Source organism: Myxine glutinosa, chromosome 1 (genome assembly GCF_964187855.1).
Source record: "Myxine glutinosa chromosome 1, kmMyxGlut1.1, whole genome shotgun sequence".
Classification (NCBI taxonomy): domain Eukaryota; kingdom Metazoa; phylum Chordata; class Myxini; order Myxiniformes; family Myxinidae; genus Myxine; species Myxine glutinosa.
Genome location: NC_136261.1, coordinates 324,021,745 through 324,093,833, shown reverse-complemented (window position 1 = coordinate 324,093,833; position 72,089 = coordinate 324,021,745). Strand labels below are relative to the sequence as shown.

Sequence of the window (72,089 nt, the reverse complement as noted above, 5' to 3'; positions counted from 1 at the left end):
CATCACAAATATCTTTGCAAAACAACACTTCACCATCACCAAGATACAACAATTTTGCTTCACTATTTTCAAGTTTTTAAAGCATCTGCAACATCTGGCAAAAACGTTTCCCTCCAAACAAATGTTGATTCTTTGTTTGAAAGGAAGGGCTGATCACTTGTGTTTGAATTCAGGTATGAAACATTTTCTTCTGTCTTCATAACACCTGCACTACTTCGTGTAGGATTTCGCTGTTGTGGTAACGGTGCGGAGTCATAGACTGACCCTGCTCTCCATGTAGCATTCTTGCCACTCTTGTTGTGAACCATAATGATTCCTGAACAAGGCCTTTGCCCAGTTGTAGTCGACTTGCCTCCTCCCTCATTATGAGTGGGCAGCAAGTGTTGGTGTAATGTTGATTGGCCAGCAAGATGTGGAACAGGGATGCCGGATGCATCCACAATGATGTTGGGACAATGGTGTTCAGGTCATCCATGGTCCATACCAGGAGCAACCAGCAGAATCGTGCACCGCTGTTGTGAAAAGGGCACAGCCGTTTGTTTGCAGCTCCATGCTGGTTCCCCGGATGTTGGTGAAGTAATAACATATGTCCCCGCATTTCGTAGAGGCTGCAGGTAAAATGTTGTTGTCCTGCAACTTCTGATGTGATGAATGTTCCAAGCCTTCGAACAAGGGTAAGTGATCGCCTTTCTTTCATATGTTGCAGTGTGATCCAGGCAAATGGTCACATCAATTTCCTTGGTGAAGGTAAGCATCCATCTCCAAGTTACACAGGAGAATGTCTTCATCATTCTTTGAGAAAGAGGGTGTATGTCACGATTAACTTGCCACAAATTTTCTTTCTCGAACTTCTTCCCAATTCCGTTAGCACCCCCTTCAAATGTGATCTCATCTTATCCTTATGCTCAGTCACATCTGAATCTGCTTTCCACACACACTGAATCAGATAGGGTACATCTTACCATGAAATCAGCATAATCATGTATATCTTCTGACAGTTTCACATTCAACAATTTGTTGTTTTTCCTTAAAACATTCAAAAAGTTATATTCATTTATATGCGTCACACAAATAATATTCAATCAGGTATGTATTTCACTACTAAACTAAGAATAGCATCCACAATTGCTTTCAGGTTAATATAGTTCAAAAATTAACTCATGCAGTTATTTTAGCACTACTCTAAGAAAATTAATTGTATATGATTATAATCACAAACAGGAATATCTAATTCCCAACAAATTTTTTCCCAAACCAACAAATTAAGCACAATGTATTATTACCATAATTCCTCCATACTTTTCCTTTTCACTTTTTTTATTTTTTTTATTTTTACTAACAGTGTGTCACTCTTGGTGATATGAGTTCACTGATCTTGTAATTGACACAACTCATAACATTGTCGTTATGCCATTATCTTAATTCTACTGTATTTGTCACTTCATGCATTATCATAGTGTTGTTGGTTACCTTATTCAAACACACCGTCACTAAGGCTTTCAAGCAAGCCACCACTAAAACAATTGCCAATATAACTACTAAACCCACAAACAAGTCTGCTACTCCTTGTATATGTTCATACCTATAACATAATTATATGTCGATGACATTCAACATTATATACCAAACTATAACTCAGCAAACCTATAACATAATTATATGTCGATGACATTCAACATTATATACCAAACTAACAAGCTTCCTAAAAGGTAAATAAAGAAAATCCCTTAATATGTAACATAAATCAGATTATTTGGCTTACCCTGATCCCCCTATCTCCCGGGGTTGAACTAAATCCCCTGATCATGAGTGTAGTTGTGATACATTATCACTCATGCTGTATTAATATCAGTAGGTAATTGTATGTCATGTAGGCAAATAAATGTCACTATCCCAAGTAGGAATACATGTTGAAAATGCAATGTTTATCAATGCAAGGGGTGTTAAAATGTAATTCAAATGACTGTAAATCACGACTATCATTTATCTGCCACTGAATGTTCTGCTGGTCTGCTGGGTGCAGCCTCATTTTCTGTGGGACCGTCCTCCCTTGCCCCTTGCCCCATGTGCTCGCTTGCAATGAGAGGCATGAATCCAACTTTCCACTTTGGGTCCATTTTTTTTAATTTTTTTTTAATTTATTCTTATCAATCTCCTATGGTTTATCAGTTCGTTCCAAAATACCGCAACCAAAGGTTTTAACCAAAGTTCTACCAAACTATTTCCAATGTGAACTCAAAATGCCAGTGAAACAATGATTCGAAGAATTAACTTCAAGGGGTCAATACATTTTTTCTATAACCAGATCTAATTTTCCCATCCAATAGTTTGCCTTGCCCCATGTCATATTATTACACTTTAATAAACCTTCGAAAAATGTTTCCCATCTCAACAAATTTCCTTTTTTACAAATAGCCATGTGTAAATTACGTATTTAACTACAATTTCCTCTCAGTTTGTTTGGCCTAACTGGCCGCAAAAATGGCTGACAACATGCAGTACCGTTTTTTATCTCCCAAGCGAGTGCTCGTCCACACAAGACCTCTACCAAAATTTTGTTTGTAAAAACAAATCTGGGATTTCTGATTACATGGATGCACCCTCTCAGGACATTTTCAGGCTGCTGTTAACAATCCACTACGATAAATTAATTATTTTACCCTGTGTAAATTATGTATTCTGGGAAGTCGGTGTAAGACCTCTCCCAAATTTGACTAATTTTGTACTCCCACATTTTTTATGAAGCTCATATCCATAAATAGCTGTTATTCTCATATAAATTCTATCAAAATGGAATCCCAAGATTACTCCCAATTTTTACTCTTAATGAATAGCTGCTCATAACTCAGCAAATCAAATCTTTATTCTCCATCTCCCTTGACAAAAGTGATAATTTTCATAATCAAATTAAATTTCTATTTTTTATTTTACAAATTCTCTCGATATGCGATCCCATCCCCATGGAACTATCTATTTTCAGACAAGGCACACTGTCGGTGTCAACAATCTTGTAAGATTGATACACAAAAACAAAAACACTAACATTGACACACAAAATACCCACACACACATGCATTATGCATATTTGTTTGCATTGGAACCCTTATTTACAGATCAGGATGGGTGTCAACTTTATTTCAATTTCACAAAATTTGTCCTTCAATTTTATAAACGCTAATACACAAATGGACCAAAAAGTTTATTCTTAGAAAACCCCTATGATGTCACATTGAAATTACCCTTTCAGTTCCCACAATAATTTATCCAAATTTGACTACACACCCATTTGCATGTCAGTCGACCACTGACCTATCAATCATGCGGAACAATAGTCTGAAATTCCCACCTGATCATCATGTGACTCTTGTCACTTGGTTTGCCAAAAAAAAATTGCAAGGCAATTTGTTCCAAACTTTGTAAATTTAAATTTTTTTGTGCCCAACATAAAAGATCCAATTTCGGCATTTGATCAATTAATTATTAATTTGCTTACAAGCAAAAGAAAAAATGAATAATTCTTGCTCCGAAAAAAACTTTTCAGACAAGAATCATCGACAGTTATTCATGTTTGTCCAGTAATCTAATTTGTTGAGGCCAATCGTCATTTGGGATTTGCCGCAATGAAGGCCTAATCGTTGTCTGAGGTATCGGTAAGCACTGGTACCCTTGATCTTGGTTTACCCTATGAACTTGTCTTCCTGTTGGCATATGGACATCTTCTTCTCCAATGTCCCATCTGTCCACACTTGAAACACCGGTTTCTGTCGTTGCCTGGTCTGTGCACCTGTGCACTTGTATTGCTGGGCTGCATCTCTACATCCCTGAGCTGCCACTGCAATCTCTCGTTATCTCCTGAAACACGAAAAAATTCTCTGTACTGTCCTTTTTGGGGAGACAAATGGAAATCAGATGGGACAACTGTCACTTTTATTCCTAATTTCGAGGGAATTTCGAGTTGTGCATTTGTCTCCTCCACTGTATCCTGTATCCTTTTTATTTTAAGTTCTAGATCCGTTATCCGTTCTTGCTGTTCCCGTTGTCTGGATTCACCATCCCAAAGATGGAATGCAAGCCAGTCTACCATTAGATTCTGTCTCTTCCTGGCTTTCAATCTTTGTCCCAATCTTTCCAATCGACTTCGCTCAAATGTACCATCTCTTGGAAACTCCTCAGCATGTCCCTTTGTCCACAAATACCAATTCTCGACCTGCCTTATAGCTTCGGCACCATAACAGTCGTACATATGATATGTACAAGTACCTTTTTGTGGAATCTCTAGTTGTCCTTGTGTATTTTTGCAGGCTCCATTTCCCATTTTGCCTGTATGTGAATAACACTCAATATTCACTCAATGTACCAGGTAGATTACTAGGATCTGTGGTTTGGAATGCACCTGTACACACCTGTACTATATGTACTGTAAATAAAATCTACTGGAGTTTGTTCCACCTTTTATCAAAGTAGCGTTGGATGTGTTGTAGCTTGTTCCTCTAAAGCTTCACTCGTACCTCCAGGAAGGATCTCTCCACCTGTTCAGACGGTGATTTCCAGAGAATCTTTCTCACCTGTGGCTTTTGCACAACCCAATCTCACAGATCAGTAGATGAGCCAAATGGATCAGGATGAAATGGGTGAATCCACAGGTATCTCGCTCTGTCGAAGGGAAAATCACACAATGGTAACCGCACATATATATATCTATATATAGACTCACGATCTTGCTAAATTTTCCTAAGTTGTCTTCACACTGATAATATCTCACCAAGATATCAAAGCTTCTTTCTTGAGACCGCATTTTGCTCAATCAATCAATCAATTTATTCAATTAAATCAATTCAATTACATATCATCATTTTCATAAATGATGTCAGGATAGATCCATCCATTGACTGAGATGGAAGATCATCGGTCGTCACCTCTGATCCTTACCTCATGCTAATTGACGAATCACTGTTCTGTACTAGGGTCATATCTGACATATATTTTCCTCAATTTTGCCTGGTCACCACAAATTCGACTTTGCAACCACTAAAGGCAACTCATCCTTCATTCGTGAGACAGCCAAAATTGATGGCAGATATTAACCAGTTCATTGGGTCCTGAAATGGGACTGTAAAATTCCTTCCAGCAGCTAAATTTTGAAACGCCATTGCTTGTAATACCCAATTTATCCCATAGGGCTTGAAAGTTCTTTCCCAAGTTCGTGCAATCATTCTGCATTGGAACCCTATAATGTCATTAAACCATCAACTTGTAGATGCATTTATTTATATCCCATTAACCCAAGAACTCTCAATTGCTTGGTTTCTTTTTAGTAATGCCATATATCCATATTTCTTTTCAAAATGTTCCTAACATACACATTAATTCCATTAGACCTCAAATAACCTACAATCCGGAAAATAAATTTGTGACATTTCAGCAATGATTACAATATCATTGTACTTCTCATCTGTAACAGTACATTAAAAGGACAGATAGTAGCTATAGAACAGGTGCATGTATATGTAACAGGTGCATGCCCCCAGGGCACCGTTTCCTTCCCTTTTTCATCCACCTTATAAAACATCAGCACCATTCATTAAAAATACTATAAATATCACATTCCTCTCCTCCTTCAGTGAGGCCAGTTTTCCCATCTGGTTCAAGATTTACATTTCATTCCACTAATTTGGAGCATTAATTCCATTAATTTATCATGACTTGTGATAAACATTGATCATTTGAGCACAAATTAAACAATTTTAATCAAACAAACACTTCCATTAACTTGACATTCTTTTCACAGCACAACGTTCACTTGAACATCCTTTTACTTTTATTATTATTTTTTTTTTTTACAAGAAAAATAACCTAGTTTTATCATCAAATTTTCCAATTTTCGTAGTTACACTTTAACTAGTGAATACAAATGGCACCTGTATGTAGATGTCCCAAGTTATCAAAAATGTTTGGTGTTGGTGCACGTAACATCACGTTTTTATTTTAAACTATGTAACAGCATGTCCAATAGTTCATACATTTTGTATTTTTCCTTCCTTTGAAAGATTTGCCATTACATCTCGTTTTTATCCATAATTATAACACAATATCATAACATATCTATTGTAATAAAACGTACAGTACACTAATGATTGACCATTTTCATAACCCTTTGTTTTGTAAGGTCCAGGCCATCACTAGATCGTAATTTTAACCATGCTTCTTCACTGCTAGTGAAGAAGTTCACTGCTAGTCCTGCTAGTCCCAAACCTTCACTTCACTTCACTGCTTTTAACCATTTTAACCATGCTATTTTAACGCAAATATTTTCCATTCACTAAATAAAATGAATTTTATGACTTTTCTCTTTTTTTAAAAGTTTACAAAATGTCCCAAATCTGTATATTATTTTATACTGTGGTTACATTAAACCATATATACTACTGTGTTCAAAAAGTATCCGACCTTTATTTTTCGTGCGTAAAAAAAAAGAAGCTAGGGAGGCGTTGATTGGTGCACGTATGTAGGCGATCCTAATGCACACGCGTGAATTTTTTTCCACCTGCAGAAGTTGTCATTCGACGGCAGACCGCCGATGAGTGAGGACATGTAAGTGAGCGCTGTTGGATTTTCGTTTTTGACAAAATGACGGAAAAACTTGAACAACGCTACTGCATCAAATTTTGTGTAAAGCTTGGCGATTCCCAAGTGGAAACGATCCGCAAGATTCAACACCGTTCATTCCATTATGGAGGAGGATTTGGGCTTCAGGAGAATCTCAGCGAAGTTCGTACCAAAGCTGCTAACGATTGAGCAGAAGCAACTCCGTTTGGAGATCGCACAGGACATGCTGGAGACTGTGAACAGCGATCCCAGCTTCCTCAACACAGTGATCACTGGCGATGAGTCCTGGGTTTATGGGTACGACCCAGAAACCAAGTTGGTCATCACAATGGAAGCATCCAACATCCCCGAGGCCAAAAAACACAAAATTTGATGCAGTAGCGTTGTTCAAGTTTTTCCGTCATTTTGTCAAAAACGAAAATCCGACGGCGCTCACTTACATGTCCTCACTCATCGGCGGTCTGCCGTCGAATGACAGCTTCTGCAGGTGGGAAAAAATTCACGCGTGTGCATTAGGATTGCCTACATACGTGCACCAATCAACGCCTCCCTAGCTTCTTTTTTTTTATGCACGAAAAATAAAGGTCGGATACTTTTTGAACACACTACGTATGTTCGTATCTTAATCCAATCAGAAAATTGTCAATTTACCCCTAGTATATGTCTGTACCCACATATGTCTGTATATTTTACAAAATCCAACTACCATTAAACTGAAAATGTGTTTTGTTGGACTCATGCGAGGTCCCTTACAAATTTTGAAAATTTTCCAAAGACATAACTTCCATTTCCTTTGACAAATCCTAATAATTTTACCCCAAGATTAATAGCAGATATTTTAATTTGTTCAAAGAACGTTCATTTCGCAAAATCGAACCAACCACAACCCTCGCCATTCATTTCTATTGTAAGCGTGCCGAATCAATAAGTATCAATTTTTCTATGAGCCTCGACCAGAGGGTGGTTGCCACTCACAAACACTCGTCGCTAGCTGTTCCATTGTCTGTTGATTCTCACTCTGCTGCCGATTTCAATTGAGCCAGCAGAGTGGAATTTGGATTTTTTTTTTATTTCTCTGAGCTCATGAAAGTGGTGACATTGGGTGGTTTGCCATTGCCTTTCCACAAAAGCACTTAATAATTGTCTTTCATTAAGCGTGAATCATGTCACAAAATATTTTTCCTAATCAATTGGCTCATAGCATAACCAATCTGCCAGTACTTCATCCGAAGATGTATCTCTTAGGAATTTTAATTAAATAAGTCATTTATAAAATCAACGAATTAATTTATTAAATGATTAATCAATAAATCAAAATTATCCTTGATAGCCACATCACTTGGTCATTGTAATGTCCAATTATCATCTTCCTAACTCAAAAGGTGCCTGAGTTAATGGTCAGAAGAGAAAGAAATGTAATTAATTAAATAAGTACTTCATTACTCGCTAATAATTAAATAACTCGTGAATTCTCATCCGATTCACTTAACATTTGAGTGTTCCCAAAACGTTGGAGCAAAACGTTGCAACAACGAAAGTGAAACGTTGTAGCGACGTTGTGGAAACGTTTTACAACAACATTATTTCAATGTTGCAGGAAAGTAATGTGAAAAACGTTGAAACAACGTTGTGGAAACATCAGCAAAACCCAACATTTGAATGTTCCCAAAACGTTGGAGCAAAACGTTGCAACAACGAAAGTGAAACGTTGTAGCGACGTTGTGGAAACGTTTTACAACAACATTATTTCAATGTTGCAGGAAAGTAATGTGAAAAACGTTGAAACAACGTTGTGGAAACGTCAGCAAAACCCAACATTTGAATGTTCCCAAAACGTTGGAGCAAAACGTTGCAACAACGAAAGTGAAACGTTGTAGCGACGTTGTGGAAACGTTTTACAACAACATTATTTCAATGTTGCAGGAAAGTAATGTGAAAAACGTTGAAACAACGTTGTGGAAACGTCAGCAAAACCCAACATTTGAATGTTCCCAAAACGTTGGAAGAGAGGGGGGAGAGACAGCGAGAGACAGAGAGAGAGAGAGAGGGAGGGGGAGGAGGAGGTTTAGGGAGGGAGCATAGGTAGCCGACATGGAAGTGAGGGACGATGAGGGACAATGAGGGGGTGTTGGTATGCAATTTTCATCCAATCGCCATCTTTCACAATAATTCTGGACCGGCATCAGATGGCGTTGTCTGTCATTAATTTATATGTTAATCGAACGAGTTTTAGGTGTTATAATATTGGCGGGAATTTTTTTTTTCCTCTCCTCTGCCCTTTTTTTTTCTTTCTAACCTTGGACCCACGGCTTTCGTCCTACACAATTCCGTTTAATTTGTCTAAATCCAACCAGCCGTTCCAAAGATATAAGCCATTTCGTCACGATACCACAAATTGGGAGAAAAATATATATATTGTTGCGGATATGAGATTGGCCTCCATCCATATCCGCTTGTAAATATTCCCCTATTTCCCCAATACTTCCCAACTATCCCCAATCCCCCATTCCCTAGTCCCATTTTCTGTAAACAACACTCTGTAGACCCGACCTTCCCCTATTTCCCCCATTAAATGTCGCATCCAGGTCCACCGCATCTCACGTAGACAACTATAGGACATCTTGCTAGTTATTCTTAGTTTATGTCAGTTAAGGACTCGTTTCCATTAATTCTGACTCTTCGTTGCACCAGAATGTGATTGTATGGCATCGTTAGGAAGTTTAGGACCTCCCAATACCTCCCCGCAGCTCTTCCTCATGGTACAACAACAACAACAACAACAGCGGCGGCGGCGCGGGGAGTGTGCGTCCTCACTCCGGCTTGGTTAGCCGCCATTGAACATGTGCTCCGACGGGGTTACCACGCAGGGGCTCGCTGTCAGCTCCTCGTCAAGGGCGGAGCCCGGTAACCCCCTGCACCCAATAGAAGCGGCGGACCGATTCCATCTGGGGCGGAGCCAACGAGCCGAGGGCGTGTCACTCCCCGCTGAGCATGCGCAGGAAGAGGGAGGTGACGTCAGATGCGCCCTCAGCTTGGAGAGAGAAGACGCCACCTCCGAGCGCTGCAATACCTCCCCGCATCTCTGGACCGGACCGTGTTTGATTCTGCCCCTGAGCCAAGGTGCACCTTGTGCTGTCGACTGCCTGTCCTTCCCTGCCATCAATCCCCGTGTAAGTCAGTCTTGTCCCGTTTGTCTGTGGTCTGTCGGGAATAGATAAGACTGTGTTTAAGTGCCCATCTTTTCTGTGCTTTACCTCTTACCGTGTAATCTACCCCTTTTCTGCATCACCAATTATATCCTCCTCCGGAGGTCTTGAGAACTGTACCCCTTGTGTCGTGTCATTTACCCCAGCCGTTGTGTCCTTTCCATCATTGATTTAGCGTAGCGCGATTCGGCCAATGTTCGAGTGGAATCGGGTGAGTTGGGCGGGATCGGGTTCTAATCGGGGAGTAACTGTTCGGACGCGGTAATACACCACCGCTCGGTCAATATAACATCTGTCCGCGATCCGTAACAATTGGTGTCGAGGAGTGAGATCGGACCCGAAGCGCGCTTCACGCGCTCGAAATTATTAACGGCGAAATTTGATTTTGTTTTACAAAAATAAAAACCCGAATTTTGAAAGTCGCGCTATGGCGGATCAAGACGGCTGGGTTCCGGTAGAGGAGAGTGAGGCAGGGTCGATCCAGGACCAAATTGAGGGACAAGAGGAGAGCGAAGCAGTGAGGGCGGCAGGTTCGCAAAATGGCGCCTCGCACATGGCTGCGGCGGCCGCACCCGCTGCACAAGTGGGAGGGATGGCCCAAATGCAGGCCCTCATGGAGCAATTTATGGCGCAAATGCAGGCGTCCCTCAACCTGCAGAAGGACGATATGAGGGCTAATAGTGAGCAAATGAGGGCTGATAGTGAGCGATTGGGTGAGCGATTGGAGGGCCAAATGGGGTCCAATAGCGAGAAATTGAGGGAGGACATGGGGGCCCAGATCGGAGGGTTAGGGAGTAGAATAGAGGGATTAGACAATAGATTAGGGGAAATACAGGAGGGGTTAATGGGGGTAGAAAACAGAATGGCTGCCCAGGAGAATCAGATAGAGGGAGTGAAAAATGGGTTAGAGGGGTTAGAAAACAGTATGGAAGGCAAATTGAGGGACATGAGGGACCAAGCGGAAAGGGAAGTTAAACAAATGGGGCAGCAGATAGAGGGGGTCAGAATGGGGGTAGAAACTAAATTGGATGCTCACAGGGAGGAAATGGAGCAGATGAGGGTGGCATCTGGGCAGGAGATGCAAGTGATGGGAGCAGAGATCAGAAGAGGTGTGAGTGAGGAGGTCGGAGGAGTGCGCGAGGAGGTGAGGCACTGTGAGGAGCGCATGGAGAAGGAGGTGAGAAAGGGGACTGTAAAGTTACAAGGGGGCATAGAGGAGCTGACGCAGGAGGTGGAACAGCTGACGGTGGGACAGACTGAGTTAGTGGAGCAGGTACAAAGGAACACTGCGGTACTAGGAGGGTTAAAAGCGACACAGAAAGAACTAAAAGACGACTTGATAGCGACGAAGAGGCAATGTCAGATGGTACGTGAGGGACTGACAACGAGGTTGGACGAGGTGACAGAGGTAATGGAGACGAAGGACCGGCAGGTGAGGACGCACATGGAAACGGTCAAGGTAGCCTTAGAGGACGAACTGGAGGAGACGTACCGGGAAATAAAAGAGGTGAAGCAGAAATTAGAAGAAGTGGAAGAAGGGGTAAGCGAAATTAAGAAGCGACGGAGAGGGGATAAGAAAGAGATAAAAGAGGAAGTAAAAGAATTGGTCCAAAGTCTGTGTTCGGATCGTGATGATGTGCTCATTAACCGGATGAGGGATTCACAGGTGATGGAGGCAAAGCGAAGAGGAAGAGGACCCGGTGTAAGTGGTGACCAATATGGTCGTGCGTATGATGCGCCAGGTGATTTAAGAAGCTTGGGGGTCGAGATGGACCCGGGTGTTCATGAGAGGCCGTTGGTGAAGTGTGCGACAGGTCTGGTGTGCGAAAAAGGAGGTGTGCGAGAAAGTCCGACTCTGGGGTGTGTGAGGAAAAAGTGCGTGCCAAGGAGTGAGGGTGCGGGCGAGAGTGAGTCAGTCGTAGCGCGTGTGCGAGGGAGCACATGGAAGCGCGTAGTGAGGAGTGTTACGGAGGGTGTAAAGGGAGAATGCACGCCTGTGGTGAGTGTTACAGAGGGTGTGACGGGAGAGTGTGCGCAAGAGTGTGCGCGAGAAAGGTGTGTAACGGACGGGTGCATGAGGGAAGAGTGCGCTGTCGAGAGTAAGGGTGAGTGCGCTGTCAAGAGTGGAGGTGAGAGTAGTAAGAGTGACACGGAGCGTGAGTTGGTTGTGACAGGTGAGAAAGGATGTACACCTGGAATGGAAGGATGCACACCTGGAATGGTAGAGCGTGTGTGGGAATGCACGCTGGAATTGGTCGTGAGGCACGTGGTTGGGTGTGCGAGTAAGAGCACACCTGTGATTGTCACAGAGGAGGTGACCGAGGAAGGGGCGCGAAGAGGTGTGTTGGTGAGGTGTGCGAGCGACGAATGTGTGCCAAAGTGTTCGGTGGTCAGGTGTGTGACCAAGGCTGGGAGTGGAATGAGTGTACCTGGGTGTGTTAGAGAAGGTACGACGAGGAGCATGGAAACGGCTGGATGTATGAGCAAGAAAGGGGTAGCGTATGCTTGTAAGCATGCAGGTGAAGCATCGACGGTAACCGGGTTAGAGGTTAGAACGACTTATAGCCGAATCGGGCCCTCGGTGCGCGTCGGGCAGCTTCGCGTGCCGCGAGGACCAGCGGGGATCCGAACCACGGCGGTTTCGAAAGAACCGCCGTACGCGATCCACGCTGTGCCTCGCTTGGAACGGCCGCATCCGGGCTCCACTAGGCGGAGCGGGCAGCCCGATAGGAAGGGTCGTCATGGCGACCACTTTCTATTGAGACGTGCCGGCAGGTCGAGATCGGGACATTGGATGGCTCCGTGCCGAGATGGTGCGTGGGATCTCGGCCCGGGTAAACCTCCTTCCCTGCACCGAATGCGGGACGCATCCAGCCGCTGGCACCAAACAACCCGCATTCATGGCTTGGCTGTACGAAGCCGAGCTTTAGAAGTTAATTGGCGCACCGAGAGGCATTAGTAAGTAGACTGTAATGACGAGGATAGTGTTTTGGCCCCGAAATTAGAAAAACAAAATTTGATGATTGGCAAAGGATTGGCAGTAATGATTGGCAGATGATGGGTAGTGATTGGGAAATTTTTGAATTGTTGAAATTTGATGTGCAAAATTGGTAGTGGGAGATGCCCGATGTGGTGGGATGGCAACTCTGTCATCCCTCACAAGTGGGGGCAAATGCGCTATAGCTTAAGGGGTGTATGGCAGTGAAAACTAGCCCGGGTGGGTTAGGTTATATTGTGTGTAGGGATCTAGCGAAGATGACATTAGGTAACGTTAAGGTTAGTTAGTGACTGATACCTGTAGTGGGGACGCAGGTAGATTAGAGTGGATGATAATGACGTGGTAGCGCAATAGTTTAAAGGGACGACTGGGAAGCGCAAGTTTCAGAGGGGAGTAGTTAGATGAGATGATGCTGTGTGAGAACTGGACAGTGTATGAGTAGTGAGTGTTGTGGATCAGCGCAAATGCGCTTGGGGGAGCGAAGGGTGCAGGCGGCACCAAGTATGAGAGCACAGGTGTGCAAGTACAGGTGTGTGGAATACATGGAGTATTGGAATGAGTGGTGTGGAGAGAGTTGGAGTAAGTGGTACGGAGTGGTGTGCATGGTGCGAAGGTGTGGATGGGGGAAGAGTGGACCCCTTTTCACGAGTACCCGGGCAGGGTAGTTTAAAGAATAGTTAGAAGGTATAGGTAAATTGTGGTTGGATATTGGCATTTGTGGTGCGGTTGCAGAATGGTATTGTGGATGGGTGCATTAGTGTTGTGGAAATGGCTGGGCGTGTAGCCTGTTAGTGTGTGTAGTTGGTTTGGGCACTCCACCACTGCGAGGATGTCGGCCAGGTGAGGCCGCAGGTGGGCTCTGGGAGCCGTTAGTGTCAGTGGGTGCCTGAGGATCCCGGGTGTGGATCGGGCAGCCCGTGCCAGAGAGGGCACTGAGGGGGTGAGAGTGCGAGAGGGCCTTCCCCAGTTAGTTAGGTTAGGGTGAGGAGCAGGTAAGCTCGGGTGGCAACTACAGTGGTGGAGGTGTGCAGGTGGGTAGACCTGCTGGGAGAGCTACACGTCGCAGCCCAGAAATTGTGCAAGGGCACCGGGAGATGAATCGGGGGAGTGAGACCCCAAATTGAGAAGCACCACAGTTGGTCAATGGGAATTGGTTTTTAGAACCCATAGTGTAAGTTGGCCAATGGATTGGCAGGGAAAGACCCCGGGTAATGTAAAGTTGTAAAGTCATTTAGGAAATAGTTAGGATTGATGAACCTGTCGCACCATACGCAGCCACTTACCTGTGGTGATGATGACTCCACACCTGTGTTCCTTTGTTCTGTGTTGCAGGAAATAAGAATTGCTGTTGGATTTGTGAGACGCATCACGACGTGGATGAGACATTGGGGTGATTCCATCTCTCCCTCCCTAGGAGGGACTGATGATGAATTGGTGATGGCAAATTTTGATGAGAGTTGGAAATGGCAAATTTGATTGGTTAGGAGGGAGAGAAGACGAATTTGGTTTATGGGAGGAACGGGGAAGACAGTAGGGACGTTTGTTGATGTGTAAAGTAGATGTTTATGGGTAGTGTTGTGTTTTGTGGAAACAGTAAGGGGTAAGGGAGGGGCAATGTAGGTTACCTGGTGGGGGGGGGGGGGGGCGTACGGTAGGAACGTACCTGTCTCACCTGGTTCCCATGTGCCCCTAGTGTGCATTACCTGGTATTGCGTGCACTTTTGGCGCCCTTACCACCTTACTCACTTGTCTTATTTTTGTCTCCCACCTCCGAGGATCTGGCTTTGGGGCAGAGAGAGAGGAGAGAGAGGTGCTGGCTCCGCAGTTGTGGGCCTGTTCTTTCGCTGCTTGCTGCCTGGATCGATACACCATATGGACCGCAATTTTTGTGGCCGCCCACCATGGACCGCAGTTCTTTTGCGGGCAAGCACCACCCGTTGATGGACCTCTGGGTCAATGTGGCACCTCTGCCATACAGGTGAACCACTTATAGTTGGCCCCCCTGACGGCCACAATTCAGAAATGGATGCGGTTGGCGCCTTTCTTTATTCCTAAAGAAGCCAGAAGGCAAGACCAGCGGCAGAACATCGGCCGGCTGCGACACCACCGGTGACTATGAACACTTTATTGGTGCACCGGATGGTGCTGACTGTGTGTATGGGGTGGTGCTTTTGGTGCTTGGATGGGGTGCTCTGCACATTATTAAAGGCCGTAGGGCCACAGGGCACTCGTGGGTTGGTGTATCGATGCTGGCATGCGTGCTCTCTCTATGCATAACATCTGCATGTGTTCCTCAAAGAACAGGTCCTGGATCGTAGTGTAAATATCAGTGTAGTCTTGTATAAATGATGCTCCCTACCGGCTGTATGTTTAGTTTGAGGATTCTTTCCGTGATTCGGTTATCCTGTGGGTGTGTTTCTTTGAGGAGAAGGGTGCAACGTCGCAGGGGGACATATTTACTCATTTGTGAACATCTGTAAAACTGTCGCACTCAGGGTTGAGTTAATAGTAGAGGGAACTACATCTGAGTGCCACACTAAAGTAAGTAAAAATTTATCGGGTCGGGACGCCCCGAGGTAGAGAAGGGTGCAATGTTGCGGATATGAGATTGGCCTCCATCCATATCCGCTTGTAAATATTCCCCTATTTCCCCAATACTTCCCAACTATCCCCAATCTCCCATTCCCTAGTCCCATTTTCTGTAAACAACACTCTGTAGACCCGACCTTCCCCTATTTCCCCCATTAAATGTCGCATCCAGGTCCACCGCATCTCACGTAGACAACTATAGGACATCTTGCTAGTTATTCTTAGTCTATGTCAGTTAAGGACTCGTTTCCATTAATTCTGACTCTTCGTTGCACCAGAATGTGATTGTATGGCACCGTTAGGAAGTTTAGGACCTCCCAATACCTCCCCGCAGCTCTTCCTCATGGTACAACAACAACAACAACAACAGCGGCGGCGGCGCGGGGAGTGTGCGTCCTCACTCCGGCTTGGTTAGCCGCCATTGAACATGTGCTCCGACGGGGTTACCACGCAGGGGCTCGCTGTCAGCTCCTCGTCAAGGGCAGAGCCCGGTAACCCCCCGCACCCAATAGAAGCGGCGGACCGATTCCATCTGGGGCGGAGCCAATGAGCCGAGGGCGTGTCACTCCCCGCTGAGCATGCGCAGGAAGAGGGAGGTGACGTCAGATGCGCCCTCAGCTTGGAGAGAGAAGACGCCACCTCCGAGCGCTGCAATACCTCCCCGCATCTCTGGACCGGACCGTGTTTGATTCTGCCCCTGAGCCAAGGTGCACCTTGTGCTGTCGACTGCCTGTCCTTCCCTGCCATCAATCCCCGTGTAAGTCAGTCTTGTCCCGTTTGTCTGTGGTCTGTCGGGAATAGATAAGACTGTGTTTAAGTGCCCATCTTTTCTGTGCTTTACCTCTTACCGTGTAATCTACCCCTTTTCTGCATCACCAATTATATCCTCCTCCGGAGGTCTTGAGAACTGTACCCCTTGTGTCGTGTCATTTACCCCAGCCGTTGTGTCCTTTCCATCATTGATTTAGCATAGCGCGATTCGGCCAACGTTCGAGTGGAATCGGGTGAGTTGGGCGGGATCGGGTTCTAATCGGGGAGTAACTGTTCGGACGCGGTAATACACCACCGCTCGGTCAATATAACATCTGTCCGCGATCCGTAACAATATACAGTATATCTCCATTTCCCGCCGTCTTCTCGCACTCCAAGTGAGTCCTCAACCATTTGGGTGGGCACCTCAAGGGTACGTTTGTAAGTGCAAACGAGTGTACCGGCCTTACACGACTTGGAAGCAAATGGTCGCATGGTGCACTCATGCTCCGTTTGGTCCCAGTTCACAGTAAGGCCCTTAATAACCAGCGTCGAACTGGCGCATTTAAAACATAGCGCAAAAAATACGTATTTACAGAAATCGTGAAACTCACGAATAAAAGCTAAAATCGTTTGTCGATGTTCCATCCGTGACTTTGTCTGCTCATTCACTATTCCTAAATCGATAAAAACGGATCTCGATCATTACCAGCGTACAAAATTCCGCATTTGTAATGAGATTTCAACAGAATTACGACTCAAAAAAGGAGAGAACAAGCAGACATTTTGTAGGACGTTACCTCGAACAATCGTTAAGATCATTCCATCATTACATTTATTCACAAGGTACCTCAAAATACATCTTGATCATACAGACATGGATCTTTGGGTCGTAATCACAGCACCCGGGAGTACCAGCTCAACAATGGTTCTTTGTGTTTTTTTTACTGCCCATCACCCTAGACCAACTCAAAATGGATCTCTGTGTCACGAGCACATCACCTGAGCAAAAGGGTCTCAACTATATCTCCTTCTGAGGGCTCTCCTGCACCAATTGTGCGTGGAGAAGCCCACACACCACATCCTCCATGTATTTACAAAATAACTATTCCCAGGTTCGTGCATCATATTGGACAAGAACAAGACCATGCTTACCTCTCAGAAAGATCTTGCCGATGTGTCCAATTGATCCTTGTAAGGGCCACCAGATTGTCCGGAATGTTATATGACTCACTCCAAATATGACTGAGACAGGTTTTAGTTAATAAGGATTTATTATAATTACTAAGTCACTTGTTTCAATTCAATAAAGACTATTATAGCTAATTCAAGCAGTTGGTTCTTCTTCTTCCCTGGCCGGTCCTCTCTCTGCGCTGTTTCTCGTTGCGTACTCGTTCGTTCTCGCAGAGGTTCTCGTGACAAGTGCTCTCGACTCAAAGTGTGTTCTCGTTTTTTTGGGCGCACTCGTGTTAATCCTTCGTGCGCTAAACCTTAATCCCTTCTCCGCAGAAATGTTACTCAGTCATCCTGCTCGCCTTACTGGCACCAACTCGCTCCTCCCTGCTGGGAATTTGCTTCATCCTCTTTGCATCCCGATGTCTAAAACAATAGTACGGGCTTGGGAATGTGTGTTAGCCCGGGGTCGTGATAAAGGTGGACAAAAGGACTCCCAGCTTCGACAGAGCGAGATACATTCCTGACATTCTTACGATCCACCTGCTAGTACCTGCTTCATTACCAGTTCCAACCAATGAGTTACACTGAGTTACACTTCCACACGTGGATGAGGGTTTCTGCAGCCGTGGAGGAGAGGGATGGACGGAGACGGGCGATGTTTTTCAGGTGAAAGAGGGCTGTCTTTGTGATCTGTTTAGTGTATTTGTCGAAGGAGAGGGTTTGGTCAAAGATGATGCCAAGTTTCCGGATGTGAGGGGAGGTGGATACTGGGAAACCGTCGATGTTGAGGGCAAAGTTATGGGTGGATTTGGTGAGCGTTTTTGGGCCAATGATGATTATTTCAGATTTATCATAGTTAAGTTTGAGGAAGTTGATTTGAAGCCAGGATTTTATTTCAGTGATGCAGTTTGTCAGGATAGAGTGGGTGGCGGTGGAGATGGACTTGGTGGAGATGAAAAGCTGGATGTCATCGGCGAAGCAGTGTAATTGGAGACCATGACGGCGGATTAAGTGACCAAGGGGGGACAGGTACAGGATGAAGAGGAGGGGGCCAAGAACTGAACCTTGGGGGACACCTTGGGGGAGGGGAGCAGTGGGGGATTTGCAGTTATTGATGGAGATGAACTGGCATATGTCAGAGAGGTATGATTTTATCCAAGAGAGGGCAGTGCCGGTAATGTTAAAGGTGGTTTCAAGTCGGGTGAGGAGGATGGTGTGATTGATGGTGTCAAAGGCGGCGCTGAGGTCGAGGAGGATGAGAATGTTGAGGTTGCCGGTGTCAGAGGAGAGGAGAAGGTCGTTGGTGATTTTGAGGAGAGCAGTTTCAGTACTGTGGTTGGAGCGGAATCCGGATTAGAATGTTTCATACAGGTTATTGGCAGAGAAGTGATGCTTAAGTTGAGTGGCTACAGCGCGTTCCAAAACTTTTGACAGAAAGGGTAGGTTGGAGATGGGTCTGAAGTTGTTTAGGGTGTCAGGGTTTAGTCCAGGTTTTTTCAGAATGTGGGTAACAGCAGCAATTTTGAGGGACGGTGGGACGATGCCTGTAGACAGGGAGGAGTTTATTGTTGCAGTGATAAGTGGAGAGAGAGCAGGAAGGGAGGCCTTGAAAAAGCTGGAGGGGATGGGGTCAAGAGTGCAGGTGGCAGTTTTCATTCCTATGAGGAGTTCAGAGAGGTCAGTAGGGGAGACTGGGGAGAACTGAGACAGGGGTTGGCAGGATAAGGGGGGGCAGGTGGTTTGAGGGGGAGCGGGTGCGGTGGTGGTTAAGCTGTTGTAGATGTTGTCAATTTTGCTTTGGAAGAATGAAAGGGAGGAGATGCAGTTTTCTACTGTGAATGACTGGGTGGTGGTGTTCAGGGGGCTGAGGAGTTTGTTTATTGTAGAGAAGAGTGCTTTTCGGTTTCCAGAGCCAGAGTGGATAATTTGAGAGTAGTAGGTGTTGTATGTATATTATTAGTGTATATTATTAGTGTATGTATATTAGTGTATATTATTAATATAAATAATATACACTTCATAGCACCTTTGGTGGCCTCAAAAACGGATGTCGTTGCCAACGTGTGGGAGGACAAAACCTTGCCCAGATCAAGTACCCAAGTACTATACCCATTACCCAAGCACTTGAAAATATTTACAAAATTAAGGCATCGTTCAAAAAGGAAGTTCAACTGGCTCTCATAAAACAAATGAGAACAAACCACCAGGTTGAAGTTGGTGTGGTCCATATAAATTTATTAAATTTGTGCACGTGTATACATTAACAATTTACATGCTGAATTGTGATTGGTTACTGTCATTTGTGATTAAATGCACAACCCATGCTCCAAGTACACAGCAATATCCAAGTACTGTATACCGAGTACGCAAGTGTTAACTGTCGCCAGGTACGGAAAAGATACATATGCAATTACAACCACAATAAAGCCTTACAACGACACTACAAATGCTTATACAGCCTGAATATAGCAAACAAAGAAAACCTTTCAATGATAAATAAAAAATTTAAATGCATGGGAAATAGGCTGGAGTATATTCTTCTTCACCATCATGCATTTGATACCCTCGGAGGGTCCTTGTATTCTCTTTCCCGTTGTCACCTCCACCAGGCAGTCTAATTGGCTCAGCTTAGGAATCCACTCTCATATCTTACTCCAATGTTTGCCTCACATCGCAGATTCCGTTTCATTATTTAAGTTTTGATGATCTTGAAGAAATAAGTTATTTTACCTCCAACAATGGCAGTCAAATTTGATGGATTAAACAATCGAGTGAGACATTTCTACAACCTGTACATTGAAAGAAACGTAAAACATGAAAAGCAGCATTGCAGAAAATGATGATAATCCTAATTTGCAGATAACCGGATGACACGAATCATCAAAGATGGATATTACCGATGATTGATTAGAGTTCTTCCATAAACTACTAAGGTATGCTATCCAATGCAGCATACACAAAATAATATGACAGCAACAATAATGCCATTATTATTCAAGACAACCAGCTTTAATTTACCTCACCCTGACTATATTTTCAACAACTCCCAAAAATAGTGATCTATATTCATTAAACGAGCTAATTTTTTGTGTGATATCGTGTTGATTTCAATTTGAAAATGAAGCAAGTGCTCATCCCATTGGACTTTCCTTCATGCTTTCATTTCATCCTGCGAGTTGCAGGCAACCACCAGGGCAATGATCATGGCCAGGATCTGCAACAGAAACAAGATTTTATTAAGCAGTGTTTTAAATCGATATACAGTCACGTGAAAAAGTAAGTACACCCCATGTAAAGTTTTGACTTTTTCAACATATTTCAACATACAGCTATTTGATCTTCATTTCAACAATATTGATAGATAAAGGTGATATAATATAACAAATATCATGAAACATTTACATTTTGTAGTCCATTGTATAATTTAAATAAACATAAGTGCAAATTTCGCATGTGGAAAAAGTAAGTACACCCTTGGCTCCAATAGGAGGTATTGCCCCCTTTGGCAGAAACAACCTCAAGTAGGCATTTCTTATAACTGTCTACCCGTCTCTGACATCGACTGGGAGAAATTTTTGCCCACTCCTCCATGCAGAATTCTTTCAGCTGTGCGATGTTTGAGGGGTTTCTTGCATGCACAGCTCGTTTCAAATCCCCCCACAACATCTCGATGGGATTTAGATCCGGGCTTTGACTTGGCCATTCCAGAACCCTCCATTTCTTTCATTTCAGCCATTCCTTGGTGGATTTACTGGCATGTTTAGGGTCATTGTCATGTTGCAAGGTCCACCTTTGGTTGAGCTTCAACTTCCCGACAGATGGCCTCACATTATCCTCAAGCACCCTCTGGTACAATGAAGAATTCATAGTGGATTCTATGATGGTGAGCTGCCCAGGCCCTGATGCAGCAAAGCTGCCCCAAACCATAATATTTCCACCACCATGCTTTACAGTTGGTATCAGGTTGTTGTGGTCAAATGCTGTCTTTGGTTTTCGCCAAACATGTCTTCTGGTACTGTGGCCAAATAGCTCTACCTTTGACTCATCTGTCCAGAGCACATTGTTCCAGAAGTGCTGGTCTTCGCCTAGATGTTCATTTGCAAACTTGAGTCTTGCCCTGATGTTCTTTCTGGACAGCAAAGGTTTCCTCCTGGCACACCTCCCATGTAGATAAAATTTGTGCAGCCTCTTTCTAATGGTAGACTCGTGCACTTTGACATCAACAGTGGCAAGAGCTACCTGTAGGTCCCGTGATGACATTCTGGGGTTCTTCGAGACTTGTTTCAGCATCTTACGGTCTGCTTTCGGGCTGAACTTGCTGGGGCGGCCTGGCCTGAACAAGTTGGCAGTTGTTTGGAATCTTCTCCACTTGCGGATGATCTTCTGGACAGTCGAATGATTGATTTCAAATTGTTTGGAGATCTTTTTAAATCCCTTCCCAGACTCGTAGGCATCTATAACCTTCTTTCTGAAGGCCTCAGATAGCTCTTTTGATCTAGGCATAGTGACGTCGCACACTTCAACAACAAAGAGCAAACCAAACGAAATGTCTGAGGTTTAAATAAGACAGGTTCCTCCAAGATCCACTCTAACGATGTTCTAATCATTTGCACCTGAGCTGGTGCACCTGATTCTAATTTTAGTATTTGAAATAGTGATAAATGTCGGGGTGTACTTACTTTTTCCACATGCGAAATTTGCATTTATGTTTGTTTAAATTATACAATGGACTATAAAATGTAAATGTTTCATGATATTTGAAACAGGGTTGACCAGGAAACAGGAAAGCGGGTTGACCAAACCCTCTCCTTCGGCAAATACACTAAACAGATCACAAAGACAGCCTTCTTTCACCTGAAAAACATCGCCCGTCTCCGTCCATCCCTCTCCTCCACGGCTGCAGAAACCCTCATCCACGCCTTCATCACCTCCCGTCTGGACTACTGCAATAGCCTCCTTTATGGTTCACCCTCAACAATCACCAATAAACTCCAATACATTCAGAACTCCGCTGCCCGTCTACTCACCCATTCCCGGACCCGTGACCACATCACCCCCGTCCTTTACAAGCTTCACTGGCTCCCCATCTCCCAGAGAATCCAGTACAAAATCCTCCTCTTGACCTACAAAGCCCTCCATAACCTGGCCCCATCCTACCTGGCTGACCTCCTCTCCAGACACACTCCCACCCGCAACCTCCGCTCTGCTGGTACCAACCTCCTGACCCCCCCCCCATCCGGACCAAATTTAGATCCTGGGGGGACAGGGCCTTCTCCATCGCTGCTCCCACCCTCTGGAACTCGCTACCTCACACCATCAGAGACTCCTCCTCACTCACCACATTCAAAACATCACTCAAGACCCACCTGTTCAACACTGCATTCAACATTTAACCCACAGCATCTAACCCCTGACTATCTCCTCTCCTTCTCCCTCCTTTGTGCTTTGAATATTTCCCTATTGATTCTTCTTTTTTTGCAATTGTTTTTATGTTTTGCTATGCATTATGTTTTGCACTCTGTCAAAGCGTCTTTGGGCTTCCTGAAAAGCGCTATATAAAATAAATGCATTATTATTATTATTATTATTTGTTATATTATATCACCTTTATCTATCTATATTGTTGAAGTGAAGATCAAATAGCTGTATGTTGAAAAAGTCAAAGCTTTACATGGGGTGTACTTACTTTTTCACGTGACTGTATGTGGGAACATTACATGCCCACACCAGGAATCGAACCCAGGTTCTCTGGAAAAAAGGTCCACCAACCATTAGGTTTTCCAGAGGACCTGGGTTACATTCCTGGTCAGGGCATGGAATGTTCCCACATATATCAATTTATTTATTTAATACTGTTCATTGATGTAATCGGTATTTCATTTTCTCACATTTAAAAAATGTCCTGTTTTATTTATATAAATTCCACATTTATACAAATGTCAAACTGGAAAGTTAACATCGTGTAATGGAAGAATAAGGGAAATAGGTGGAGATGTTAGCCCTGTGGGTGGGTGTGGGAGACAACCAGAGGTTGTGATGAAGTGTCAGATTAAAAGACGACAATGGTGGGAGTACAGTAACAGAGTTGAGTGAAATTTGCTTTTACTTATCAAACCAGGTTGAGCCTGATAGACTGTAGATCAGAGGATGACAAATTGCTTCAGATAAATTATTGCTATTTCCTCTGCTGCCTATGGCTGGCTGCTGGTTGCATCATTGCTGGGAGCGTGGCAGTGCCGCTGATGCAGTATCCCGTTTTTTAAAACCAAAAGCACATTTTTAACCCAAAGATTTTACATCTCAAGCTCTGACCAAAGAATAATCCCTTGGACGGATGTTAAAAGTGGGCGTCCCATCTTCCAGCAACGATTGGTGGACGTTAAGGATCCCATGGTGTCCTTGGTGAACAGTAGGCGAGCTATCGAGCCTGAGCAAATTCCACATTCCTTCTCTAACGTATAAGGGGCACTGCATCATGATACTCGCAGCCATGTGATGTACATGAAAGAAAAGGTGAGCCCTGACTCCTGACCTCATGTATTGAAAAGAGAAAGATTGAAAATATATTGCTCATCTGACAAGTTCCATCCTATTATATCTCCTTAAACCCATCCTGAAGAGTGAAGACAAACCTCAATAGCACAGATGCCCGCCACAATTCCTCCAATGATTTTGGCATTTTCCCTGAAAAAGGTAACCAGCTTGTCTCCGCAGGGCTGTGGAAACAAGAAGACATCGAGAATCAAGGATTAGGTCTTTATGAACTATTGCATACACAAACTATGGATTTGTATGATAAGTGTTGGCAAACATTTCTACAATTAAGTTGTATTAATGACAAAAAAATCAGTAATATAATCTTTTTGTCATTCCACATATATGTGATCAAATGGCATGGATTTGTTATTAAACATCGAATAATGCTGGAAGGTAGGAAAGTGACCAGAAAAGAGTTTCTCCTTGTGCTATTTGCTTCCTGTTCACCGATCATGCGAGTAACATATTTCAATGCACAGTCAAGCGCCCGTTAAAATAAAACAACTGCTTGGAGAGCTATCCATGTCCTCATACCTGACGATTCATTTCCAGGAATATAAATCTCCTTTGAATTAAAGCAAACACAGGATAGAAAAATACGGCTGCTTTTGATGGACCACTGTGTCCTGCATAATTTGGGGGGTTTTCCTATTTTTTTGTTTTGCCTAAAACACTTTCCTACACCGACTAAGGAAAATTTATATTTAATAATAGAGCATCACACTCACACACACACACACACACTTATCGGGGATAATTACATATTACTTTTCACATCGCTACAAAGGCTCAGGCCCTGCAGAGCAATTGTATAAAATCCCCCCCAAAAAACGTTTTTTTCAAAATGTTCACGTTTATTTTGGCTGAAAACACTCCGTGACACTCACTGATGAATCTCTGAAAGTTTAACGAACATCCGTACAGCCATCTCTGATAAAAGTGGCGACACACACACACACACACACACACACACACACACACACACACACACACACACACACACACACACACACACACACACACACACACACAGGCAGACACACACACACAGGCAGACACAGGCACACAGATAAAAAAAACTCCTTCCATACCCAAAGATGCACATAATCTCCCCCTGGACTTTTTCATCCCTTATAATCATTACCTCTTCTTCTCCTTCCTAAGTCTCATTTAACAGCTCATTCACGCCTGTGTACTTTACAGAAGCGGGAAAAGCGGGGCACCTTGAACAAGTTTATAACATTTGGCTCTTCACCTGCAATTTCAAATAAATCAAACAAAACTTTTATTGTGGGTGAAAAACATGTTTTGACTTCAAGTTAAATTCTGCCAGAGGCAACATTAGTCAGCATTTTTCCATAACGGTCAATTTTGATGTTTAAAAAAATCCGAAGAGGTTCAACATGCCCTATGTGCAGTGTACATTGCACCTTGCAAGGGGGGTAGGTTGAACCGCACCCTGGGATTACCAATTAAGTTAAAAAGACAATAATTTAAGGTAATTACAAACTTTTGATGAACCCCAAACAGTGTAACATATTGAAATGTGACATATTTTTGACTCCAAACTCATTACTGTCCTCTGTCATGGTGTATCAAGATGGTCTAACATGTAACCCTGCATGCAGTATAACGGACAATAGTGCAAAGATTGTCACCATCCAAACCTTTAATATTTTACTTATTTAGAACCTTAAATGTCTCATTTATGCAACTAATGGGATAATGAGGCAATCCATCATGGTCTGTACCAAAATAACATTTTGCATTCATGGTGAGGTGGTATCAGTTTTTCAAACTCAACTCATTTTGAATAATAAAGTTAATTATAATTTAGAGTTCGCAAGTGGTGAGGCAAACAGCAGCTGCAGATTTCAAACCTCATCTTAACACGTCCATACTTATTAGTAATAGACCTGCCTCTGGTCGCTTTGCTGATGGGTTCCATTAAAAGACCGCATGATGTACTTCACAAACGTATTGCATGTATATCTGATAGTGTCAAGGAGGACGCAAAATGAAGTAAAAGTCGTGAAAATACGTTATTGTTTTTATACTCGTTCATAATAGGTAGTTGTTGTTGTTGTTGTTTGTGTGCTACTTCCATGTGCTTTTATATAATTTTGCTATTTTACTTCAAAAAGTATTACTGTATTTCCTTTTGTGTGGCTCCTTCCATGTCCTTATAAAGGATAATAAATATAGAATAATTATAATGTCACAGAATATAATAACATAACATCATAGATTAATACATATTTAATTATTATATGTTATAAAAAATTCCCTACTGTCATAAAATAAGAAATGTTACCATTGGACCCACTATATTAAAGCCTGTTGTCCCGCTTCTTCTTCCTCAATGCTGGAAACATGGGCTTTTAAAACACTACAGACAAGTAAATGTGATTAAAGCAACAAATTTTTGTTCCAAGTAAATGGATTATTACCTTTCCAACCAAGTAAATGTATGGATTATTACCTTTCCAACCAAGTAAATGTATGGATTATTACCTTTCCAACCAAGTAAATGTATGGATTATTACCTTTCCAACCAAGTAAATGTATGGATTATTACCTTTCCAACCGAGTAAATGTATGGATTATTACCTTTCCAACCAAGTAAATGTATGGATTATTACCTTTCCAACCGAGTAAATGTATGGATTATTACCTTTCCAACCGAGTAAATGTATGGATTATTACCTTCCCAACCAAGTAAATGTATGGATTATTACCTTTCCAACCGAGTAAATGTATGGATTATTACCTTCCCAACCAAGTAAATGTATGGATTATTACCTTCCCAACCAAGTAAATGTATGGATTATTACCTTTCCAACCGAGTAAATGTATGGATTATTACCTTCCCAACCAAGTAAATGTATGGATTATTACCTTCCCAACCAAGTAAATGTATGGATTATTACCTTCCCAACCAAGTAAATGTATGGATTATTACCTTTCCAACCGAGTAAATGTATGGATTATTACCTTCCCAACCAGGTAAATGTATGGATTATTACCTTCCCAACCAAGTAAATGTATGGATTATTACCTTTCCAACCGAGTAAATGTATGGATTATTACCTTCCCAACCAAGTAAATGTATGGATTATTACCTTCCCAACCAAGTAAATGTATGGATTATTACCTTCCCAACCAAGTAAATGTATGGATTATTACCTTTCCAACCGAGTAAATGTATGGATTATTACCTTCCCAACCAAGTAAATGTATGGATTATTACCTTCCCAACCAAGTAAATGTATGGATTATTACCTTTCCAACCGAGTAAATGTATGGATTATTACCTTCCCAACCAAGTAAATGTATGGATTATTACCTTTCTAATGGTACCATTTGTATTATTCTATGGCAGCGGAAACTCTTTAGAATAAAGCGTTACGGATGGAGAAACTCAGCTCCTTTTAAATATAGTAGTGAAATCAGCTCACCTGATAGGCATTGGTCGAATTGCACGGCTTGGTTGCACAGCACACGTCAGGAAGAGTGGTTACGTTATTTGCAACTTGATAGGCAGTAAAATCAGATGTTCCATTGTAGCCGCAACATTTAAACTAAGATGCACAGAAACAAGAATCAGATTAAGGTACACAATACATGTTATAATATACACAATCGAAATGCAAAACTTCCAATTACTGGAAATAACACTGACAAATTAACAAGATTATATATAAACAAGAATATACACTCAGTGTACACAACATTAGGAACACCTTCCTAATATTGAGTTGCACCCCATTTTGTCCTCAGAACATCCTCAATTCGTCGGGGCGTGGACTCTGCAAGGTGTCAAAAGCATTCCACAGGGATGTTGGCCCATGTTGACTCCAATGCTTCCTGCAGGTGTGTCAAATTGGATGGTCGTGGATCTCGACTCCGAATAGCTCGTTCCATCTCATCCCACAGATGCTCAATTGGAAAGAGACCTGGTGACTGGGCAGGCCACTGCAATAAGCTGAATTCAGTCATGTTCATGGAACCATTCCTGAACAATCCTAGCTTGTGGCATGGGGGCATTATCCCACTAAATAAATCCATTCACAGATGCATACACTGCTGCCATGAAGGGATGCACCTGAAGATGTTCAGATATCCTGTGGCATTCAAACGTTGCTCCACCTTTATCAAGGGGTCCAATGTGTGCCATGAAAACACCCCCCACACCATCGCACCACCACCACCAGCCTGCAATGTTGACACACGGCATGATGAATGCATGTACTCGTGGTTTTCTCCATACCCTGGTCCTCCCATCAACATGAAACAGCAGGAACAGGGATTCATCAGACCAAGCAATGTTTTCCCAATCCTCCAGTGTCCAGTGTTTTCGTTCCTTAGCCCACTGCAACCGCAGGTTCCTGTTTTTTGCCAAAAGAAGTGTAACTCTGTTCAGTCCACGGCTGCCATACCCCATTTGAGTGAAGGTACAACGAATTGCGCATTTTTATGGGTCTTTCAGCACCAATATTGTACTGGACTCTCAGTTGACCAAATATAACCGATCTGTTGCTCTGCACAATTCACGTCAGATCCTTCTTTAACCTGTTTCCACCCCTTCATCTACACTGATTGGAGTGGATTTAACAGGTGCAATCAATAAGGGATCATATCTTTCACCTGGATTCACCAGGTCAGTCTATTTCATAGAAAGAGCAGGTGTTCCTCATGTTTTGTACACCGAGTGTGTGTGTATATATATATATATATGTAGGAAATCGTTTTTACAGTGGACCTGAAAGGTCCCATGGTGGGATGAATGAGAGCACTTGTGCCTTACAAGATACAGGACAGGTGGAGGAAGTGGGGGAACATGTAACCCTGCATGCAGTACAACGGACAAGTATAATGGTCACAGAATATGGTGGAAGGAAGAAACAGAAGGATGTGAAAAGGGCTGGAAGGTGCTGGAAAAATGAGAACAAAAGAACCACTGCTTTGAAATCAGGTTTGACATTTGGATTAGCTGGCCCTGATAGTGCTGGCAGGTGGGCAAGTTTGCTACTTAAGTGTGGGTGAACCCAGCATAGCTTGTCCTGGAACAAAGTGACCCAGCGGGGCTCGTTCCGGCAGACAAACCTTCAAGCGGGCAGTACGTATTTGTATTGAGGCTTCCATCTAGCCCAGCCCATTCTGAGGTGATCCTTACATACCCACAACCCCAGCCCATTCTGAGGTGATCCTGACATACCCACAACCCCAGCCCATTCTGAGGTGATCCTTACATACCCACAACCCCAGCTCATTCTAAGGTGATCCTTACATACCCACAACCCCAGCCCATTCTGAGGCGGCCCTGACGTGCTCACCATAGCGCGCTTGTATCGAGCTGCATTCTGGGCTTTATGCTTGCAACGCAGGGCATGGCTTACAAGCGAGCACAATGCATGCAGCCTTTCCCCATTGCTGCGTGTTTGAAGGGGGTGGTTCTCGCGCTGCAGCTGGAGGAAACTTCCATTTTAGACCATGAGCCCGTCCAAAAATTGCTACCATGAGAGGACACCAAACTTTGGTTGTTTTATCTTATTTATATACCCATGGACATAACAAAACAGCATGATGGACTTCTCAGTCGGGTAGCTCAAGTTTTTTATTGGACTTTGAAGATTTCACGATTTTTGGCCAAGCGGTGCCTAATTTCTTAGAATATGTTTTCAATAAAAAAAAACAAAAAAATGGTAATATGAGTTGTTTTTCATGATGTGGATGTAATCAATGTATGATTGGTTGATCAAACTGTTTCTCTCTCACAATGTTGATCATTTTAAAAGCACTTAATACGGTCCCGTAGGCGTTGGATAGGCATTGACGGAGGTCAACTTTGAATAAAATTGTGATCGGATGTAAGGATGATGAAAATCATAGTGTTCCAATTGTTAACAACATGAACATCATCCTATTAAATGTTAATTAAGTGGTATTTACTCATATTAATCCATACAGCATTATTCATCAATACATGTGGTGTTTACTGACATGCTGTCTTCCGAGAGTGACAAGATGACGGGAGGGAGCTCAGATTCACAACACTTCTCATGTTTGATGACGCTGGGTATGATTAATCTCTTTATTCCCTTTACACTATTTAAGTTCAATTTGATAAGTATTTTTCTCTGATTACATAAGATTTTAACATATTTCAATTTGCCATAGTAATTGACTTCGAAAGCAGACAGCACTGCTATAACTGACACTGAATGTACCAATATTTGCCAGAATTGTTATCATGGTTATTTCTCAAATTGGTAATTAAATTGCTGTATACTGTATCTTTACAGGTGAACAGATAATGGGTGAAACTCGGAAGCCAGCCAAGAGGCCTCATCTTGAGGAGAGGACCTGCATCATTTGTTCAGTGAAAGCGCCACTCAGTGAACTCACCAAACCAAAGGATCTGCAGTCCATAGAAGCACTACAGAATGCTGCCAGGATACAAGACTTTGATGCCATCCTTAATATCTGTGCCGATGAATATGACTCAAAACTATAGTATCATTGGAACTGCCGTTCGTCTTTTACACACAAGAAAACACTCGCTAACTTTTCCTCAAAAGAAGACTCTTCTGCTGCCAGAGATCCGCGGACACCCAGGCGTGATGGACCTAGTTCATCTCGTGTTATGGATCAAATTTGTATTTTCTGTGACAAGAAAACCAAATACATCACAGGATTCAAAACCCGTGAACCACTCATGCAGTCTTTGGAGCTCCTCTGATGACAAGGTTCGACAAGCAGCCGTTCGAAAATCTGACAAAATTCTTGCCATAACATCACGAGAACTCGTGGCAGCAGAAGCCCACTACCATAAGACTTGTTACAGAAATTACACGAGGGATGAGAAGCTCAAAGTTGTGACTGCTAGTATGCCAGACGAAGATGTGGCCTATCAAGAAGCAGAACAAGAATCGTATATGATGCTATTCAAGTACATAAGGGACACTATGTTCATTGATCCTCAGGCGGTTCGACTGACTGTCCCAACTGAGAAACTTGTAGAATTCATGAGAATCTATGGCTACCATGATGTGAAGAAACAGACCAAAAATCCTATTCGGCGTAAGCTAGATGCAGAATTCTGTGAGTCTCTCCACTTCATCAGTGAGGCAAATGGTAGGATTCTTGTATATCCTGACAATTTATCAGTTGCACAAGCTGTTGGAGACAATGCCATACTCAAGGATAAGGTTCAGGAACTGAAGTCCACACACGACATTAAACATATCATTAACCAATCGGCAGTCCACATCAGAGGCCAAATCAAATCCATGCCAAAGATGCCATGCCCCCCAAAACCTGATGAACGTTCCAAGAACAGCGCAATGACAAACAGGAGATCCCATTCTTTGACCGATTGCTGAAAATGAGCCTGAAGACATTCGACAACAAGAAAAAAACAACACAGAAAGCTGTCAACAACGAAATAGTCCTGAAAAGCGACCGTAAACTATTTGGGCACATGCTGCTGGTGGCATCGAGCAGGAAGCTCAACATGAAGGATGTACTTCAGCATCCCCTTGGACCTTTTCCTTGGGCTCTAGCAAATGATGATGGGAGCCTGAAAAAAACAAACAAGTCAACGTTAGCAAGGAAGTTGGAGGGCAACTCTTCTGCTGCTGAGACTATTGCACAACCGTCAGCCTGTATGATTGATGGCATGAGCATGATTCACAAGATGCGAGGTGATAACATGACCTTTGAGGAATTGTCAGATCATCTGCTTGTGTCCGTGCTCCGAGCTTCAGAAGGCAGCACAAGGGTTGACTTGATATTTGATGTGTATCACCAAATGTCCATCAAACGGGCAGAGAGGTCACTGAGGGGTTCCGACCAAGGAACCCGCTTTACCAACATTGTGCCCGGCCACAAGATCCAACAATGGAGATGTCTCCTTGCATGCGGAGAAAGTAAAATGAAACTGATCAGTTTCATTTTGACACAATGGCAGCAACCGCAACGAAGGCAGCAACTAGCCCAAAGAACTGTATACTTTACAAGTGGAGAAAAGTGTTTCAAACTCAACAGTGACTCTGTATCAGATGTGGCAGATTTGGCAAGTACACAAGAAGAAGCGGATACCCGGATCTTGCTACATGCTAAGCATGCTTCTGGCAACTACTCATCAATCATCATAGTTGCTGAGGACACAGATGTATTTATTCTGTGTTTAGCCTTCCAAAGAAAGATTGACTGTGACATGTACATCAAATGTGGATCTGCAACCAGAATAAGGTATATTGATGTCAAGAAAGTAGCTGATGCCATCGGTCAGAATGTATGTGCTTCATTGATCGGGCTGCATGTGTACACTGGTTGTGATAGCATCAGTGCATTCAGTGGACGAGGAAAATTAGCTGCTCTGAAACTTCTGAAGGAGAATGTCCAGTTCCAAGCAGCTTTCACAAAACTGGGGCAAGATTGGACATTGTCTGCAGAATTACTGGCGTATCTGGAGATGTCCACCTGTCGTCTTTACGTGGCACAGACAGACATCGCACACGTCAATGAAATTACCAATGATTTAGAATCAAGAACGGAAACGTAGACTCTTCACAGTTGCCTCCATGCATGGATTCCCTAAAGATGCATGCTGTGAGGGCAAACTACCAAGCAGCCATTTGGCAGAGATCCCTGACCAACAAGCCCAGCATACAGAGTCCTGTTGACAGTAATGAGTGGACCCTGGACGACGAGGGACAGCTCATAGTCAACTGGATGACTGGTCCCATAGCACCCGATGCGGTCTTGGGATTCCTTTCATGCAAGTGCAAACGAATCTGCCAGTTGCCATCGTGCCAGTGCATGGCGAATGGCTTGAAATGTGCGGATGCCTGTAGGCTGGAAACATGTGACAACATGAAGGATGACGATGTGAATGATGACTTCATCGATTTGGACAATTCGGATAGTGACGATGAATAAATGAGTAGATGTACAACTGTATATGTATGCAATGTTTGTTATTATCTGATTCATGGATTTATGCTGGAAGAGCATTTTATATGTGGAGCATGTGTTACTATGAAGTATTATGTCTGAAAACAGGACTACATACAAATGACTTTCCAAAAAAACTACTTGAATACGATATGATATTGTTTGTCAAGATGTCAATTTTATTCTTTTGTACTTGGATATTTTGTATTTACTGAAGGCAACAACAGTAAAACATTTTAGCGTGTAATCATCATTAGTTTGTCTTCTGAATTGGAGTCATGTATGTGAGGAAATGTTGCATATGAAAGGGGCAAGAAAGAAAATTGTTGTGTCTGTTTGGCTCAAGGCTTAGGCTCAAAATATAATGAGCTACAATATGGTTAAACTCTTTGAGACAACTTCAAAATCTATATTAAATTGAGTTTTAACATGTTGTGGTTAGTGTAACCTTATATCACGATGTACCACGAGTCTCGGAAACAATTTCGATTGGTTTGATAAAGTTGTACCTTTAAACATGCTCGTTTGAGGATTGTTTCTGTTTTGCGACCCCTATCTCACATTTTTAGCTCTACAGACATTAAGCTACTCTCCACAAATATCCATCATGTTGTTTTGCGTTACAGATACATATAGCTAACAGAAAATAACTAAAAAGTCTGGTGCCCTCTCATGGTAGCAATTGTCACAATTTGGCCAAGAAGCTCATGGACTAATTCCACTGAGGGAGTTTTTGACAAAGCCCTCACTTCCGCCCTTCTCGTGTCCAGCAGCAAGGGGAAGCCCCCCCCCCCACCCCCCTCCCCCTCGCATGTAAAAGTTGCTTTGTACAGTGCACATAATCGAACGACTTGGCGTTCCACTTCCCTGTACAGTACCTGGCGTGTTTGAAAAGGTGTTCCGAGGGACGAATGTAGTGGTGCAAGAAGGTAATAGAAGGTATTATTTAGGTAGTAGGTTGTAGACAGCAACCGCTCAGGGTAGTACTACCTTAGGAGCGTTAAAGTGGTGACCGGAACCATCTTACATGCTTTCTGCCTCACTTTCTGCTGGTCTTGCTTTCTGCCTCACTCAAACTATAGGTACGGGGCTAGCTTTGATCTCTCTCTCTTTCGTGCAAACAAACATCATACACCTTTCATCATACGCTTCTCTTTTATTTCAGGCCTGGCCTCGATGAGGATTGTATAGTCCGTGACTGGGGCCTTCAACATAAAAAAAAGAATTAAAAAAAGGTATGATGGCCGATCCAGAGGATTATTGGTAATAATATTAATTGTTACTGATAGTGGATTTATAGTCTGGTGTTGGCTTAGTGGTTAGGGTGCTGGCTTGGGATCCTAGGATCCTCGGTTCGAATCCCGGTCGATCGCTGAATTAACGCCAGGGAGGGTTGACTCAGCCTGTCATCCTTCTGAGGTCGGAAAATTGAGTACCAGTTCACTGGTAATTCTCTGTGTGTCGCAAGGGGCGACTAACAGGGTTGGCGGCAGGAAGGGCATCCGGCCGTAAAACTGCTTCAAAAAACAGGGGACCACGGTGCCCGAAAAAGGCCAACCCCTGCTCTGTGGGGAAAAATGGCCTCTCAAGGTGGCTTACTAATAGTGGATTTGGTTGTCGCTGCGGGTTTGGACAGAAGCTAATGATAAATGAGTGAAGAGTTGAACAAATAGATGGACCAGAGGTGTGAATGAACCAGTCGTGGGATTGAACAGATGGATTGAAAGTGAGCGAATAGACAGATCAAATTGATGGACTGAGTGGATTGAAACTCGGACAGAATGTAGATAGAGAAAGATTGCTGGAATAAACTGAGTTGTTTGAAGTGGCCAGGTGTATGAGGTGTTGCATCTCATGTTGGACACATGTTGGACACATCTCTGCTCTGCGGGGAAAAATGGCCTCAAAATGTGGTTCTTCTTTCTTCTTCATCTCATGTTGGACACGCATATGAGGGACATATGAGGTCTCTTCATGCTGTAGATGAATGTTCCATATTCATACTTTGGTAATAATTCTCTGTATCGGAAAAGGTCTAACATTTTTGAGTATATCTTACATTCAAAAGGGGATGCAATTAGCTTTCCCATCTGCTCACGCTCACTTGATTTGAAGATCTCACATCCCATCTGTAGTCCTATGTGGATATTAATGATCTCACAGTGTTACTGTATTTGAAAAAGGTCGGCCCTTGGGCGAGTTTAATACTTCAAAATTGTCTGAACTATTTATCTACTATCTACTGATATATGCTTCAAAAGCTCACCATCCAAAATACGCCTTAAATTTTATACCTATACAAATATGTAGTACCTATAAAGATGCATTCAATACTAAAATTTACTTGAGCAGTCACAGATCAATCTCTGAAAACAACTACAGTGTATCTTTCATTTTACATTCCTGAAAGGTCAAATCAGCAATCCACATCCAATAAAAGTGACTTCTCTCACCTTGCTCATGAACAAGTCCCAAACCTCAGTGATGATCTTTCCTTTTGGATTGGATTTCCTGCCATATTCTTCCTTCAGGTGTTGGCTTGCTTCTGCTTTTACAATGTCCTCTGCCTACAAACGAGTAGCAAAGTACAGCTTACTTCCAGTTGGACTTTATTTCAAAAGTTTTGTTTTAAAACAATTCAACATCATTTCCAACTTCTGCTACTTGAGAGAATGCAGCACTCAATAACCCCCCCACCCCCATATATATATATATATATATATATATATATATATATATATATATATATATATATATATATATATATATATATATATATATATATCTGTGCAGTAGTCAGGTTCACTATGTTTTTTCGTTCAAAATCATGGTAGATTAGCAAACCTATACATTTTTGGAAACGTTATTACATGGAAAATCTGAAAATCAATGTTTACATTTGCCAATTCCGACCAATTCGATTCGACCAATTCGACCAATTCGACCAATCGACCAATCCCATTCGACCAATTCGACCATTCGACCAATCGATTCGATCGACCATTCGATCGATTCGATTCGATTCGATTCATCGAATTCGATTTGATCGACCATTTGACCAATTCGATTTGCCAATCAATTTGACCGACCTTTTGACCAATTCGATTTGCCAATCAATTTGACCGACCTTTGCTTGTGTGGAACGGACTGTGAAAACGATGCGGACTATATTGTCGGATACGACACACAGGACAGTGATGACGAACTCTAAATGGCATATTCTGTAATCGTGTATGTTTGATGCCATTGACTGCCTGTGTATATTTTGTCATTGACTGCCTGTGTAGATGTGAACTTATACTGACTGCATGTGTATATATGATTTTGCTGACTGCCTGTGTATGTTTGGTGATATGAATTATTGTGACACATTTTGATGTTATTAACTGCCTGTACAAAATGATAACATGTATTTGATTATGCAACTTATCGCGAATATAGACAGTATTTTGCAATTCAAAACCTTTGATTCGTGTCTTACCATTCCCCATAGCACTCATTTGATACTTTCATTGGATTCCTTGTCCCTGAAAATATTAAATTTTTTTTAGGGTAATTAGAGGCAGAAATAGAACAAAATATGTATTTTACAGTGGCCATTTTGAAAATCCAAAATGGACGCCATACAGGTATCTCTCCAAATGTAAACATTGATTTTTAGTTTCCTTATGCTATAACCTTTCCAAAAATGTATAGGTTTGCTAATCTACCATGATTTTGAACGAAATATAATTTATTGACATAGTGAACCTGACTACAGTGTCTGTGTTGTGTTGTGTTGTGTTGTCACTTAACTACTCCCTCAAACTTTTGTGAAATCCTACCAAACTTCTGGTATGCACCTATCTCTCCCGTCGGTATGTCCTAAGGGTATATTTTTTGAAAAATCTTCCCAATATATATATATTTTTGGGGGAATTATTTTTTGAAATTTTTTTTTTCAACTTAAGTTTTCAACTTCAATTGTTTATAAAATGTAATATCACGTATATTACAAATACATTTGTGCATTATGATTGCTTGAATTATGATTGGTGTAAACTGTAAACCACGACAAAACAGCAACTCAGGTACAGTCATTTATCTGTATATCTACATATCTGGGCAGTGTCTGTGTTGTCACTGAACTACTCCCTGAAACTTTCGGTTCCGTGGTTGTGAAGTGTTTTTAATAACGTGGTGGTGAGGTGTTTTTAATTACGTGGTGGTTGAGGTGTTTCTAATTAGTTGGTAATAAGGTGTTTTAAATTACATGGTGGTGAGGTGTTTTAAATTACATAGGGGTGAGGTGTTTTAAATTACATGGGGGTGAGGTGTTTTAAATTACATGGTGGTGAGGTGTTTTAAATTACATGGTGGTGAGGTGTTTTAAATTACATGGTGGTGAGGTGTTTTAAATTACATGGGGGTGAGGTGTTTTTAATTACGTGGTGGTGAGGTGTTTTTAATTACATGGTGGTGAGGTGTTTTAAATTAGGTGGGGTGAGGTGTTTTTAATTACATGGTGATGAGGTGTTTTAAATTACATGGTGGTGAGGTATATTGAATTATGTGGGGGTGAGGTGTTTTTAATTACATGGTGGTGAGGTGTTTTTAATTACATGGGGGTGAGGTATATTGAATTATGTGGTGGTGAGGTGTTTTTAATTACATGGGGGTGAGGTGTTTTAAATTACGTGGTGATGTGGTGTTTTTAATTACATGGTGGTGAGGTGTTTTTAATTACGTGGTGATGAGGTGTTTTAAATTACATGGTGGTGAGGTATATTGAATTATGTGGTGGTGAGGTGTTTTTAATTACATGGTGGTGAGGTGTTTTTAATTACATGGTGGTGAGGTGTTTTTAATTACGTGGTGATGAGGTGTTTTAAATTACATGGTGGTGAGGTATATTGAATTATGTGGTGGTGAGGTGTTTTTAATTACATGGGGGTGAGGTGTTTTTAATTACATGGTGGTGAGGTGTTTTTAATTACATGGGGGTGAGGTATATTGAATTATGTGGTGGTGAGGTGTTTTTAATTACATGGGGGTGAGGTGTTTTTAATTACATGGTGGTGAGGTGTTTTTAATTACGTGGTGATGAGGTGTTTTAAATTACATGGTGGTGAGGTGTTTTAAATTACGTGGTGATGAGGTGTTTTTAATTACATGGTGGTGAGGTGTTTTTAATTACATGGTGGTGAGGTGTTTTTAATTACATGGTGGTGAGGTGTTTTTAATTACATGGTGGTGAGGTATATTGAATTATGTGGTGGTGAGGTGTTTTTAATTACATGGGGGTGAGGTGTTTTTAATTACATGGTGGTGAGGTGTTTTTAATTACATGGTGGTGAGGTGTTTTAAATTACATGGGGGTGAGGTGTTTTAAGTTACATGGTGGTGAGGTGTTTTAAATTACATGGTGGTGAGGTGTTTTTAATTACATGGTGGTGAGGTGTTTTAAATTACATGGTGGTGAGGTGTTTTTAATTACATGGTGGTGAGGTGTTTTTAATTACATGGTGGTGAGGTGTTTTTAATTACATGGTGGTGAGGTGTTTTTAATTACATGGTGGTGAGGTGTTTTTAATTACATGGTGGTGAGGTGTTTTAAATTACATGGTGGTGAGGTGTTTTTAATTACATGGTGGTGAGGTGTTTTTAATTACATGGTGGTGAGGTGTTTTTAATTACATGGTGGTGAGGTATATTGAATTATGTGGTGGTGAGGTGTTTTTAATTACATGGGGGTGAGGTGTTTTTAATTACATGGTGGTGAGGTGTTTTTAATTACATGGTGGTGAGGTATATTGAATTATGTGGTGGTGATGTGTTTTTAATTACATGGGGGTGAGGTGTTTTTAATTACATGGTGGTGAGGTGTTTTTAATTACGTGGTGATGAGGTGTTTTTAATTACATGGTGGTGAGGTGTTTTTAATTACGTGGTGATGAGGTGTTTTAAATTACGTGGTGATGAGGTGTAATCGTCCCAAACTTCCAGTCTGCACCTTCCCCTTCCGTATGTATGTGCTGTCGGGTTCCTTTTTGAATTTTATATATTTTTTCAATCTAAATCTTAAACCTAAATTGCTTATAAAAATGTAATATCACAAACACAACAAATACATTTGTGAAAAATAATTGTTTGTATTATGATTGGTGTAAATCATGACAACACAGCAACTCAGGTACAGTCATTATCCTCAGCTAAAATAAGCCCGTTCCTCAGTAACGACGTGTGGTGAGGCGAGCGCAGAGAGCCGAGCCTAGCTAGTATATATACATATATATATAGACATATACCCCCCCAACTAGCCTGGACTTTGTTTACGGAAAAAAACCCATCTCAAGAGCACATTGAAAAGGCCTTACCACATCGGCATACACCAAAGCAGCAACAGCAGCAGCAATCTGCGCAATCAAGATTATCAATACGATAATGAAGAACTGGGAAGGAAGAGGAAACATTTCACCAAAGGTTAAAAATACATTTCACTTTCCCCCAATTACATGGTTTTGTTAATACAAACTGAACAAATCAAAAGTTCCTCCGAAACTCAAATTGATAATTGGAATTGGAACAAAATTACTTTATTTGTTTTTTTACTTTCATCCCAATTTGAAGCATTCCTCTCAACACCACATTTCATTTGTTGAACCTTTAATTATATTTTAATACTAATTGTACCCATCGTCCACTTCAAAACATGAAGAACTTGGCTGAATGAGTTTCCTGAACTGGTTAATTTACACTAGAGTGCTGTAAACGGTGTTTACTCAGTTTATGGAGTGCGGTGGAAATTTCCAGGCAATACCAAGTGATTTGTGTCAATTGTGAATGCTTTGTGGTTATTGGAGGAAATAAAACACTCATGTTGTGGAGTCAGCCACATCAAGGGTAATCCATATATTACGTAATGCATTTTCCGGCAATTTTACAGACTCAATCGCCCTCTCACTCAACCCCCCATCCCACAGCTCCCCAACTGTGAGCCGTATACCCACCTCCTCACCCCCTCCTCTCCCTCCACCCCAATAATTGCAAATACAATACACCACCCCTTGCCCTCCCCACCCCAGCGAGAAAGGATGACACAAGAAGATTCAAGTTTATGAATATTCACCATGAATAGTCTATTTCAACACAAGGCCCACCCCCACCCTCAAGACTCTCTGCTCACCCTCACTCCTTCATTCCTCTTTTCTCCCGCCTCTGGAACAAACTCCCTCACTCTCTTCAATCTCACTCCTCCCTCCAGGTCTTTAAAACAGCTGTTCACCACCATCTCTTATTTCCCCCCATCCAAAACCTTGATCTTTTCTGCCCCCGTTGATTCACCCCAGATCCACTTTTTTTTTTAAAATATCGACTTCTTTCTTTCCTGGAAGTTCTAGTAGTGTCCATGTGTTTTTTTTAACCTCCCGCACCCCCCCCACCCCCCCCCCTTGCCATGCCTCCTCCCCCCAAGCTCTCTCCCTCCCACAGATCTCCCTGTTCTCTGCTGTTGTACTTGTGTGCTTCCCTCTCTCTCCCCATCTTGTCTCCCGCTCCCTTTATTGTATGTTTTGTGTGCTGGTTTTTTGTGTGATTAATGTTAGCTCTCACACGAGCCTCCATCTTGTATACCAAAAAAAAAAAAAAAAATAGCCAAAGAATTATGAAGTTTCGACTCAGATGCAGGGAACCACATACAGACAGGATTATAACTAGACAATATCAGGTAATAGAAACATCTTAATTGGATTATCATTTTTGTTAGATTTCCATAATGTGGATATACATACTTCTACTATGTCTACATACCGTGATAAGCAGACATTTGCTCTCTTTGTAAGCTCCAACACAGCCTATGAAGCCAATTACGATGAGCAATAATCCAACTGCAATGCAGAAGTACCCAACGTTCGCAAAATGGACATTGACTGCAGGACCCAATATATTGTTGAAGGACGAACCATCCACTTTCACCCAGATGCCGGCCGCCAACAGAGTAAGTCCTCCAAGCTGTTAGGATACAGGAGTCATGACGTCAATAAACTGTATTGTACTTTATGGAACCTTTACTCAATGTGAATACCTGTGGTACTGAAGGCAACACAAGGTAATCACAGCAACCTGCAAAAAATACAGTATATATACTAAATACAGTGTGTGATCGCATTAGGAGAATTGTCTGTACCTTGGGAAGAGAACATGGAGAAGGTGCACAAGAGGAAGAGAGGAAAGTACAGTGAGCTGGAGGCAGAGTGCTGGGAGGAGGGTTGGCGAGTTTCTTGTCAGCCATTTGAGGTGGGGTGTAGAGGGTATATTGGAAATTCCTTTTCTGGCTTTCTTGCTCGGTTTGGAGTGTGTGGGACAGAAAGAAGGAGAATGTGTGACAAAGTGGCCCAGGTTGTTTTGAAAGGCTCATTTTGGAAATGGAGGAAGTTTATGGAGGCACGTTGAACGGTGTAGGTTGAGGTTGTGGGGCGTGGTTCATTTCAGCCTAAAGGGGTAGTGACTGAGTGTGGAAGATAAATGGAGATGTGTGAATGGTGTGTGTGTGTGTGTGTGTGTGTGTGTGTGTGTGTGTGTGTGTGTTGCATGAGTGGGTGTGGTTTTGAATGAATGTGTTTTTGCTTGAGTGGTGAATGTTGTAAGGCTAGGTGGTTGGTTGGTTTTTTTTTTTTTTGGTATTCTATTTTTGTTGTGTGTGAGTGAGTGGGTGAGGGTATGTTTTTGTGTGAGGGTGTGTTTTTGTATGAGCGGGTGGGTTTGTGCATGAATGAATTTTTGCATGAGTGTGTGGGTTTTTGTATGTTGAGTGGTGTATGTTGTAAAGGTAGGTGGTTGGTTGGTGTTGTGTTTTTTGTGTGTGAGTGAGTGGGTGAGGGTGTGTGCGTGTGATCTGGTGTGTTTTATTGGTGAGTGTTGAAAGTTATAAGATGGGTGTTTGAGTGCTCCACCATGTTTGCATGTTTGGTGCTGTGAATTCTGGGACCGGAGGGGTTTTTGTTGTCGTCTGGGGTCTCACTGGCTGGGGGTGGGGGTATGTATGCATCCAGGTGTAGTTGCTGCATGTGGAGGCGTATGTGCCCCTGCTGGCCCACCTTGGCTGGCCGTATCGAGGTTGAAGGGGCAAAACGGGATGATGCTGAGGACCTCGATTGAGGACCAGGTCAGTGAGGCACACTTGTGACCAGGTGAGTTTTGAAATTGTGTGTATATATATATATATATATATATATATATATATATATATATATATATATATATATATATATACAGTATATACATATACAGTCACGTGAAAAAGTAAGTACACCCCATGTAAAGTTTTGATTTTTTCAACATATTTCAACATACAGCTATTTGATCTTCATTTCAACAATATTGACAGATAAAGGTGATATAATATAACAAATACCATGAAACATTTACATTTTGTAGTCCATTGTATAATTTAAATAAACATAAATGCAAATTTCGCATGTGGAAAAAGTAAGTACAACCTTGGCTCCAATAGGTGGTATTGCCCCCTTTGGCAGAAACAACCTCAAGTAGGCATTTCTTATAACTGTCTACCAGTCTCTGAGATCGACTGGGAGAAATTTTTGCCCACTCCTCCATGCAGAATTATTTCAGCTGTGCGATGTTTCAGGGGTTTCTTGCATGCACAGCTCGTTTCAAATCCGCCCACCACATCTCGATGGGATTTAGATCCGGGCTTTGACTTGGCCATTCCAGAACCCTCCATTTCTTTCCTTTCAGCCATTCCTTGGTGGATTTACTGGTATGTTTAGGGTCATTGTCATGTTGCAAGGTCCACCTTCGGTTGAGCTTCAACTTTCCGACAGATGGCCTCACATTATCCTCAAGCACCCTCTGGTACAATGAAGAATTCATAGTGGATTCTATGATGGTGAGCTGCCCAGGCCCTGATGCAGCAAAGCTGCCCCAAACCATAATATTTCCACCACCATACTTTACAGTTGGTATCAGGTTCTTGTGGTCAAATGCTGTCTTTGGTTTTCACCAAACATGTCTGCTGGTACTGTGGCCAAATAGCTCTACCTTTGACTCATCTGTCCAGAGCACATTCTTCCAGAAGTGCTGGTCTTTGCCTAGGCAAACTTTAGTCTTGCCCTGATGTTCTTTCTGGACAGCAAAGGTTACCTCCTGGCACACCTCCCATGTAGATCAAATTTGTGCAGCCTCTTTCTAATGGTAGACTCGTGCACTTTGGCATCAACAGTGGCAAGAGCTACCTGTAGGTCCCGTGATGACATTCTGGGGTTCTTAGAGACTTCTTTCAGCATCTTGCGGTCTACTCTCAGGCTGAACTTGCTAGGGTGGCCTGGCCTGAACAAGTTGGCAGTTGTTTGGAATCTTCTCCACTTGTAGATGATCTTCCGGACAGTCGAATGATTGATTTCAAATTGTTTGGAGATCTTTTTAAATCCCTTCCCAGACTCGTAGGCATATATAACCTTCTTTCTGAAGGCCCCAGAGAGCTCTTTTGATCTAGGCATGGTGACGCCGCACACTTCAACAACAAAGAGCAAACCAAACTAAATGTCTGAGGTTTAAATAAGACAGGTTCCTCTAAGATCCTCTCTAACGATGTTCTAATCAATTGCACCTGAGCTGGTGCACCTGATTCTAATTTTACGTATTTGAAGTAGTGATAAATGGAGGGGTGTACTTACTTTTTCCACATGTGAAATTTGCATTTATGTTTATTTAAATTATACAATGGACTACAAAATGTAAATGTTTCATGATATTTGTTATATTATATCACATTTATCTATCAATATTGTTGAAATGAAGATCAAATAGCTGAATGTTGAAATATGTTGAAAGAGGCAAAACTTTACATGGGGTCTACATACTTTTTCACGTGACTGTATATACAGACTTGGCATTTAATATGGAAATTTTTTTTTTTCTTGACTTGGGTTTACTTTCTGAACTCAGTATATCAATCTGGTGAGTTTATTTTACCCTTCGGCGATGTCTTTGTTGAAGAACCATGTCACTGATTGTCTTTCGCAGCAAGAAGTCAATAACAGGATTATATCACAGGTGGCGTGACAAAATCTAAGGACAGGTACATTTGATGATTGGCTTCACAATCGGGTATATAAGGGTTGTTGCGTTCTGTATTAGTGGAAAACAACTGCTGCACGTCTACAAAAGTTATTGCCGCTTCCTCTGGAGATGGTCCGTCAACTTGGCAATGCTGATTGTCATGGAGTGGTGGCTTTACGAAATTCTGGCATGAAACAGCGTGCTATTGCTCGGCAGTATGGCATCACTCAAGGTCAGGTGTCAAAGATCCTGAAACGAAATGCTCAGAGGGGTGTCCCTCCTCCAATCTCGAGGCCAGGACGTCCACACAGAACCACAAAGAGAGATGATCGCCAGCTGCACCGGTTAGTCTGCAATGGCCGTACCAAGTCAGCTAATCGGCTTAAGGCTGAGTGGCAGCAACGACAAATGTGCCTGTATCCAGAAGGCTAGTCAACCAACGACTGGTTCAAGCAGGCTATCGTGCCAGGCGTCCCCTGGGAAAGCCACGCCTGACCAGACAACACAGCCAGTGCCGATTGCAGTGGGCCAGAGAGCACCGTTAATGGCAGCCAGGACACTGGAATCACGTGACCTTCAGTGACGAGTCTAGATTTCTGGTCTGTCGTCAAGATGGCCACGTCCGAGTGTGCAGACAAGTGCATGAAGCCCACAACGAAGATTGTATAGTGCCAAGAGTCCAAGCTGGAGGTGGTGGGGTGACCGTTTGGGCTGCTTTTCATGCAGGGGGCAAAACTGACCTGGTTGTTCTGAATGGAAACCTGAACCAGTTCAAGTACAGGGTCATTCTGGAAGAAACATTGCTTCCATTTGCTCGTGCAGCCTTTCGAGGAAACTTTGTCTTCCAAGATGACAATGCATGGCCTCATCGTGCTCGCATGATCCAACACTTTCTTGCTGACCGTGGTGTAGGGCATATGGAGTGGCCTGCCATGTCCCCGGATATGAATCCGATAGAGAACTTGTGGGCAGAATTAATGCGTCAAATCGACAACTTGGACCAGCAGCCCACCTCTGTGCGTGAATTGCAGCAGGCTATTGTCACTGCATGGCAAGCGATTTCTGTCCAAACCTTGGCAAATCTCGTGAACAGCGTGCCTCGACGTGTACATGCTCTCCTGAATGCTCGTGGTGGTTACACGAAGTACTGAACTGTAATTTTACTGTCCGTAATCCCAGTCATAATTTAGCTTTTGTTTTTTCTTGAATTTTTTTTTGGCTAATGTGCAAAATAAAGATATACTTCTGGAAAACGTACAGAAGTTTAACACAGTACTGTCCGTGAATTGAGTTAGATATCAGTTTACATCACTTTCAAGGATCAATTTATTTGCTTCGAAATGTCAAATGTGGTTTTTGTTTCTTTTAAAGGTCACATTAACAAAATCTAGAATAATTTCAACATAATTCCAATGAACTTCTGGTTCCAAGTCATCTTGAAAAGTAAGTTCACCCCCACCAAAAAAAAATGCCATATTAAATGCCAAGTCTGTGTGTATATATGTTGGAACCCATCTGTGGATCAGTCCCATCGGCCGATGGGTCTGACCCATCTGTGGATGCACGAGAAATGACAATGCAGACCCATCGGCCGATGGGTCTGCGCCATCTGCGGATGTGTTGTTCACCTTGAAGGAATGTGTTGACAGAATGGTGCTCTTCAATTAGGTACACAGTCATTGGAATTACATGTGGTAGGAATTTAACAGAGATGATTTTAAAATGTTTTTAAACACATCTGACCCATCTGTGGATGCACGAGAAATGACAAAACATGAGGTGTTCTTCTGATAATAGCGGAGGGTAATGTTAAATTCCTTTAATTAAATTAAATAAAATATAATTTAAATTAAATAAAATAATAAAATTTAAATTTTAAAAATAAAAGTTAAATAAAACATTTAAAAATCATCTCTGTTAAATTCCTACCACATGTAATTCCAATGACTGTGTACCTGATTGAAGAGCACCATTCTGTCAACACATTCCTTCAAGGTGAACAACACATCCGCAGATGGCGCAAACCCATCGGCCGATGGGTCTGCATTGTCATTTCTCGTGCATCCACAGATGGGTCAGACCCATCGGCCGATGGGACCGATCCACAGATGGGTTCCAACATATATATATATATATATATATACAGTCACGTGAAAAAGTAAGTACACCCCATGTAAAGTTTTGACTTTTTCAACATATTTCAACATACAGGTATTTGATCTTCATTTCAACAATTTTGATAGATAAAGGTGATATAATATAACAAATATCATGAAACCTTTTTTTTTTTTTTTTTTGTATACAAGATCGAGGCTCGTGAAAGAGCGAACATTAATCACACAGAAAGACAAACCGACACATAAAACAAATAACATCGGGAGCGGTAGACAAGATGGGGAGAGAGGGGGAAGGACACAAACACAACATTTGAGAGCAGGGACCGAGAGACATCGAGAGATCTGAGAGAGGGCGAGGGCTTTGGGGGCGGGGGGGGCATGGGAAGGGGGCGGTGGGAGAGGTATAAAACATATGGACACTGCCAGGACTTCCAGGAAAGAAGTTGGAATTTCAAACAAGGTGGATCTGGGGTGAATTAGTGGGGGTAGAAAAGATCAAGGTTTTGGATGGGGGAAGATAAGAGATGGTGGTGAACAGCTGTTTTAAAGACCTGGAGGGAGGAGAGGGATTGAAGGGAGTGTGGGAGTTTGTTCCAGAGGCGGGAGAAAAGAGGAATGAAAGAGTGAAGGTGAGCAGAGAGCCGAGATTTCGGCAGTTTAACCATCAGAGGGTTGCTGGCAGATCTTGTGCGACCTGTAGGAATATTTGGGGGACAGAGCACAGAGAGAGCTGGGGGAGCAAGGCCGGAGAGGAGTCGGTAGAAGACAGAAAGACCACCTACCTGCCTGCGGTGAGTGAGTGAAAGGCCCTCAGAGATAGCTTCATCGCGGGAGATTCCAATGATTTTGAAAGCTTTGGATTCAACAGCGTGAAGCCGAGCCAGGTGTGAGGCAGGAGCACCAGCCCATAGGGGAGAACAGTATTCCATTGAGCTGCGGATGAAAGCCTTGTATGTGGTGAGGAGCTCAGGTGTGCCGAGGAAGGACTTCGCACGACGGAGGATGCCCAGTCGGCGACTGGCTTTGGAGGCCAGCTTGGAAATGTGGTTTTCCCAAGAAAGATCATGGCAGATAGTGAGACCCAAAAGCTTGAGCGACAGAACTTCTTGGAGAGGATTGTTGAGAAAGTAGATGGGAGGGTTGTCCAGTCGATCTTTTCGGAGAGACATAGTAAGAGAGTGAGATTTGTCAGGATTGAAAGACATGTTCCACTTGTTTGACCAGTCTGTGATTTTGTCCAGGTCTTCAGAGAGTGAGGAGGCTGCAGACTGCCGATCTGAGGGAAGAGGAATGGAGCGGCAGAGAGTGGAGTCATCAGCAAAGAGATAGAGAGGATTTTCCAGAGAGTCGGAGAGATCATTGATAAAGACCAGAAAAAGCACAGGGCCCAGCACACTTCCTTGGGGAACTCCAGCCTGAACAGGAAGGGGAGATGAGAGAAATCCATTCAGGGCCACACGTTGACTACGACCAGAGAGGAAGTCCGCAAGCCATGCATGGAGATTTCCATGGATACCATAGGAGGAGAGTTTGGTGAGCAGAGTTGGGTGCCAGACCGTATAAAAGGCCCGTGATATGTCAAGGGAGACAGCTCTGATTTACTGTTTGGCATTGAGGACCTCCATCCATTGTTGAGACAGCAGAAGCAGCATGTCCAGAGTAGAGTGACCTGGTCTGAAACCAAATTGATGATCAGAGATCAAGCCATTGGAGAAGAGGAAAGATTTCCTATCCGAAGCAATGATGGATTCCATGACTTTGCTGATAATTGGGAGCAGGCTGATTGGTCTGTAGTTGCAAGGATCTGTTTTTGCACCTTTTTTGTGTAAAGCGGTCATGTTAGCTGATTTCCAGGATGCTGGCAGATGACCTTGAGCAAAAGATAGGGTGAAAAGAACAGAGAGAGGGTGAGATAGAGCGGCAGAGCAGGATTTTAGGACCTGTGGGCTGATGCCGTCTGGTCCAGTTGCAGAATCAGAGTCGAGGTTTGACAAAAACTCCTCCACCTTGTCAGGAGAGAAGGACACAGAGTCCAGGAGCAGTTGGGTTCGACTGGGAAAGGTGGGAACAGAGAGAGATGGGTTTGGGACTAAGGATTTTGAGGCGAACACAGAGTTGAGGCATTCGGCTTTGTCACATGCGATGTCAACTGTGTGGCCATTTGAGGTAAGGGAGGGGATGGAGGGGGAACAAACACCAGAAACGGATTTGACCAGACGCCACCAGGATTTGGAGGATTTGGAGGTTTTGAAACAATTATGATTTGAAATCCAGTCTCATATTTCAAAAACCTCAATATAGAGCAGGAATTAATAATCAAGAATGATATTTGGTCTACAACTTATTTAACGGTCTCAATTATTCCCACCTTGTACTGTTAGCTGGAGAAAGATTTTGGCCCCTCTGAAGTCAAAGTTGAGTTTGACTGAAGATTCAGGAATTTGTAATTTGTTCATGGTGTCGGCGATAATTCGCCTACTCTTATTGGAAGACACTGCGGGATCGTTTAGTCGGGTCAAAAACATAACTAAGAACAGACAGGTCAAGGATAAGGCTTCATTAGGTTCTCTCTATTAGGAGAAAGTAAAAAGGTCATTCCTGAAATAAATAAATGAGAAATAAAGCACATTTAACAATGAGATATACAGAATGGAGAGAGACATTGCTCTGCAAAATAAACATTGTCTTGGCAGACCTAAATTGGGGTTAACAATATACCTATTCGAAACATGCAATTAATATATAACTATTCAGCTAATTAATCCTTTAACCCATAAGAATCCATTTCATTACATTATGTAACAACAGTTTCATTTATTGCCCGCTGTCCCTCGGATGAGATTGGAGGCGGATGTATATATATACATGTATATATATTTTTTGTCGTGCGAATATCCTCCGGTTAATACCAGGGCTCGCGAATGAACAAACGGCTTCAATTGAGGCGACGACCAAATACGGAATTTGCTATCACAGCACGGGCAAAAGAATGAAGAAGAAGAAGCGGAAGCGCTTATCTGGAGAGGGAACAAACTCAAACGGGAATCTGGGTTTAGAAGGTAATTTAAAATAATACAAGGGTTTATTTACAAGGATAGCGGGACAGGAAAATACGCGATGATAAATAAAATATCCTAATCGGGACGTCCCCACTCACACTTAGGATACAGCACAGGGGAAATGAATTTATAAAAATAAAACGTTGTGTAATGTCCTGTGGGGTGTGGCCTTATCTGTCAGTCGTCAAGGAATCGTCGGCTCCAAGCGCGCAAGCCCGCCGCGGCTTTGATGTCGGCGGGAAACAGGCCTCGATGAGCGCCTGTTCGCGTGCCATCAGGCCTCACCGAACGCATTGCTGCAAGCCCCTCGCCAGTCGCACCCAAGTTCCCGTCCGCTCGCAGCACCGAAAGCACCAAAAAGCACCAACAGCACCAAAGGTCCAACACAGGGCTTGTGATCTCCACACAAGGTCGATCTCCAACACGAGGCACAAAGAGAATGGAACGGAAAAAGCGTGGAAGGAAGGAAGGACACGAATCAGCCCAGGCCAGCAGAGAAGAGAGCGCAATCCCGGCGAGCCGGCAGTTTTACTGCTCGCCCTGTGACATCAGGCCTTTCTTTCTCCAACCAGAGCCTCGTCTCTTGACCTCTAGAACGTTCGCACTTGCTGGCTTTCTCCCATTTGTCGAGTGCCTCCCACTCCAACCAATCACCCGCTCCCTGGGCGTGGCTATCCTACCACGAGGCTGGTTGCTAGGCCAGCTGGTGGTGTGGCTGGTTGCGGCCCCATTGGCGGTGCCCCGGCCTGGCTCCTGCCCGTTTTCCAAAGTCGTTGTGGTAAGGGAGGGGAATTATTTAATGAGTGCACTGAGGACCTATCTAAGTGTTTAAATGAGTGCGTTGCCATAAGGGACACAGGTTTGATGATAGAGGGGACGACGAACAAAGGAATCTTATCCATAATCCCTGTACTATTTAGTGATTATCACTACACAACTACCTGTGGCTACGACAGCTCCGCACCTCTACCATGCAAGGGTCATCGGGACAAGCCAAGCAGTCGAAACGCCAACATGGCCAATGAGTGTCCATAAGGGTGAGAGCCACCATCCATCCTTCGGCCCCCCTGCAAGGAACACAGCTGCACTAGCCCCAGCTGGCCAATGTGGTGAGCACCTGCTGCCAACAACACGACCGCACACACAACCTCAGCTCTGGGGGAGACGGTCGCAGTGCATGGCATTCCCCTCACGTCACCTACACCACCCTCGTCCCCCAGTCCACAGAACCGCAGCCCCCAGTGCTCACCCACACTTGACCACACCAAGATCCAGTCGACAGCCATGCTCCACCAGGAGACTCACCCAGAACACATGGTCCACACACCTCGGACACCCATAGCACCACGTTGACCCCCCAGACTACCCAACTACATCCCCATGACTCCGCTTCCCAAATATTGGCACAGTCACCCCCGCAACCAGTTGAAAGCTGTGTCTTACTAATCTATCAATTTTATCACAGCCTCCAACACTTTGGCTGCACACCTGGATCAATAATGGTGCCACTGCTGTCAGTGACCACCATGACCTTTCAAATTTCACCCTTAAATTTGCATCTAACCCTCAGATTACCCATGCCAAACATTTTTCACATTTTACTAAACTCACCAAAGAAGAGTGCTTCTCCATACACATGCCAGCCGAGCATGGCCCATATGCTCGGCACGTTACCAATTCCCAATTCAACACTCCCATGGCTCTCTTCCAAAACCGAGAGTCCGCAAATCATAACGAGACATCTGTGGAAGATCATTCTCACCATCATGTTCCACAGATGCCCCAATGGTTGTCTGGCAGGCTATGTCCATCCCTGTCCATGCGGTTCGACCCGCATCCATAGACCAGCACAGCATGTCAGGTCACCACATGCTGGTTGTCCCAGAGTCTCAGGGAGAGGGTGCCAGGCCACATGCCCGGGTGGTCACTACATCAGGCCCAAGTTGGCCGTCCGTGGTGCCACCATCAAAGCGCGACCCACAACACCTCCCCATAGTGGTCCTCAATATATGCCATCACAGGCTTGAGAAACCACCTCGGACCCCCCGGAGATATTAACCCCCACCAGGGTCCGGTGATCCTGCTGGCCTGAGCCATCCGCTCGGGTGGCGCCCCAATGGACAAGGGACGCCACACTCCACCAGACCCCCCGTGGGGCCCAGGTCATAGCACGACACCCATGGCTGGACCCCACGTCCAAATCTCGCCAGCACAGCCCCCCAGCTGGCTGGCATTCCCAATTTTTAAAAGGGGCAACTTTTGCCTGAGGCCATCACCAATGACCTCTCCTGGTCCAAATTCCACAGCCCAGGGACCAACTCCCTCCAAGGCTGCTCCAAATCACATTCCCATTTCCATATAAATTTCTTTTTCCTTTTAAAAATCTTGATTCCCACTGCCAAACCACAGCTGGAGGTAACAACCACCTCAGGTTGTTCTGCCCCTCCCTGCAACTGTTCCAAATTCCCAACAGGGACCAAATTTCCCAAAGGCTCTATCTCCCGATTCTCCAATGTCCAAATCCAGCCTGGAGCCAACGCACTCCCCCAACTGGTTCTGCAATTTTGGAGCCTCCTGTACCCAATTGGTGTTTGTGGTGAGGGTCCCCTCGGTCACCTCAACCTCCTCCTCGGACCGACTCACCTCCTCCCCGAAACTCCTTTAGAACTGGTCAACCTCTACCTCCCTGGGACTGTCCCAGGTCCCCAGCCGCTGTATCACATCATCCTCATAATCATCCCCCATCAATTCTGGCTCTGACAGGCCTTCATCATTATACACCTGGTCCGGTTCCACCACAAGGACCCCCAATACCTTTGCCCCCTGTTGCACTGCACAACCACCCTTGTGCTGCACCATTCCGAATTCATCCCCCTGTTGAAGTGTTGTGACATCCATCCGGCCCCGATAAACCTCCAGGTCACCATGTGGGAAACATCCCCCATGACAATTTTCACATTCCCCATTCACCTCTTGGCACTCCACATTCACCTGTTGGCATTCCCCATCTACCTGTAGGCATTCCCCAGTCACCTCTTCACATGCCGCAATCAAATTTTCCCCATTTAAATTTCTACCTTCCCTTCAATCGCACTGTGATTCCAATTATTCCATTCCCGGCTCCTGAGCTCCGTGCACATCTGCATGGGCCGTACTCTCTTCCATTGTCCCATTTAACTCCCCCCGTTCAGATCAAATTTCTGCCAACCTTGGCTCCTCCTGGGCCCCAACGGCACCATTCTTTCGTCCTTCCTCCAATTTACTCATACATTCATCAATTTTAATTCCCATTCGCTCACTGCGCTCTCTGAGCATCCATTTTGTTATTTAATCGATCATCCCGAGCATCCAGTTTAGCCAACCATCATCTATCTATAATTCCAGTAATCTCTGTTTGTACGTTTGTACGTTTGTACGTTTGTTTGTCTGTGACCGCTGTTTCTCGACAACCACGGGTCCGATATACTTTTAACTTGCCAGGTATATTGCTGGGGACCCGAGGATGTGCCTTTTCAAGGTTTCATATTAATCGGACAATTACTTACCGAGCTATGTCCAAAAAACGATTCAACCAATCAGAGAGCAGCGAACTATCGCGTGTGCCGAACGTGGCGGACACACTCTGCCTCGGATGGCACATTTGAGAGCGTATTCATTTATTTCACGTTTGCAAACTATGTTGGCGTTAAACTATGTTTTAAAACTAATAAAAACGAATTTGCGATTCATTCGCTTTCCTGCGCGTTTGTGCACGCGATGGCGATTTCTTTACCAAACTCCGGAAGCCGTTCGCTTTGGACCAAACCATTTCATGTAAATAGAGGGGGGGGGATATAATTTTAGATATAGATATAGTACGGGCAATGCCCTAGTTCCAGAAATTGCATTATGGCCTGGTTGTCTATGGGGGCCGTCCCTACGGCGGGGGTAGCTCTATCGCTACTCTCTACCCCATCTACCTCCGATTCACTTCCAATGCGCTGCCCATATTCCATAGTTCCTTCCATATTGCTTACCTCTTCCATCCGTAAAGAAGAAGTAGCTTCCCCGCGCATATTTTACAAGAGGAACCGATTTTATTTAACTGACGCGCTCTTCGCGTCCCGCGCACTGATCGACGATGCAAATTTATCGCCTCCGACTATGAAAATTTTGCATCCAAATTCCCCACACTCTTGACACCAATTTATAACAGGGTTCAATCCCACTCATGAATATCAGTTGTCGTGTGAATACCCTCCGGTTAATACCAGGGCTCACGAATGAACAAACGGCTTTAAATGAGGCGACGACCAAATACGGATTTTGCTATCACAGCACGGGAATAAAGAATGAAGAAGAAGAAGCGGAGGCGCTTATCTGGAGAGGGAACAAACTCAAACGGGAATCCGGGTTTAGAAGGAAATTGAAAATAATACAAGGGTTTATTTACAAGGATAGCGGGACAGGAAAATACGCGATGATAAATAAAATATCCTAATCGGGACGTCCCCACTCACACTTCGGATACAGCACAGGGGAAATGAATTAATAAAAATAAAATGTGGTGTAATGTCCTGTGGGGTGCGGCCTTCCTTATCTGTCATTCGTCAAGGAATCGTCGGCTCCAAGCGCGCAAGCCCGCCGCGGCTTTGATGTCGGCGGGAAACAGGCCTCGATGTGCGCCTGCTCACGCACTGTCAGGCCTCACCGAGCACATCGCTGCAAGCCCCTCGCCAGTCGCACCCGAGTTCCCGTCCGCTCGCAGCACCGAAAGCACCAAAAAGCACCAAGCACCATGACGAACCAACAGCACCAAAGGTCCAACGCAGAGCTAGCGATGTCCACATGAGGTCGATCTCCAACACGAGGCACAAAGAGACAGGAACGGAAAGAGCGCGGGAGGAAGGAAGGACACGAATCAGCTCAGGCCAGCAGAGAAGAGAGCGCAACCCCGGTGAGCCGGCAGTTTTGCTGCTCGCGCTGTGACGTCAGGCCTTTCTTTCTCCAACCAGAGCCTCGTCTCTTGACCTCTAGAACGTTTGCACTTGCTGGCTTTCTCCCATTTGTCGAGTGCCTCCCGCTCCACCCAATCACCCGCTCCCTGGGCGTGGCTAGCCTGACACGAGGCTGGTTGCTCGGCCAGCTGGTGGTGTGGCTGGTTGCGGCCCCATTGGCGGTGCCCCGGCTTGGCTTCCTGCCCGTTTTCCAAAGTCGTTGTGGTAAGGGAGGGGAGTTATTTAATGAGTGCACTAAGGACCAATCTAAGTGTTTAAATGAGTGCGTTGCCATAAGGGACACAGGTTTGACGACAGAGGGGACGACGAACAAAGGAATCTTATCCATAATCCCTGTACTATTTAGCACGCCCTGCTCCCTCGTAGTGGGGACACCAATACAGCTTATGCCAAAAAAGCGGACTAAACATAGAACTTATTACAGGTAGATTCCCTATCATGACAGTCGGATACCTACCTATACAGATCTATCTGGCTCTAGATATTCCTCTACCCAAATTCATAACAATATATATATATATATATATATATATATATATATATATATATGTATATATATATATATATATATGTATATATATATATATACAGACTTGGCATTTAATATGGAATATTTTTTTTTTCTTGACTTGGGTTTACTTTCTGAACTCAGTATATCAATCTGGTGAGTTTTTTTTACACTTCGGTGATGTCTTTGTTGAAAGAACCATGTCACTGAATGTCTTTCGCAGCAAGAAGTCAATAACAGGATTATATCACAGGTGGCGTGACAAAATGTAAGGACAGGTACATTTGACGATTGGCTTCACAATCGGGTATACAAGGGTTGTTGCGTTCTGTATTAGTGGAAAACAACTGCTGTACGTCTACAAAAGTTATTGCCGCTTCCTCTAGAGATGGTCCGTCAACTTGACAATGCTGTTTGTCATGGAGTGGTGGCTTTACGAAATTCTGGCATGAAACAGCGTGCTATTGCTCGGCAGTATGGCATCACTCAAGGTCAGGTGTCAAAGATCCTGAAACGAAATGCTCAGAGGGGTGTCCCTACTCCAATACCGAGGCCAGGACGTCCACGCAGAACCACAAGGAGAGATGATCGCCAGCTGCACCGGTTAGTCTGCAATGGCCGTACCAAGTCAGCTAATCGGCGTAGGGCTGAGTGGCATCAACTGACAAATGTGCCTGTATCCAGAAGGCTAGTCAACCAACGACTGGTTCAAGCAGGCTATCGTGCCAGGCGTCCCCTGAGAAAGCCACGCCTGACCAGACAACACAGCCAGCGCCGATTGCAGTGGGCCAGAGAGCACCGTCAATGGCAGCCAGGACACTGGAATCATGTGACCTTCAGTGACGAGTCTAGATTTCTTGGCTATCGTCAAGATGGCCGCGTCCGAGTGCGCAGACAAGTGCCTGAAGCCCACAACGAAGATTGTATAGTGCCAAGAGTCCAAGCTGGAGGTGGTGGGGTGACCGTTTGGGCTGCTTTTCATGCAGGGGGCAAAACTGACCTGATTGTTCTGAATGGAAACCTGAACCAGTTCAAGTACAGGGCCATTCTGGAAGAAACATTGCCTCCATTTGCTTGTGCAGCCTTTCGAGGAAACTTTGTCTTCCAAGATGACAATGCACGGTCTCATCGTGCTCGCATGATCCAACACTTTCTTGCTGAACGTGGTGTAGAGCATATGGAGTGGCCTGCCATGTCCCCGGATATGAATCCGATAGAGAAATTGTGGGCAGAATTAACGCATCAAATCGACAACTTGGACCAGCAGCCGACCTCTGTGCGTGAATTGCAGCAGACTATTGTCACTGCATGGCAAGCGATTCCTGTCCAAACCTTGGCAAATCTCGTGAACAGCATGCCTCAACGTGTACTTGCTCTCCTGAATGCTCGTGGGGGTTACACGAAGTACTGAACTGTAATTTTACTGTCCGTAATCCCAGTCATAATTTAGCTTTTGTTTTTGTTGAAAAAATGTTTGGCTAATGTGCAAAATAAAGAGATACTTCTGGAAAACGTACGGAAGTTTAACACAGTACTGTCCGTGAATTGAGTTCGATATCAGTTTACATCACTTTCGAGGATCAATTTATTTGCTTCGAAATGTCAAATGTGGTTTTTGTTTCTTTTAAACGTCACAATAACAAAATCTAGAATAATTTCAACATAATTCCAATGAACTTTTGGTTCTAAGTCATCTTGAAAAGTAAGTTCACCCCCACAAAAAAAATATTCCATATTAAATGCCAAGTCTGTATATATATATATACAGTGCATATAAAAATAAGGTAATCCGAATTCAAGGGGTTAATATGCAAAGGTTATTTAGTTTGACAATTTACATGTGCTTTACCAATTATGAAGAGATCCTCAGCTTTCCATTGATGCCTTTCATGCATCATTGTTGTCACACATGACCGAGTACATGTTCATTGAAAATGACAAGTTCAAATCGCATTTTTACAAGTTTGGCTTATCGGTGCAAGACACTTTGAAATGGACGCATTACTTGTCGACTGCCAAGTTGATTATGTAAAATTGTTAAGATGGTCTGGTAATCGTCGGTTGTGTCATCCTTTGTTTAAGATGGGTATTTAAGATGGGCCTACAGTGTATGGGTTTCGAGACAGTCTGAGTCATTGAAAAGATGGTTCAAATTACGACTGAACAGCGGACCTTCGTGGTTACAATCTTTCACCAAACTGGAAGTTTGCAGCGAACTCGTGATGCGTTCAGGGAACGCTTCCCAGAACGGGAGCCTCCAGCAGCCAAAACCATCTGGGCGAATGTTAGAAAATACCAAGAGCATGGCACTAGCCTCAACCGCAACAAGGGGAATTCTGGTAGGAGGCGCACTAGGCGATCGGAAATGAACATTGCAGCAGTAAGGCAGCAAGTTTTGGAGCATCCTAGGGATACCAGCGCAAGACGAAATGGGACTGGATTGCCTTCAGCAACATTCAACCGAATCAAAAGACTGGATCTCCACCAACATCCATATCGGATTCACATCCGGCATCAACCTACGCCAGGGGATTTTGCCAGGAGGCTGGTGCTTGCCGGATGGTTGATAGCACGTTGCGAAGCAGATGTCAATTTCCTGCAGTATCTCGTTATCGGCGATGAAGCTGCTTTCGCCATGGACGGCAAGGTCAATACCCATAATGTTCTTGATTATGCACCGACAGGACAACCCCCAGAATTTAATTTTGACACCAACATGAATCGACAAAAGTGGACTGTTTGGTTGGGGCTTTGTGGAAGTGGTCAGGTGATCGGACCATTTTTCTTTCAAAGGAATGTCAATGGTAACAGGTATCTGCTGATGATCAATGATGACGTTTTACCGCAGCTGGCGGAAAACTTTGAGCGACAGGTTCGTGGTGTCTTCAGATATCTCTGGTGGGCCCAAGACGGCGCTCCAGCACATCGTCTTATCGCTGTCCGAGATCGACTGAGGGAACTCTTTGGAGACCGAGTCATCGCCCTCAACCATGCAGTGGAATGGCTGCCAAGATCACCTGACCTCACACCATGTGATTATTTCCTTTGGGGACATTTCAAGAACAAGGTGTTTGTAACTCCTCCCCGTGATCTTGACGAATTGCAGGGCCGTATTCGACATGAAGTGGATGCTTTGCGCAATGACCCGGCTATGGTGAGACGAGCAGTTCAGGGCATGCTCCGCTGCTGTGAGCTTTGTGTTGAAAGGGGAGGTGGACTTGTTGAAGGTGTGGGTGCATAAAGGCCAATCATTACTGAGAAAAGTTCACATCTGACGTGCATTTTGCACAAATTATCCTGACTTGCATCAATTTGCCAAATTTGTAAAAATGCGATTTGAACTTGTCATTTTCAATGAACATCTACTCGGCCATGTGTGACGTCAATGATGCATGGAAGGTATTTTTATTTATTTGATTTTTTTGTATACAGAATCGAGGCTCATGAAAGAGCTAACATTTATCACACAAACAAATCAAACAGACAAACAAAATATATAAAAAGAGGGAGCGGTAGACAAGATGGGGAGAGAAGGGGAAGCACACAAACACAACATTTGAGAGCAGGGACATCGGGAGATGTGTGGGAGGGATAGGGCTTGGGGGGAGGAGGCGTGTGAATGGGGGGGTGGGGGGGTGGGAGAAGTATAAAACACAAGGACACCAAGGACTTCCAGGAAAGAAGTTGGTATTTCAAAAAAGTGGATCTGGGGTGAAATTAACAGGGGTAGAAAAGATCAAGGTTTTTGATGGGGGAAGATAAGAGATGGTGGTGAACATCTGTTTTAAAGACCTGGAGGGAGGAGTGGGATTGAAGAGAGTGAGGGAGTTTGTTCCAGAGGCAGGGTAAAGAGGAATGAAGGAGTGAAGTTGAGCAGAGATTCTTGATTTTGGCAGTTTAACCATAAGAGGGCTGCAGGCAGATCTTGTGCGACCTGTAGGAATATTTGGGGGACAGAGCCCAGAGAGAGCAATGGAAAGCTGAGGATCTCCTCTTAATTAGTAAACCACATGTAAAATGTCAAAATAAATAACCTTTGCATATTAACCCCTTGAATTTGGATTACCTTTTTTTTGATACGCACTGTTTCTATATATATATATATATTTATATATATATATATATATATATATATATATATATATATATATATATATATATATATATATATATATATATATATATATATATATACATACATATACAGTGTGGAGCTATGCTCGCAAGATAAAGCCGGACAAAATGGACGACACCAGGAACGAAGTTTCACTGAGCTATTTATTCTAGCTCAACTCTAAAGAACTCAAAAGCACTGAATAGCCCATTAACACGGGCGGCAGTTTATATCAAAAGTTCACCACACAAAAGCCACGCCTCTCAGGTGGGGCGTGGTATGCAAATAAGTCAGCCACGCCTCTCAACGGGGCGTGGTATGCAAATCGAGAGTCCACCCGGCAAGGCAAGTCCGGACATGTCCGGGCGAGTCCGGGCAAGTAACCGCCCGCCGGTTACGTCATTGGCCGGTGCAAGGTGATTGTGTCATGTTTCTGGTAACCGCTACATTCGCCCCCCCCCCCCAGAATTAACTTGCACCGGGAGAGTCAGTTTGAGGGGGGTCTTGATGACCCGGCCGAAACGACCGATGGCGATTCGTGTGGGGGTGGTAGGTGGCGTGGCGGTGGATGGTCGGGCGGGGGGCTTGGTTGACGGGGGACGGCCCCGTCGTGGAGGAAGGGCCAACCGTGGAGGTTGGTCGAGGTCCAAATGGGCCGGCTTGAGGCGGTCCACGGAGATGCGGTCCGGTTTGCCGCCGATGTCAATGATGAACGACTTGTCGTCCCTCTTCAGGACTCGGAAAGGTCCATCGTACGGCGGCCGGAGCGGTCCCCGGTGTGCGTCGTTCCGGATAAAAATGTACTCCGCAGTGCGAAGTGCTGGGGGGATGTGGGGTTGGGGGCAGCCGTGGTGGGACGTGGGCCCGGGGGCAAATCTCCTGGCGGCCTCCTGGAGGACTGAGCGTTGGCGAGCCCCGGACCAGGGGGCCGGTAGCATCAGGGATGAACTCGCCCGGCACACGCAGTGGCTGGCCGTAGACCAGCTCGGCGGTGGAAGCCTGGAGGTCCTCTTTAGGGGTCGTTCAGAGGCCCAATAGGACCCACGGGAGCCTGTCGGCCCGACCGTCGTCCTGGAGGCTGGCCCTGAGAGCGGCCTTCATCTAGCGGTGGAACCGCTCGCACAAGCTGTTGGCTTGGGGGTGGTAGGTCGTGGTGCGGTATAGCTTGACCCCCATGGCCTGGGCGACCGCACCCCTAAGCTCGGAGGTGAATTGCCGGCCTCTGTCGGAGGAGGTGTCCGAGGGGGCGCTGAAACGGGCAATCCAGGTGCCAATGAAAGCCTGCGCCACGTCGACGGATGTTGTTGATGCCAGCGGGACGGCCTCCGGCCACCTGGTGGTCCTGTCCACCATCGTGAGAAGGTGGGTGAAGCCCCACAAGGATGGAAGGGGTCCCACCAGGTCCACATTGACGTGGTCATAGCGCCACGCGGGCACGTCGAATGGTGCCAACGGGGCCTGGGTGTGCCGGTGGACCTTCGCGCGCTGGCAGGCGACACAGGCGTTGGCCCAGTCGCGGACGTCCTTACGGAGCCTGTGCCAGACGAACTTTGCTGCCACGAGCTTCTGCGACGCTTTCCGGCCCGGGTGGGAAAGGCCATGGAGGGCGTCAAAAATGTGCCACTGCCATCCGGTGGGCACGATGGGGCGAGGTTGGCCCAGGGAAACGTCGCACAGGAGAACTGTGCCTGTGTCCTCGAAGGGGACGTCGGCCAACCGCAGGCCTGTGTCCGATGTCCGGAGGGCTTGCACCGTGGGGTCGGCGGTCTGGTCGGCCGCCATGTGGGCGAAGTCCACACCGAGGTGGACGGCGTTCGTGCCGGACCGGGAGAGGCAATCGGCCACAGCGTTGTCCTTGCCCGCGACGTGTCGGATGTCCGTCGTAAATTCGGACATGGCGGAGAGGTGGCGCTGCTGGCGGGCCGACCACGGCTCTGCAACCTCGGCCATGGCGAAGACCAGGGGTTTGTGGTCCACAAACGCCGTGAACGGACGGCCCTCTAAAAGATGGCGGAAGTGGCGAACGGCCAGGTAAAGGCCGAGGAGCTCGCGGTCGAAAGCGCTATACTTGTGCTCGTTAGGGCGAAGCTGTCGGCTGAAGAAGGCCAGCGGTTGCCAAGCCCCTTTCACCCACTGTTCATGCACGGCACCCACCGCGTAGTCGGAAGCGTCCGTGGTGAGGGCGATGGGTGTGTCGAGCGCCGGGTGCGCCAGCATGGTCGCGTTGGCGAGGGCCAGCTTCGCGCCCGTGAATGCCTCGTCCATCTCTTTGGTCCAGGCGACGTCGCGCTTGGCCGGCTTGCCCCGGAGGGCTTCGTAAAGGGGGCGCATGAGTTGGGCGGCGCGAGGCACGAACCGGTGGTAGAAATTTACCATCCCCAAAAATTCCTGTAGGGCCTTGATGGAGCGGGGGCGCGGGAAACTTGTGACTGCCTCCACCTTGGTAGGCAGCGGGATGGCCCCGCGCTTCGTGATGCGGTGCCCCAGGAAGTCGACGGCCATTACGCCAAACTGGCATTTCGCCGGGTTGATGATGAGGCCGTGCTGGCCGAGGCGCTCAAAAAGCGTGCGCAGGTGGATGAGGTGCTCCGCCCGGGAAGTGCTGGTGACGAGAATGTCGTCCAAGTAGACAAAAAGGAAGGTGAGGTCGCGCAGCACGCTGTGCATCAGCCGCTGGAAGGCCTGGGCCGCATTCTTAAGGCCGAACGGCATGCAAAGGAACTCGAAGAGGCCAAAAGGTGTAATTACCGCCGTCTTCGGCATGTCGGCTGGCCGGACGGGTACCTGGTGGTAGCCCCGAATGAGGTCGACCTTGGAAAAGATCACCCGCCCCGCCAAACGGGCGGAAACGTCCTGTATGTGTGGTATCGGGTACCGGTCGGGGGTGGTGGCATCGTTAAGGTGGCGGTCATCGCCGCATGGTCACCATCCGCCACCCGGTTTGGGCACGATGTGCAGGGGCGAGGCCCACGCGTTATTCGAGCGCTGCACAATGCCCAATCGCTCCAGCGCGTCGAATTCCGCCTTCACCACGGCGAGTTTGGTCGGGTCGAGTCGACGAGCCCTGGTGTAGACCGGTGGACCTGTGGTCGGGATGTGGTGTTCGACGCCGTGTTTGATGGCGACAGCCGAAAACGTCGGCTGCGTGAGGGCGGGAAACTCGGTGAGCAGGCGGGTGAAATCGTCCGCGGCCGGGAGCGCGCAGGCTAGCTTGGTTGGTGCGGAGCCGCTCAATGAGCAAGCGAGTGAGCTGAAGGTCTCCGCGTTGATGAGCCGATGCCGTTTGACGTCCACCAAAAGCCCATGCGCGCACAGAAAATCTGCACCCAGCAAGGCCATGGGCATGTTCGCCGTGATGAAGTCCGACCTGAAGCGCTAGCCCCCGAAGCAGAATGCGACGCTGCGCGAACCGAAGGTACGGATGGAGGAGCCGTTTGCGGCGACCAAGGCGGGGCCGCAAAGTGCGGCCTGTTTGTCCTGCACCGAGGCGGGTATCACGCTCAGCTGAGCGCCGGTGTCGCACAAAAAACGCCGCCCGGACGCTGTGTCCGTACTAAACAGAAGGCTGCCTGAATGGCCAACGCTCATGGCAAGCAGCGAGCGCTGGCCTGGTCGTTTCCCAACCTGCCGAAAGTGCACGGTGGGTGGCACGTTCTGGCCTTCTGCCCGAACCTGGCGTGGTAGTAGCACATGGTCCGCTCTGGTGGAGGCTCCGGCGGTTGCGTCGGGTTCGGTCGACGGGGCTTCACGGCGGCCGCTGCCGCCAGTGGCGCTAACTCGGCTGGTGGTGGCGCCGGACGTGGCGCAGGCATTGCCTCGGTCGGCCCAGGGTTCCAGGTGGCCGCTCCGACGTGTCGCCTGGCCGAGAAAAATTTATCGGCCTCCTTGGCCAGGGCGCGAGGGTCCGTGATGGGCAAATTAGCCAAAGCTAATCGTACCTGCCCGGGTAGCTGCCGGAGGAACAGCTCGCGGAAGAGGAAATCTGGGCTGTGGTCACCGAGTAGAGCAAGCATGTGGTCCATGCGTTCGGATGGACGGGCCTCACTCGGCTCCGGGAGGTCGAGCAGTTGTCGCGCGCGTTCGGTCTCCGTGAGTCCAAACGCACCGAGGTGTAGGCCTTTGAGCGCGCCGTATTTGTCGGCGTTCGGCGGGTTCTGGAGGAAGCTCTGGACCTGGGTAGCAGTGGAGGCGTTGAGCGCAGAGACCACATGGTGGTGGCGCGTCGTGTCCTCCATAATGTTCCGCAGGGCGAATTGAGAAGCCGCTTGGGCGAACCAGACGGCTGCGTGCGATTCCAAAAAGCCAGGGAGCTTCAAAGCTACAGATGACTCCATCACCATGTTCTTGAAAAGGGGTCACCAATTGTGGAGCTATGCTCGCACGATAAAGCCGGACAAAATGGACGACACCAGGAACGAAGTTTCACTGAGCTATTTATTCCAGCTCAACTCGAAAGAACTCAAAAGCACTGAATAGCCCGTTAACACGGGCGGCAATTTATATCAAAAGTTCACCACACAAAAGCCACACCTCTCAGGCAGGGCGTGGTATGCAAATAAGTCAGCCACGCCTCTCAACGGGGCATGGTATGCAAATCGAGAGTCCGCCCGGGCAAGGCAAGTCCGGACACGTCCGGGCGAGTAACCGCCCGCCGGTTACGTCATCGGCCGGTGCAAGGTGATTGTGTCATGCTTCCGGTAACCGCTACAACAGTATATTTATTTATCTTCTATCTTCTATCTTGTATCTTGTATCTTCTATATATATAAAAGAAAGTTTTTGTTTGTTTGTTTGTTTGTTTGTCTGCATGCGCTAATCTCCTGAACGGTGAAAGATAGGAGGAAACCTCTGAAAGAAAAAATGTCGGGACGGGCCCCGGGAAGGTTATAGGCTAGGTGGCGAGCCCGTTCGAGGCCCACCTCGGCCGGGCTGGGCCCATTTCGCAATAAATCTTGTTCTTCTTTCAGCATTCTCTTGAAGTTCAACTTATGCACTTAATAGGAATATCTGACTGATTGCAACACATGCTTTTAAAATTCTCTCTCGAGGGGGCCGACAGAAGGAACAACAAGGAATCGTTGAGCACTAACTGATACTTGGCTCGTGTCAGACCTATGTACAGAAGATTAAATTCATTCAAAAAGAACCAGGGCAACGCTGGGAGCATTCAGCTAGTATATAGGACAATACAGGTGGCGACATGATCAGGTGCTGGCGGTGGTGGTGCAGATGGTGCAACAAGAGGTGCTGAGGTCGAGAGAGAGAAGAGTGGAGAAGGAGAGTGATGGGGGAGAGGTGTGGTTTGTCAAGGAGGGCCAAGTGGTAAGAGGTGGAAAGAGGAGGGGGTGGAAAGCAAGAGGGCTGTCAGATGCTTGTGATTGGCAGGTGGTTGCAGACCTAAAGCCACAATTGGTATTCCCAGAGGAGATCTGTGTGACAAGGTTGCGGCCTGACATTGTCATTTGGTCAGGTGCAACAAGACAGGTCATCTTCGGGGAATTGTCTGTACCTTGGGAAGAGAACATGGAGGAGGTGCACGAGAGGAAGAGAGGACAGTACAGTGAGCTGGAGGCAGAGTGCCGGGAGAAGGGTCTCGAGTTTTCTGTCAAGAGGACGAGTTTTCTGTTTTTGGACGAGAGAGGCGAGTTTTCTGTCAGCCATTTGAAGTGGGGTGTAGAGGGTATATTGGAAATTCCTTTTCTGCATTTCTTGCTCGGCTTGGAGTGTGTGGGACAGGAAGAAGGAGAATGTGTGACAGAGTGGCCCAGGTTGCCTTGAAAGGCTTATTTTGGATTTGGAGGAAGTTTATGGAGGCACGTCCAACGGTGTAGGTTGAGGTTACGGAATAGAAATGGAGGTGTGTGTGTGTGTGTGTGTGTGTGTGTGTGTGTGTGTGTGTGTGTGTGTGTGTGTGTGTGTGTGTGTGTGTGTCATGAGTGGGTGTGGTTTTGCATGAATGGTTTTGCATGTTTGCATGAGTCGTGGATGTTGGTAAGGGTAGGTGGTTGGTTGTGTGTGTTTTTTTTTTGTTGTTTGTTTGTTTTTGTTTTTTATTACTATTATTATTTCTTATTTTGTGCATGTGAGTGAGTGAGTGGGTGAGGGTGTGTGGGTTTTTGCATGAATGAATTTTTGCATGAGTGTGTGTGTTTTTGTATGCTGAGTGGTGTATGTTGTAAGGGTAGGTGGTTGGTTGGTGTTGTATGTGTATGTGTGTGGATGTGTGTGTATGAATGATCTGGTGTGTTTTGTTGGTGAGTCGTGAAGGGTATAAAAGTGGGTGTTTGAGTGTTCCACCATGTTTGTTTGGTGCTGTGGATTCTGGATATGGAGGTGTTGCTGTTGTAGTCTGTGTTCGCACTGGCTGGGGGGTGTCCGTTGCAGCATGTGGCATCGTCGGATGTGCCCTTTCAACCTCGATACGGTCAGCTAAGTGGCCCTGCTGGCCCACCTTAGCTGACCGTATCGAGGTTGAAGGGCCGAAACGAGATGATGCTGAGGACCCGGTCAGTGCGGCACACTTGTGACCAGGTGTGTTTTGAACTTATATATATACTGTATACAATATATATATATTTGTACATTCATATAATATATTTATACATTCATATAATATATTTATACATGTACATTAAAATATACATATTATTTATATATACATACTATATATATATATGTATATATATGTGTATATATGTCTATGGTCTATCAGATATTTTTTAATCCTCTAAAGTAATAAATACCACTTTTTTCATTGCAGTACAACTTCCACTTATATAAAAAAAATAACCACATTTAGAGGCCATTTTTCCCCGCAAAGCGGGGGTTGGCCTTTTTCGGGAACCGTGGTTGTTGTTGTTTTTTTTTGGTCCCCTTTTTGAAGCAATGTTTTACGGCCGGATGCCCTTCCTGACGCCAACCCTTTTTGCCGCCTTTAACGACAAACAGGGAATTACCAGTGAACTGGTACTTGAAGAAAACAATTAGCAACTAACAGACAAACATTATATAAACATAAAATATTATTTTTGAGATATCCTGCATACAGCAGACAAAGAAACATACAGATTGACAGGGGTGAAAATATACCCTCCGTCGATTTTCGGTGGCGTAGGTAATAAGGAATCTCAAATGTTATGGCAGATACTCACAAAAATTAGGAGATTAAAGAAGATCATCGTACCCCTCAAGAACTTGTAGCAACCCATTTTTTCGACTTTGTAGCTACCTGCAGCAACAAGTTAGGCAGCTTGAGGAAGAGAGCAACAGGATGAAATTACCTTCAGGTGTAGGACGGGAGAGGAGACAAGGGAGGTGTCTGTGTGATTTTTTAAAAAGTTTTTTTTTAAAGAGCATGGTCTTCACAATTCCTTCCCCGATTGATAAATGTACAATTAGAAATGAGATCAAGTATGCAAGGTAATTTATCATAATAAAGGACAGATACATTTGATCACACATTACACTCATGCGGAACATACAATTGAGATAACGAGTTGTCCACAGTTGCAACAGAGATTATGCACAACAATAAAGACGAATCATATTGCTGAGTTAAGTTGAACTTACTGTATAAAAACAATCTCATTTTTGTGAGATCTCTGTTTTATACATTCACAAAAACATAAGTATAGCAAAAAACTTTATGACCTCTGGAAAGTTTGATAATGGCCAGAAAACAAAAACTTGTCGAATGGAGGAATACTGGACCTTACCAAGTCTAGCGTCAGTCGACTCCAGGGCTGACAGTTTTAAACGATAGGTTTTGTCACCTGAAAGTCGACAAAGGTGAACGAGCTGCTTTGGGAAACAAGATAAAGCTGACTTTTTGGGCGTTAGCGTTTTGGCGGAACAAGAGAATGTGCTACCGTGTCCGACATATAGGATTAACACCTGAAAGGGCCGTCAGGTAACTTTACTTTCCGCAACAATTAGCTTCAATTGATATCTATACTTTATCTTGCACACAAAAAAAAAATCCATGTCCTATATGACCTTTGTCGATTAATTTACTTATCGGCCATTTATTTAATTACTATTAACATGGTGAAATCAAGTTTGGAAAGGTCATGTAATTCAAACTCTTACCTGCTCAGCAAGAATGACAGGAGATTCTCTACCAATGTACCTTCTCCGAATAACCTGGGTTCCTCAACCAGCCTGTGCTTAAAGTAAAACTGATCTAATCATGAGGAGAGGAAAAATGCGGCTCGGCTTGATCGGTTTGTTTGGTTGCATGAGCTGTTTTAGAATTAAAGGGGCGTGCATTGTTCCTCCCTGACATTTAAAAAAATGACGAGCACTGCAACGGATAAATAAGAAGGAACAGAAATGGAGGCAGTATCATATAGTCATACCAAAGTGCTATAGTCATAGCAAAGTACCATAGTCATAGCAAAGACGTTAAAAATCGCACGTGCTGCTTCCTTGCTTGGCACTCAGCATTTAAAAGCACTAGGGCATGCCCGTACTATATCTATATCTAAAATTATATCCCCCCCCTCTATTTACATGAAATGGTTTGGTCCAAAGCGAACGGCTTGCGAGTACGGTGACAATCCCCCCCCCTCTATTTACATGAAATGGTTTGGTCCATTCGCAAAGCCAAAGCGAACGGCAGTTACGAATCGCAGTTACGATGAATCGCAAAGTAGTTTTAATTAGTTTTAAAACATAGTTTAACGCCAACATAGTTTGCCAACGTGAAATAAATGAATACGCTCTCAAATGTGCCGTCCGAGGCAGAGTCTGTTCGCCACGTTCGGCACACGTGATAACTCGCTGCTCTCTGATTGGTTGAATCGTTTTTTGGACATAGCTCGGTAACTACTTGTCCGATTAATATGAAACCTTGAAAAGGCACATCCTCGGGTCCCCAGCAATATACCTGGCAAGTTTCAAGTATATCGGACCGGTAGTTGTCGAGAAACAGCGGTCGCATACACACACACACACACACAGACAGAGATTAGTGGAATTATAGATAGATGGAGAAAGGGACAAACAATGCTGGGAAGGCAATGGCAAACCACGCAGGACAACCTTTGGCAAAAAACTGCTTCGGCAGCATCAATGCTCCGCGAAACTGTAAATATCGATGCATGTAATCCACTGATGTGTGTGGCAGCCGAGGTTGTGGACCCACTGATTGGAGAGGTTCTTGGCTGAAAGGATCGAAACCTCAAGGAAGAACGATGCCCAGATGATGATCGGTGCGGTCGGGAAATCGGTCACTTGCCCATAGGTTAAGGTTATTACTTTCGGTAAGGGATGTATTTTCAGGTTTACAATTTAAAATAAAGTTGAATTATAGGACGTTGTGAAATTAACATAATGTACAGTCATCGTTTAAATTATAACAATATGTTTCAGCAATAATAGGTGTGGAGAAAAATAAATGGAGACACAAATAAATCCAATAAATGGAGACAAAAGGTCTGAAGGTGAATATCGGAAAAACGAAGGTGATGGCAAGTGGTAAAGCATGTGGTGAGGTGGAAAGAACTGGGAAGTGGCCCTGTGCTGTGTGCAGGAAGGGTGTTGGATTGTTGGAGTGAACTCCATTCAATGTACAATTTGTGCAGAGTGGGTTCATCAAAAATGTAGTGGTCTGAGAGGGTCATTAACCAGTGTGGCAGCTACATTCAAGTGTAAGGTGTGCACAGAGGGAGCTGCAGATGGAGGAAATGTTGAGTTGGATCTTGGAGATGGCGTGAAGCTGGAAGGTGTGAAAACATTTTTTTACCGAGGAGACATGCTGAATGGAGAAGGTGGATCAGACTCGTCAACAGTTGCTGGAGTGAGATGTGCATGGAAGAAGTTTCGGGAACTGAGTGGCGTGCTGACGAGGAGGGGAGTGTCGTTGAAGCTGAAGGGAAAGGTGTATGCTGAATGTGTGAGAAGTGTTATGATTTATGGGAGCGAGACATGGGTAATGAACGCAGAGCAGCAACGAAGGCTGGAAAGGGTGGAAAAGCGAATGGTTCAGTGGATGTTTGGAGTATCGTTGAGAGAGAGGAAGACAAATGATGAATTGCGAAAGATGATGGGAATAGAGCAGCTGTGATGGATGCTGTGAAGAGGAACAGGTTGAGATGGTTTGGTCATGTGTTGAGGAAGGATGAAAGTGACTGGTTGAGAAGAGTGATGGAAATGAATAAAAAAAAAAAAAACCACCTTTAGAGGCCATTTTTCCCCACAAAGCGGGGGTTGGCCTTTTTCGGGCACCGTGGTTGTTGTTGTTTTTTTTGGTCCCCTTTTTGAAGCAATGTTTTACAGCCGGATGCCCTTCCTGACGCCAACCCTTTTTGCCGCCTTTAACGACAAACAGGAAATTACCAGTGAACTGGTACTCAATTAGCCGACCTCGGAAGGATGACAGGCTGAGTCAACCCCCCTGGCGTTAATTCAGCGATTGACCGGGATTCGAACCCAGGATCCTAGGATCCTAAGCCGGCACCCTAGCCACTAGCCCAACACCAGTGATGGAAATGAATGTAGAAGGAAATAGAGGATGGGGAAGGAACTGCAGTTCAATATGTGGTGGAGTTGATACATGTCGTGGGGGGGGGGGGGGGGGGGAGGAGGAGGAGGAGGAGGAGGATGCTGAAGAGCACTTACCTGAACGGACCCACTGACAGCCCTCAAACCTGCGGAAAGTAACTCGTATGAAACGGATTTTAAATGTACAAAAATATACCCGGCTTTATTAAACAGAGTTACAGTTATATTCAAGTACACATTCACATAAATAAATACAAAACAGTCACCAGACATTTGAATAAAAATAAATCAAACAATTCCGGAAGTGTACGAATTTGGTAGTATGGCTTCTTCTTCTTCCTGCTCGGCATCACCCTTAACTCAGAAACGTGATGAACGCCACATTCACAAACCAGCATATATATGAACCCCCTTCCTCTCCTGCCTCCCCCTTTTCCCCTCCCCCTTCCCTGCCCCTTCCCCCCACTCCCCTTCCCCCCCTCTCTTCCCTCCCCCTCCCCCATCCGGCAACGCCGGGTACTTCTGCTAGTCTTCTACTATATAAGAGAGCTGTTGGTCTGTCTGTGTGTTGCCATTTTTCTGAGATGGCTGAACGGATCTTCGTCAAACTCTCAGAATTTCATCAGTGAGTGCCTGGGAGTGTTTTAGGCCAAAAAAAAAAAAACTCAAAAAAGTTCATTTTTTTGGAATAAAAAATAAAAATCGCTCGATAGTGCCCAAGCCTTTTTAAATTAATGACAGTTATATACAAGTACACATTCGCGTAAATAAATACAAAACAACCACCAGACATTTGAACACAAATAAATCAAACAATTTCGGAAGTGTACGAAGTTGGTAGTACGGCTTCTTCTTCTTCCTGATCGGCAACACACTTTACTCAGAAACGTGATGAACGGCACATTTATCAGCAGATATTCCACGAAAAGGTGATGAGCAGGCTGATTGGTCTGTCGTTGCAAGGATCTATTTTTGCACCTTTTTGTGTAAAGCGGTACTGTTTGCTGATTTCCAAGCTGATGGCAGATGACCTTGAGCAAAAGAGAGGGTGAAGAGAACAGAGAGAGGGTGTGAAAGAGCGGCAGAGCAGGATTTTAGGACCTGTGGGCTGATGCCGTCTGGTCCAGTTGCAGAATCAGAGTCGAGGATTGACAGAAACTTATCCACCTTGTCAGGAGAGAAGGACACAGAGTCGAAGAGCACCTGTATATGATTGGGTAAGGTGGGTCCAGAGAGAGATGGGTTCGGGACACAAGATTTTGAGGCAAACACAGAGTTGAGGCATTAAGGTTTTTCACGTGCGGTCTTACCATTTGAGGTAAGAGAGGGGATGGAGGGGGAACAAACACCAGAAACAGATTTGACCAGACGCCACCAGGATTTGGAAGAGGGAGACAGGTTTGAGAGTTCCGTCTTGAGAGTAGAGAGATATTGTTTCCTGGTTCTCCTGAGGGTAGACACACGCAAACACACGCAGCCCTGAATACTGGACCTCGACCCCCAAACCCTGGACCTCGACATCTGAATTCCGGACCATGACCCCCGAACTCCGGACTTCGACCCCCGTGCTTTGTGAAAGGAATGGAGATTGCCTTCAGTTGGATTAGCCTTCCATGAGGTGAAGGCAAGTTGTTTCAGGGCAACTGCCTCACCACAAGATTCAGTGTACCATGGACGGGAGGAAGGGTAAGACAACTGAAGACGAGAAGGGATAAATCTGTGCATGAGAGAGCAGTTTACTTTGGAAGAATTCCCAGGAAGAGTTGATGTCAGAGGCAGTAGAGATGGGAGACCACTCCAGATGATTGATGGCTGCTTGTAAACCATGCCAGTCAGCCTGAGTGAAATGCCAGACTCGTCGACGCTGAGGAGGCTCTATGAGAATGGCCAGAGAGATGTCCACTTTAATAAGCACATGATCAGAAGAACCGATTGGAGCAGAAGAAGAGCAGCACACATTTGCAGGGAAAAGCATGGATTTTGGGTTAACCAGACCAAGCTATGAGGGGATCTGATTGATATGTTTAAGATAATGAATGGTGTGTACAAAATAGGTGCAGTGACGTTTTTCATCAGAATGGACAGTTTTAGGACTAGAGGCCATAGCTTGAGGGTGAAGAAGATGAGAGTTAGGAATTTTTAAGGCAGGGGTCTTTCAGTCGGAGAGTGGTTAATGCATGGAATGGTCTTCCTGGAAAGATAATGACAGCAGAGGGGGGTGGATATGTTGAAACGGGACTTAGATAGGTACCTCGATGCACTGGAGATAGAGAGGTATGGGGATATTGGAGATAGAGGGGGTATGGGGGTATTGGAGATAGAGGGGTATGGGGGTATGGGAGACAGAAGGGTATGGGGGTATGTTATTTCTGGTGTACAAGCAATATTGCACAAAAGGATGTGAATTGATAAATTCTCCACACTATCATCCCTCTCCTATTATTTAGAACTTGAAGGTGAAATGCTCAGAGAGACGTAAAACTCTTTAAAATAACATTAAAATCGCTTTCACCAGACCAATCACCCTTGAGGGAAAACTCAGATCATCCAATGAGAATACTCAGATCAGATCATGAGCCATGCTCTCGACAGACCGTCTGTGCTACCAGCGCTGTTTCCATGGCTACATTCGTAGTCGGGTCGCCACTCATACGCAGGAAGTTAGGGTAGGAATTTGTGATTGGTTCATGGTGGCGGCGATAGCTTGCCAACCCTTCGCGAAGGACATGTTAGGATCTTTAACATCCACCAACGAATTCTGGCAGATATATATATATATATATATATATATATATATATATATATATATATATATATATATATTGTTACGGATACGGGGGACGGCTCTCCCGTTAGCAAGGGGTGATTAGCCCCTTGTCCTGTTAAGCTGGCCGTCTCCCCGGTCCTGGT

General features: G+C 44.7%; 1 protein-coding gene across 3 annotated transcripts; it reads right to left on the bottom strand.

Moving 5' to 3' along the window:
• Positions 1–19,533: 19,533 nt before the first annotated feature.
• On the bottom strand, positions 19,534–66,919 carry LOC137411395 (tetraspanin-1-like). 3 transcript variants are annotated; one of them, XM_078769708.1, is made up of 8 exons: positions 66,765–66,919; positions 65,828–65,904; positions 40,612–40,812; positions 39,180–39,254; positions 35,277–35,390; positions 27,321–27,443; positions 23,958–24,041; positions 19,534–20,539 (listed from the first exon to the last, which is right to left on the bottom strand). In XM_078769708.1, exons 2-8 carry the CDS (start codon positions 65,882–65,884, stop codon positions 20,477–20,479), a joined length of 717 nt encoding a protein of 238 aa, XP_078625834.1. In that variant the 5' UTR covers positions 65,885–65,904; positions 66,765–66,919; the 3' UTR covers positions 19,534–20,476. The 3 variants fall into 3 exon arrangements, with proteins under 3 accessions (XP_078625834.1, XP_078625835.1, XP_067952847.2); XM_078769709.1 differs by having other exon boundaries at positions 65,828–65,956; positions 66,765–66,893; XM_068096746.2 differs by lacking the exon at positions 66,765–66,919 and adding an exon at positions 66,392–66,638.
• Between the last annotated feature and the right edge of the window lie 5,170 nt (positions 66,920–72,089).

Excerpts from the sequence above, each read along its gene's own strand:
- LOC137411395 (XM_078769708.1), bottom strand. The coding sequence starts at position 65,884 with ATGGGTTGCTACAAGTTCTTGAGGGGTACGATGATCTTCTTTAATCTC. Across the intron at positions 40,813-65,827 it reads TCTTTAATCTCCTAATTTTT|CTTGGAGGACTTACTCTGTT; the intron begins GTGAGTATCTGC and ends GTATCCTAACAG. Across the intron at positions 20,540-23,957 it reads CGGGCATCTGTGCTATTGAG|ATCCTGGCCATGATCATTGC; the intron begins GTTTGTCTTCAC and ends TTTCTGTTGCAG.